We start from the raw sequence: 70,983 nt of genomic DNA on the forward strand, positions 1-70,983 counted from the left end.
CCATCCCAGAGAGGGAAAAGCCGTGTGCACGGCCCCCAGGGATGGGGAGGGGACATGGCCAGGTGCTCCGGTCGAGGGGAAAGCAGGAAGCCCAGCGGCACTGTTACCATGTTCCTCTCCCAGGATGCCCCGAGGGGCCAGGCCAAGGCCTTCGGTTGGCCACATCCAAGCGCTCTGCCCCGCTGCTCTGGTCGTAAGAGCCCCTCAAAGAGCAGCTCTGAAAGGGGCAGTCAGTGACCCCAGAGCAACTGTTCCACTGGCATGGTGGGGCCACCGCTCCCTGGGCACCTGAACTGGACTCACAGGCTAGCAGCGAATAGTCCCCCAGGGCGTTGTTGTGGGGTCTCAAACCTCTATAAACCCAGCCGCCTGAAAGCCATTGGGGCCTCATTCTCCCTGTAGGGAGACAGCATCTCCAAGGTGAAGACAATACAAGTGACTCGTACCTTGGGAAGGCAGTTGGGGGAGAATGCGATATCCTGTGCAAAGATACCACGTGAACTGGTGTCACTCACAAACAGTGGTGCAGGAGGGATCCTAACACCAGAGAAGAGCAAAATGGGGAAGGCCGTGGTCCTGGTTTTGCAACTATCTCCTCATTTCAGCTTCTATTTGGCAAAATGAACCCAAACCAAGGGTAGTGGGGAGGAAGGTCAGATCAGGGGTTTATTTTCTTGTAACCCTTCCCCACCCCACCCCTGCCACGAGATCATAGAGAGGTGGAGGGATGGTTCCGGCCCATCTCAGCCTGGCCTGAACACTGCACCACGGTCTGTACACACCCTGCCTAGGAGGAGCTGGCTGCAGGGGTATAAAACCACCAGTTAAAACCCCAGATCCCAACATGTGACTGGTGATCACAGCCCCACCTATAACACAGTCTGCTCCCTCCCTTCATGGAGAGGGGCAGAGCTTAACTGTGCTTCCGGCTTCCACACACACACTGCATCCCCAAGCGTCAGTCAGGGTCAAACATCACCAGACACCAGAGAGTGGGGCTAACGGCACAAAGGCACAGGACAGACAGAGGCTTGGCACCTGCAGCTCCCACTGGTTCCAGAGGGAGGCGCAGGAACTCAGCATGTGGCCAGTAAGACAGAGGGACTCATGAGTCGGGAGAGTGATGGAGACCCCGGCAGGGGAGGGGAGATCAGACTGAAGGCAGCGTCTCTCACAACCTAGGGCTACATGAGACTCCTTCCAAAGAAGGAAGCAGGAACCGTCGCACGGCTGGGCTTCTCCCCAGCTTGCCAAGGGCTCACTGCCACACCCAGTCTCTCACACAGTTTAGTCCCAAACTGGAACTAAGACAGTTTCTGAGCTCACTTTCTGCATCTCGGGACTCTGGCAGAGGCTTCCTGCCATTTCCTACCCCATCCTCCTCACAGCCCCTCTGTAGTGAGGCGGTGCGGATCCCCTCCGCCTTGGAGGAGGAAGAGCCCAGTCAGAGGCCAGAGTGGGCGGAGCTAGGGAGCTCTGAACCCGCCCCACAAAAGGTCAGGCGATGACCCGGAACTATAAAGGCCGGCCCTCTGCACTCAGTAGGAACCCGGCCACTGGAGGGAACAGACGTCCCTAGGGGAGCCCGAGACTGGGAAGCTCCTGCAGCCCAAGGCGGCCGCCCAGACTGGCCGGAGCTACCCCGCGCCCACTACTCGGAAGAGCTGCTGGAGCTGCCCCGCGCTCGCTACCCGGAGGAGCTGCCGGAGTTGCCGACCAACCCCTACCCCGACGAACCCATGCTCCTGGTCCCCCTCCCCCCCGAGGCCAAGCCAGGACCTGGGTAGGACCCGAGGCGGAGTACGGAAGTAGCCCGGGGGCAGCCAACCCCAGTCTGGCTGCAGCATTACCAGAGCCGATGTCAGTGTGTTGCAGCCAGGATCCCCACTGACTAAGCAGCGAGTCATCAGCCGCTGCTAGGTCCCCGCGCTGGGACGCAGTGGAGTGGGAGGGCCTGCGTCCCCCCTGCCACCCAACTCCTGGGTGCAGACTCCCCCTGTCCCTGGCCTGAGGAGGCCGAAGATGGTTCCTGTTGCTCAGCCCTGCCTGAGGGCCTGAGCACTCCTGACTCAGTGTTTGTTGCCCCGCCTTGACCTAGGGCCGGGCCCATAACCATTGTTACGGCTCAGCCCCGCCTGAGGGCCGGGGCCTTCTGACTCAGTGGTTCTTGCCCACCGGAGACAGGGTCAACCGTAACCACTTTGCGGCCGACTACCACAAGGACCACCAAGGGAGACCTCGGGCCAGACAATTCCCCCGGACCTCTCGGTGTGTAGTGAGCTGGCGTGGCTCCCCTCCACCTGGAGAGGGTCGAGCCCCACTGAACTGTTGTACACGTGGTGCCAGAAGTGGGGATCTGATCCCTTGACCCCTGTGAGAAGGGGCCGGAGGGGGAGATCCACCCCCAGAGAACCATGGAGATGGAGCATTTCTTTAAGCTGCTGACGGAGAGTCAGGAGCGGCAGCAGACCGCCTAGCTACAGCAGCAGCAGCAGGCAGCTGCCCAGCTCCAACATCAGCAACAGCGGGACACCACCCAACTCCAGCAGCAGCTTATTCAGCAGCTTGGAGCCCAGCTGCAACAGCTGGTGACAGCGTTACCACACCCCGTAGAACCACAGCCAGGGGATGAGGATGGGGCCCCACGCCCTGCCGCCCCAGTGCGACTAACCAAGATGGGCCCCAACGATGACCCCGAGGCGTTCCTGGTAATGTTCGAACAGGTGGCACTGGTCGCTGGGTGGCCCCAGGACCAATGGGCCACCCTTTTGGCCCCGTATCTCACCGGGACGGCCCAGACTACATACCGGGGGCTGGCGACAGAAGAGGCAAGGGAGTATAGCCGAGTAAAGGTCGCGATCTTGGATGCCTTAGATGTCAGCCCCAAGACTTTTCGGCAGCATTTCTGGAGCCAGACGTATCCCTCAGGCACCGAACCACGGCTGGTGGCCCAAGTCCTGAAGGAGGCGTGTAGGCGATGGCTACAGCTGGAGACGAGGCCTGCAGAGGAGGTCACGGAACAAGTCATTCTGGAACAGTTTGTGCACACCCTACCGGCCCGAGGACGGGCCTGGGTGCTCCGCCATCGGCCGGCAACATTAGCCGCGGCCGTCTCGCTGATGGAAGACTTTCTCGCGGCCGAAACGCCCGTGGGGCCTGCTTTCCGACCTCAAAACCCCAGGCGCGAATGCTCTAATGTTGACAGAAAAGGGGATGCCCCGACCGGGCTGTGGAGCCTTGGCCGTGGGCAGGACGCCCGCCTGGGGTCTCAGTTCAGACGGCCGGATCCTGTCCCTCAGCCCGGACCGACGGGCATGCTCGGGTCTTAGCCCCATCCTAATTCTGGCCTTTTGTTTAAAAAGTTCGTAGTTGTTGATGTATTCTTTAGGCATTTCAGCTGCCACCTCTGCTAGAGCCTGGAATGGAACCCACAGTTCCTGAGGTCTTTGCTGTCAATTGATTGGCCTCTCCCTGGTTAGCCAATGATGTAATGCCAGGCTCAGTTGTCTAGTCTTGCTGCATCCCAAGACTTTCAATGGCAAACCCTCCGAGACAACTGCAAACCATTGAAATCAGTTGGCAGTAAAAAAGGAACCTTGCAACAGACAAGGGATCATCCTGCCTGGGAATAGAAACAAAAGACTTTTTCAGTGTAACACTGAAGGGGAGAGGCCCCCTGAATCCATTCATTGAGGAAACATCTTGCTGAACGGGGGTGTTTCATGAAAATTTGGAGCCTGGTTCCTGACACACTAGCAAATTCTGCAACAGACTGAACTTGGGGGGTGGGGTGGGGATTATTTTGCCAGCTAGGAAAGGGAACTATTGATAAGTGTGGCCCTAGTCTGCATTTCATGATTTTGTTTTGTATTGTAACCACTGTTTTCAACCGCTCTCTTGTTTCTAGTGGACTCTGTATTCTCTCTAAAATAAACCTTCTCTTGTTTCACTGCAAATGCTGTGTGGTTCACAGGAGCAATGATTTAAGGTGAAACTGGTAAAGTGGGATATGTTGCTCCTTTGGGATCAGAGGCTCTGGGCTTTCTGGGAGTAGCAGCATCCTGGGCTGGATATCACAGGGGATTGCTTCAAGGGGACTGGGGTGCACCTGTGAGGCAGAAGGGCCGGCCTAATCCTAGGAGAGTGCTTGAGTGGCTAACAGGCTGGGGGGTTAGGGAGCTGACCCCAGGCACCACAGCAAGGCTCCCTCTGGCTAGAGGGTGACTCACAGTCATGGGTACCCCAAGAAAATCACAGGCACCTAAACCCCAGACCTAAGTCTCAGTTTGAGGCTTCACTGAGATCCACAAACCTCCCATGGGCCCATGTAGGCACCTACACTCATTTGGCACCTACGTTTTCAGGGAAAAGTCGCTACACACCTTAGTTTGTGCCATGGGCAGGTGCCCTGCTGCCTCCTCTAGGTGCCTGGGTACTTAGCTCCTGCCTAAGCCCCAGTGCGATCTGTGAATCGGGAAGACAGGCGCCATCTGACTTGCATGCAGGGCCTGATCTAGTAAGCGCTCAGAGGCCACCTATCGGAGCAGGTCCCATCAAAGTCTGGCTGCCAGAGAAGGAGGTGGTGGTGTTCACCGTATGGCTTCTAGCCCACTGGTAGCACACTCAGCTGCCTGTGGGAGCCCAAGGTTCAATTCCTCCATTTGCTTGTGGGGGAGAAAGGATTTGCACAGGGGTCTCCCACCTCTCATGACAGGTTTCCTAACCGCTGGGCTAAGGGATAGTCTGATGGAGAAGCCCTCGGTTTCAGTTGTCCTATGCTGGATCAACACCAAATCACTGGAGCAGGGGTACTGGGTCCTGGATTTCCCACCTCCCAGGTCAGTCCCTACCTACCAGGCTTCACAGTCATGCTCTCTCTGGCCCAATGACTCCTCAACCTGTGATTCGGTCTGGGGGGAGGAACAGGGAAGGGATGCAGTGAGGTTCTGCACGCTGAGAAGGAAGTGCTGCTAGACACAGCCAAGCAGAGGGACGGAGTAAGTCGTCTCCGGTCCAGGGATTGAGCGAGAGGGGAGGAGAGTGGAGGCTGGCAGGTCGCACTGGAGATGGTAGGTCTAGCACCTTCTTCTACCCGGGGACGGGGCTGGCTTCACCTGCGCAGTGTTTAGGGAGGAGTGAGGCAGGCAGAGGAGCTGCTGCTCACAAGGGAGAGCTACCAGCTGGCTCCTTAGCGACAGCCCCCACCCGCCGCCCCAGACACCTCTGAGTGTGGGGACAGGGGACAGTGCCAGGAACAGAGACCCCAAATGGCCCCCAGAGCAGGACCCTGCACGGGCAACAGGGATGATGCCCTGACAGTGCCCCACAGACCCCCACAGAAGGAAACTCCAGGTGGTGAGGGGGGTTGAGTTCTGTCCTGTGCTCAACTGACCAAGATTAATTGAAATGAGACCACCCAGCTTCAACCAGCAGAGCCCCACAGCTCAGCGCTGAGCTGTCAGGGGACCCCCCCCCACTGCCCAGCCCTGAGCTGTCAGGGGAACACCCCCCACCACTACCACTGCCCAATCTTAGCAATCGGGGAGCCCCCACCCCACCACCCAGCCCTGAGCTGTCAAGGGAGTCCCCCTGCTGCCCACCTGAGCTGAGGCCTCTGTTGTCAGCAAATATCTGTGAAATCCCCTGGCAAAATGTGTGTCTCATATCCCGCTAGTGCTGGCCCATACGGAGCATGACAACCTGCTCCTGCTATTGGTTCCTCCATTAGCTCAAGTGGCAGAGGTCTGTGCACTGGATCTCAGGATTTTAACCCTGCTGATGATCCATATTGGTGTCACTATGGTGCCACGTGATGGATCTTCTCTTTCTTACAGTTTGCTTTATAAAAATGTAGGAAGTTACAGACACACACACAGACACTCACAAAGAAACCTACTTTAAAAGAACATCGTTAACGTTTCAGAGTTAAGCACTGATACCATAGGAAATGCCAGATCCCTTCCCTCCCTGAGTGCGCAGGAGGGACCTATGCTAGGGAATTAATCCAGGTTGTACAGTGAAAAAAGCTGTTGTCTGTAGGAGCCCTCCCCCACCTGTTGCAGGTGCTGGACGGTGTGATGAATGAGGCAGGGGGTTGCAAGAAGAGAAAGGAGGGTTTCAAGGGTAAGGCTGTTGACTGCCGCCCTGGAGAATTGGATTCTATCCCTGCCTCTGCCCCAGAGTTCCCATGTGATGCTGGCAAGTCACTAAAACCAAACTTTTCCCAGGTGGCCACTGAATGTGTGTTCCTCACTTTCTGGGAACTCAAATTGAGACCCTGGGGTCTGATTTGCAGAAGTGCTGAGCACTCACAGCTGCAGCTAAAGTCAATGGGAACAGTGCTCTCCACATAGCACTTTACAATGCTAAATACTCCAGAAAATCCGGTCCGAGGGGGTCTCAAATGTAGAGCCCTCTGCAGATACACAGTGTATATCCGCGGATGTGGATATCTGCGGATATAACGCGGACATCCACGGATTTGCAGGGCTCTAGTGACAGTGAGTGAGACCCGCAGGGCCATGGCCAACAACTGGGCCAGGAACCGCAGCGGCGAAAGAAGCAGCATGTCCGGCTGCCACTGGCAGGAGCCAGCGCCCAGCCCAGACAGCTCCTCCGGCATGGCTGCACCTCCTCCAGCCCTGCCCACCGGGCGGGCACTAGGCTGACTGGCAGCTGTCTCTGGTCACACCAGTGTGTGCAAGCGGCGTCTCCTGACCGGGAGCCTGTCTCGCTCATTGTCACTGCAGCCCTGCAAGTCTGCGGTATCTGCTTCAGATCCATGGATACCCGCATCTGTGGATATAACTGAGTATCCGCGCAGGGCTCAACTCAAACGGGACACCCCAAAATTACTTTCGGCCTTAATCTCTCTGGTCCAGCGCCTCAAAGGTATTTAGGCACCTAACTTGCAATAAAGTCAATGGCTGTTAGATGCCTAAATACCTTTGAGAACCAGTGCCTCTATGCCTCTGTTCCCATCTGTGAAATGGGGAGAATACCACCCTCTCATCTCCCAGGGCTGTTGTGAATATAAACTCATTCATGTTTGTGACGCACTCAGATACTGGCATGATGAGCGCTATAGAAAAGCCTTTGGGGAAATGAATAATTCTGTCTTCAGAGCAGGGTTTCTATCGTGTGCAGTAAATAAGGCTGGGGCGGGGGGGAGGGGCAGTCACACATTGACCAGTGAGGAGAAAACACACAGTTGAATAGCTCCTCATTCAGTGAGCACCGTCCATCCTCCGCACCGAGTGAGGCAGACGACCCATGGGAAAATAGGGAGGTCAAAGCACAGCCTGATAGCCAAACGTGGCACGTGCTGCCCTCTGATCAATGCCTGGGTGTGTCCCCTGCAGGCCCAGCATGCAACGCTCCATCTCAATCCAGAGGGCAGCCAACCCGTCCAGCTCAGCGCTGTCCACGGGCAATGCCTCTGGGTGCAAGAGCCGTGTGACAATCTGTGCAAAGCAGCCACTGCCTCCAAGCTTCCGGCAAGGTGCCAATGCCACCTGGCTGGGCAAAGCTTGGGTGCCCTGGCTGGTATCTAGCCCCCCCAAGAGCTCTTGCAGGGCCTGAGCCAAGGCCTTTGAGAGCAGGTTTTCCCCCAGGACTTTACCAGGCTGTGAAAGAATCCCGCAGTGAAGAAATGCAGCAGGGATGGAGTGCAGGGTCCAGGCAATGGGGCGGGTTCTGACTGGGCTCTAAGGAGCTGTTAGGGTGGATCCTAACCCAGCTGTATCTCTGCAGCGTCTTGCCAGCGTTCCTCCTGCAGCCAGCGCAGCGAGTGCGTGGAGACCATCGGGAACTACACCTGTGATTGCTACCCTGGCTTCTACGGGCCGGAGTGTGAACACGGTGAGGGCAGTCGAACAGGGACACTGGGGGGGCGGGGGGCGGAGCCCCGTCGCAGGGCCTTCTACAGTCACTGCATTTACTTTCTGCAGGGTCTCCCCAGAGACGTCCGCTGGGGCGACAGCCTGGGCACCCCTCAGTGCTGCTCCTCGATTCACCAAAGAGGGGGGCCAGCCCAGCCGGAGGAGGGGCCTTTCCATGGCTCCCTGGCCAAGGAGGCAGAGTGGGGTGGGGGTGTAGCCTCCCAAGCACCCGCCCTGCGGCTGTAGCACGCCCGCCCCAGCCCAGCCCAGGCAGTTTGCCTCCCTTAGGGGTAAGGCTGCCCCCCATCCGCTGTCAGCTGGAGCTGCCCAAGCAGCTCAGACAGTCGCCGCTCCCTTAGGGCTGAGCAGGGTGCTTGACAAAACATGGACATCCCTCTAGTTTAGCCCCTGAAGAGTCTAAGCCAAACCCGCAACGGGTTGAGCAGAGTCAGGATGAAGTTGTTGGCTCAGTAATAGGTTATTATTTTAGTGTTTGCTTTGCAATAGCGCTTAGAGGCCTCAACCACCGTGTCGGGCCCACTGCGCTAGGCCCTGTACACTAGAGCTGGTGGTTTCAGCTTGTGAGACGTTTCTTTATTTCAGAACTGGCTTCATTCCAAACCCAGACGGACAAGGACTGCACCAGGACCAGGGACCCGAGGGCTTTCAAAGTCCCAGAGGCCGTTACCAGCTGCCTATGCAGGAGCAGAGCAGCCTGGGGAGTCACTGGCCCAGGCCTCTAGGAGCCCTGGGATCTCCAGCCCGGGGCAGTCTGCATGGCGGAGCTACCCCAGAACTGCACCCCTGGGAGCTGGTCCTGGAACTACCAGGCTTTCAGCTCCATGGCAGGGACACTGGAAGCGCCAGGAGCCCTGGCTCGGACAGGGAGCCTAGCAGACAGCAAGAGCCCCTAGAGACCTGGCTCTGCCCCGAGACTCGACTCCCAACTCCCCGAGCTGGGGCTCCTGGGACATAAGAACATAAGAACGGCTGCACTGGGTCAGACCAAGGGTCCAGCTAGCCCAGTATCCTGTCTTCTGACAGTGGCCAATGCCAGGTACTCCAGAGGGAATGAACAGAACAGGCAATCATCCAGTGATCCATCCCAAGTCACCCATTCCCAGCTTCTGGCATCCCCATCCCCGCCCATCCTGGCTAATAGCCATTGATGGACCCATCCTCCAGGCACTTATCTAGTTCTTTTTTGAACCCTGTGGCTCTTGGAACACCAGCAGAAACCTGTGTGTGTTTTGATGAAGGTGGAGTCAAATCTGTAGTTGATTTGGCAAATCAGTTCTCTTCAGCGCATTGGCATTTTCAGTCTAAGCTAAGTTTTGCAATCAGCTCTACTGAACGTGGACGTAGTGAGAGATCCCTGGTGCCAAAGAATTTACACTCTAAACAGACAAGACAGACAAAAGCGGGGAGAACGGGCAGAATTGGCCACCCTCTCTGTTGCCCTGCATTGGGCTGGTGGAGGGAAATAGGTCTCAAGAAGGTTTTGAATGTGAGGAATTTGGCAGGCGTGTCAGGTGTACACAAGGTTCGGGTAAGAAGTCACATTGTTGGAGGGGTTTTTTTGCCTTCCTCTGCAGCATGGGGCACGGTCACTTGCTGGAGGATTCTCTGCACCTTGAGGTCTTTAAACCACAATTTGAGGACTTCAGTAACTCAGACATAGGTCAGGGGTTTGTTACAGGAGTGTGTGGGTGAGATTCTGTGGGCTGGGTTGTGCAGGAGGTCAGACTAGAGACAGACAATCATAATGGTCCCTTCTGACCTTAAAGTCTATGAGACTGGAGAGATTCATTTTGTACATCTGCCCTTGTCTGGTGGCACATGGAACTGTTTCTCAGTGAAGGTGCCATCATCTGTGTTTCTCATTCTGCAGAAATTACCGACCTGATGCTGAATCAAACCCCAGCCAGTGTCAGTGATTTGGAAGGCTCAGAACTTACCATGAATTGTACATACAAGACAGTCAATAACCACAGCCCCATGTATGTGCGATGGTATAACTATGGGACCGAGGGACTAAAGCAAGAGCTGGTGAAGGAGAGTGAGGTGATCACAACCCTGCATTTGGACAATGGGTTTGCTTCTCTCACTTTGAAGAATGTGAATTCATCTAATACAGGAACCTACATGTGTGAGGTAGGGATCACAGCAAGGAACCTGTCTGTGTCAGGAGCTGGAACCCAGGTGACCATCAGTAAGTGTCAGCAGCCTCATACGTGCTTCCTACTATGAGATCCAGATACTATCAGCTTTCTACAGAGCGATGGAGCAGGAGCAGGGAAAGCCGTGCTGAGAGCAATGCTTAGTCTGTGCCAGGCTTGGCAATCCATAGCCCCGGCACTCCTGGGCTTGCTGCATCAGTTATGAATGTAAAAAAAAAAACTGCTTGAGCCCTGGCAGCTCTTTCACTACAGATTAAGCACTGCCTGAGAGACAGAACCAGAGACAATCACTGGCCAGGATTCCTGTAAGCTGCTCTACGTTATGCCCAGCTCCCAAAGACTGGGCAGGACAGAGCATAAGGCATCTGGAGCAACACTCAGTGCACCGGAGAATCTGTTCCTCTTTTCTACATCAGTTCTTTTACTGCCCCTGATCATCATAGTATCTGAGGCCCAGATTTGCAAAGGTATTTAACCATTGTTCCACTGAGCACCGGCAGGCCTATGTGACTTAGGAGCCTCTCTCATTGGCAGTCAGTGGGGCACTAAATCACTTTTGAAAATGAAATGTAGGCTGCTAAGTCACGTAGACTTTGCTCCACTCAGCACTGCAATGTGGAAATACCTTTAAAAATCTGGGCTTGAGCAGCTTCCAGCCATGCATCAAGCCATGTGACTAACACCTGCCAGGTGTGGTCCATTCTCTCTCTCATCCTCTCCCAAGAGGGGGAAGTGTGTGTGCAGTGGAGCATTTAGAGGGGTTTTTTAATGGATTTAACTGACACACACAGCTGAACCTGATGCTTGTGTAAATACAGATGTTCAGCAGTTGTCAACAGAATTACTGTTTTGAGGAGGAGGTGAAGGTTCTAGTTAGTGCTGCAATCTGGTGCCAGTTCCAAGCATTGGGAAGCAGTGCGGCATCTCAACACTGCTGTGTGCTGACTGGGGTAAATGCTGATTTTGTAATGGCGACCACTGGCAAGGAGCTTTAGATAATTTGCACATTCAGAATCCTCCTGTTATTCTATTGTTACGTTAAGAGATACAAACCTTGTAGGGTTTCTGGTTTCCCTCCTCCCCTACTGAGCCAGTCCCTGCCCAGTTACAGATCCATCCCCCTAGGCTAGGTATGGAGTCCCGTTTAGCCTGTGGATTGGCAGGTGCAGGGTTAATGAAGCCATTTCCCCTTGGGGTGAGGGGAATTGGGAGAGGTTTTGTGAGTCTAGGTGGAAACCAAAGATGGGGTCAGTTAGGGACGTTGCACTCGGTAAGGGCTCTGGCCAGGTCTCTAGTGTCTTGCTCTGCTAGGGATTCCCTACTCCTGCGGCAGAGTCAGCGGGCTGGCTGGCCTCATGGGAAGGTTCCCCTAGGCAGAGGGCTGAACCCAGCCCGATTACCCCACAGCTCCCAGCAGCTGGCATAGGAAGAGGAACCTGCTGGCAAAAAGGGAGGCCAAGGAAACTGCCTGTGACACAGAAGGGGATGGGAAATTAAGGGAGGGGGAGAGAAAGAGCTTTTACATCCTTAAACTCTCTCTGCCCTCCCTTTATTTATCCATCAGCCTCCGTCCTTCCTTTAGAGGCAAATCTGCCCCTCTCTCTGTCCCTGCATCCCACACTGACAGGTTTTTCTTGATTTCAGATAAAGGGAGTGTGATGGGTTGGGTCACAGAAACTCCCTCAAGACTGTCACTAGATGTGCTGGGATACCACTGAGAAGAAACGCCCCCTGCCAGAAAAGGCTTCTCTCCACTCCCGTCTTGCTGAGCTGGATGCACCAGTCGGCTCCAGCACACACCAAGAGGTTGGGCCACGCCCCCCCTGCAGTTCACAGAAACTAAGATTCACTTAGCCCAGGGGTTCTCAGTTAACAGGGACTTTCCCAGCACCCAGTATTCAGTCTTTCTGGGAGCCTAAACCCCGAATACATCTGTCTTACTCTGTATAAAGCTTATACAGGGTAAACTCATACATTGCCTGCCCTCTATAACACTGATATAGACATAGGCACAGCTGTTTGCTCCCCCAGTATTAATTACTTACTCTGGGTTAATTAATAAACAAAAGTGATTTTATTAAGTGTAAAAAGTAGGATTTAAGTGGTTTCAAGCAATAACAGACAGAACAAAGTATGTCACCAAGTAAAATAAAGCAAAACACGCAAGTCTCAGCCTAATACAGTAGGAAACTGAATACAGGTAAATCTCACCCTCAGAGATGTCCCAACAAGCTTCTTTCACAGACTAGACTCCTTCCTAGTCTGGGCCCAATACTTTTCAAACCAACACCGTGGCTTATGGCCTGGGTCCAGCAGTCACTCACACCCCCGCAGTTACAGTCCTTTGTTCCAGATTCTTTCAGGCATCTCTTTGGCGCGGAGAGGCCATCTCTTGAGCCAGCTGAAGACCAAATGGAAGGGCTTCCAGGGCCTTTTATATTCTCTCTCTTGTGGGCGGAAACCCCTTTGTTCTCCTGTGCAAAATCACAGCATCAAGACCGAGTTTGTAGCCACCTGGGCAAGTCACATGTCCATGAATGATTCCGCTTTTTGCAGGCTGACACCATTGTTTGCATCATACTTTGAACATTCCCAGGCAAGCTCATATGTGGATTGGTGTCTCCCAAAGTCCATTGTCAGTTAAGTCTTTCTTGACTGGGCACTCACTCCGAATAGTTCTTTCTCAAGAAGCTGATCAAATGCTTCACTGATGCTACTTAGAAGAAAACACATGGAGATACAAGTACAAAACCAATATTCATAACTTGACCTCCTATGTACAAGATTTGGTGCAACTATAGGACCTCGGTTGCAACAATGATCTATACGGACACAGTTCTTGTCAATAATGTCACAGGGAGCAATGCCTCCCATGTTGTTTTTGTCATCCGGATGGTTCCCGGGGCCCTTGTTATAATCTTGGCTGTGATTATTATTACAGAGTGCGTGGTTTCAGAAAAGAGGGGTGAGTGAAATGTCTGCAATGCAGTCACTGTGCAGAGTCAGCCACAGAGCGTTAGTTACACACAAGGTCCTTCTGCCTTTTCTTTCTGGGCAACTTCCCAGTCCCAGTGCATTGAAATTGAAAAGCTGTTTCAGACCTGGCTGGGACTGTTGTTCTTGGCCTGTCTGTTCTAGTTTGTGTCGAATATTAAATCACTGTATCTCAGAATTAGAAGCACATAGTTTAGGTCTCTGTCTTCTAAATGTTCCTGAAGGCCTTTACCTCTCAGGTCTCTCTTTCACAGCACTGATGATCGTTTCCTATTGCTGCATCTGTCCAATGTGCCCTGTTTATTGCTGGCCGGCTGGCATGCACGGAGCTAGTGCAACCACTTGGGAAAATGTGATGCGTGTCCTGCAGGTATATTCTTTAGGTTCTAACTTACCAAGTCTGATTTTTTCCACAGCTCCTGTCAATCGGACAATATGGTGATCAGCTGTTACAGCATACACCTGGAGATGGAGCTCTCAGACACCTGTTACCCCGGCATTCCCCACAAACACCGTGCTGACCATCTTGCCTGCTAGATTCTGCATCTGCAAATAGACCTTGAACTGAATGGAAGGGAGGGGAGGGGATACTGGATAACTGGAAGGGAGTTCACGGGTGTTCAGAATAAAAAGACTCCTCTCTGACACCCTTCTTTGAGGCAGCTGAACCTGGTGATCGGTGGTGGCTTAGGCAGTCTCAATGGCATCTGAGCCATAGGAAAATATGAGACGAACATTTATGTTACCTAAAGATTCCCCATTGTGCTACCTAGCAATCACTTTAGAGCAGGGGAGTGGAAATTATGGTCCGTGGGCCAGATCTGGCCCGCGGGATTGCCAGCCTGATTGCACAGCAGGGCTAAGGCAGGCTTTCTACATGCCCTGGCCCCACACCACTCCCGGAAGCAGCTGGCACCACTTTGCTGCATCCCGTGGGTGTTGGGGTGCAGAGGGCTCCATGCGCTGCCCTCACTTGCGGACACCGCCCCCCCCTCCCACAGCTCCCATTGACTGGGCCAGGGAACCATGGCCAATGGGAGCTTCGTGGGTCATATCCACAGGTGAGGGCAGCGCGTGGCGGAGTCGCCTGCCCCACCCCACCCCCAGGAGCCGCTGCCGGACATGCTGGCTGCTTCTGGGAGCAGCACGGGGCCAGGGCAGGCAGGGAGCCTGCTTTAGCCCCGCTGCGCACTGCTGCCACCCAGGAGCCACTGAGTTAAGTGGCACCGACCAGAGCCCACACCCCAAACCCTCCTGCACTCTGCACCCCAGCCCCGGCCTTGAGCCCTCCTGAACCCCAATCCTCCCATGAGCCCTCCTGCACCCAACCCCTGCTCTGTGTCCCCTGCACCCTGCACCCCTCCTACACTCCAACCCCTTTCCTGAGCCCTTCCTGCAAACCACACCCGCACTCTCCCGCACCCCAACCCCATGCTCCAGCCCTACCTTCATGGCCCTGCAATTTCCCCACCTAGCTGTGGCCCTCGCCTACCCCTGCTTTAGCGGCTCATGGAACCCTTGAAGTGAAGATGCTCAGAACAGGGGCCAAAAACTCTCTTCCCTATAATTGGTTCAGCTGCTTGTCGGTCAGGGAGGAAATGGAAACATCTGCTGGGAATTGCTGTTCCGTGGGTTCAGCCGGCCCCCTTGCTGAAGTCAACTAGTGTACAGTTAAGCACATGCTTAAGGGTTTGCAGGATTGAAGCCTCTATAAAGGACCATGTTTTTATAACTGGCTTTTCTTTTAATTGTTTTACACATGCTGCTCTCTAATAGTTAGATTGTCTTACACCCGAGGCTAAGGCTATGCACTTACCAAGTGTTTTAATAAAATTCTCATAACTCTGGCTATTCTTGATGTCCCTATAAATACATGCGTCCGATGAAGTAGGCTGTAGCCCATGAAAGCTTATGCTCAAATAAATTTGTTCATCTCTAAGGAGCCAAAAGTACCCCTGTTCTTTTTGCGGATACAGACTAACACGGCTGCTACTCTGAAACCCATAAATATGCACTCCTTTTCTGACTCTTCCTATGCTCTTGCCTGCACTGATTGAGTGGAGGTAATCCTGATTGGGTGGAGGTAATCCTCACAGAGAGGAGGAGGGTATAAATAAGACAATGGCTTCGCTAGATCCTGTCCTCCCCATCTCAACACATGGTGGCAAGAGTGTGTGAAAGACAAAGAACCAACATTGAAGTGTAAGTGTGTGTGTGGGTGTGTAGAGGGGTGCGGGATGGGAGGTCTTGGCCGGAAAGCCTTCCAGTCAGTATGGCCTGCAGAAAGTTTTTGGGCAGAGAGATACCTTTTTGCTTTCAAATCTTATTCAGCTTGGTAAAATTTAGGAGTTAGGATACAATCACAATCTTATCTTTTCTTTTCTAACCAGTGCTGACTTTTATGCCAATTTCACTTAAAATCTCTCTCTGGTTAATAAGCTTGTTCCATTGTTTTTCTAAACCAGGGCGCTTTTGGCTGCTGTGTTCGGGGGATCTCTACTCACGTTAAAGGCTGGGGCATGTTCATCACCCCTTGATGGAATGACGGACTTTTAATGAGTTGACACCATTCGGGGGTGTTGGGGCTCTGAGCAGTACACGATGCACAGCTCTGGGGTGCAAGGCTGGGACTGAGGGATATGCGGGTGCCGCCCTGTGTCTATTCATGACCAGCTGGGTGTAGCATTCGTGGATTCAGCTGGGCCTGACTTTGGATGCTGGTGGCTGAGAGTGAACCAAGCCTGGAGGGGTTCACTGTTCACTAGCAAAGCGCTGTCAAAGATCTCCAGGCTAGTGAGCGAAGGGGACACAGCAGTTCTACAGTCCGGCTTGGGCAGAAGGGCAGTCGTTCTCAAACTAGAGCCGCCGCTTGTTCAGGGAAAGCCCCTGGTGGGCCGGACTGGTTTGTTTACCTGCCGCATCCGCAGGTTCGGCCGATCGCGGTTCCCACTGGCCGCGGTTCACCCCTCCTGGCCAATGGGGGCTGCGGGAAGCAGCATGGGCCGAGGGATGTGCTGGCCGCCCTTTCTGCAGAGTTCAAATTTTCCTTGAGTTTAAATTGAGTCATTTTTACCTTTTTCTCCTTTTATCCTCCCCTTCCTTTGTCCATTCTTCCCTCTTCCTGTCTGGAGTTTGTTCATGCAACAGTCATCCCCTATCTATGTAAACACCAATGCGCCCTATTATCAATTATTTCTTCATCTTCAACCTAGTTCTTCTCTCTCCCCTTTCACCTCTGTCCCTTTATGCATCCAGTCTCTCTACCCCCCTCCACACACCCACATTCTTCCATGGGGAGAACCCAGTTGAGGGTTTGGAAGGACTGGCCACTACCAGCACCCAAGACTGAAGGTGGGATGACCTCTGGTAAACTACTTAGCATGGGGGTTGGTTCCTTTAGTGTTGTTAATGTTTTCTTTGTAATGCTCATAGGCGCTTGCTTGGAAAGAGCTGTTTGGTAACTTGTAAGTGCAGGCACTACCCTGGGCATAGTCTAGTGAGAGAAAGGAGACTGGGTTGTGGAGAATATCAAAGTGTAAATCAGGGGGCTTTGCAGTCATAACATGCCAGTCAAGGAGGAGTGTGTGTGAGGGGAAGACAGTCTCTCCCCAACAGTGGTGATGGCTGGGAGCTTGGAGCCTAAAGCAGGTGAACCAGGGAAGGGGGAAACTGCCCTGGCACGTTCTCCTTGTGCTTTGCACAAGCACAGCACCAGATCCTTCATCTTCAAGGTTACTATGGTTATGACCGGGGTTCTGTTTCTTGGCCCAGAGCTAAGTGTGGGGGTTCAGGGTGCTGTTTAGTTGGAAGGTCAGATTAGATGATCTGTGGTCCCTTCTGTCCTTCAGTTCTAGGACTACAGCTCTAAATACGAGAATAAGTGTACACAGTGCTACCTATTTGACTCGATTGTTCTAACAGGTCCAGGGTGTAGGGTGGTAACTAAGCACGTGAGAGGGGTAATACACAACTTGTTTGTATCAGGGTATAAAAGAGGGGCCACAGAAGGTACATCTGGCCAATGGGGAGTCCCACTGCTGACCGAGCTGGTGTCTATGCAGAGTCTATGGGGTGCTAGTACAAGTGCTTTGTCAACAACAAACCCGGCCAAGAGCCTTTGACACCGAATGGGTCTGTTGTGTTTTGGGCAGTTTGACTGAGGTCTGCTGGGGCAGCTACCTGGCCAGAGCCAGGACAACGTATGGGCCCACACAGCCAATGACAGGTGTCCTTTTATCAGAGCCCCCAGCGATCATGGAAGGGTGGAGTGATGGTTCTGGTATCTGCCCATCTCCAGCTAACACTGAAATCCCTGCCTGGATTCCCCTGTACAGGAGGCACTGGCTGTCAGTCTCTGGGTGGGTCTGCAGCAATCAGCCTAGACCACAAGACGGAGGACAGCACGGTGCCATGAAATGCAGCCAACAGGGTTAGTCCTGAGAGGGGCTGAGCACTTGCAGCTCTCACTGGTTTCAGAGGGAGATGCAGGAGCTCAGCACTGCTCAGAATTGGCCCATTGTGATGGAAGTGGAACATTCCACCGTAGGGATGGTAACCTAGAAAAACAGAGGTGGGGACAGGCAGAGGGAACTAGGGATGTAGCTAGGGGCCGCAGCATTTCACACCAGGCTGTCGCCCAGAGCACATATCTGCTGCCTGTGGGTCTGAGTACAGGGACCAGAGTGATGGAGCAGGGCCTTCTGGGACCAACCTGCTTCCATTGCTGAAGAAGGGAACGTGAGACACCGAAGGATGAAGGAAAGTATTCTTGTAAGGAGGAAGGAAACAGGGCAGGGACAAGGCTGGGCGGGGGAGGGAGGAGGTACTGATAAGGGAGGAGGGGGGGAAATGGAAGAAGTTAGTGAGAAAGAAGAACCAGGGAACTGAGGAAGGTACAGAGAAGAAAGGGGGACGGGTAATGGGTGAGGGGAGAGACATGGAAAAGGAGTGGGCAAAGAGGCTAGAAGACAAGAGAAAGGAGAAGCATAGAAGAAGTGGATGGGGATAAGAACCTGGACCGATTTCTTTAGCATCAGGTAGAATCCCAATTGCCTTTGTCAGGATGTAACTACTAAGGGTTAAAAATGCAGGTATTTCTACAATTTAAAAAAGAAAGGGTAGAAGTGACCATAGCTGAGAGCTGGCATCAGCTTGGTTCTTACCTTTCAAGAGATTACATTGCAATTGGTCCTATTTCTGTTGATTTGATCACTGCAGCTTGTCTGTCAGAAGTTCATATTGTACCATTTAAGTACCAAGAATGCACCTTCTCCTAGCAATGGAGTGGAAATTAACCAATCTGAGCGTTTTCAGGTGAAGGAAGTGAATCTATCCTTTGCTGTCAAAGGCTACAAGCAGTTTCATAAGAAGAAAGCAAGATACATAACCAAAGCTTCTGAGGTTACAGAAGTATTGACTTGTTCCAATCAAGAATAAGGAAACCACTTATACCTACTAGATTTTTAGCAGTACACCTGATTGTATGGAGAGAAAGAGAGAAACTAATCCAGCAATTCATCACGCAGAAGGTGTGCATTTATACTCACTGTTACAAAATGAATCCAATGACAATTCATTTACATTTGTTGCCTGACAAAAATAAGGTCTGTCAAACATTGATCTTTGCAGGAGGTCATATTTCGAGATGCAAGGATGACACATGGCTGTCGTTTACAGGAAGGAATTAGCGGATCCATCCTTTTAAGGAGGTAAGAAATGCAATACACCATTCCCATAATAGTCAATGGTTCTGGTCATACTTTCAGGTGGAAGGAAGGTAACTGAGGAAATTTTCATCTCTCTAAAGAGCATGAGAAGTTGCTGTACTGAATAAAGCACTAAAAATGGGAGCTACCTGTTTAGATGAAAGGAAAGTAGTTGGTAATTCTAACCAAAGATGATGATCTTTGTTCCTTTTTCCTTCCCAGAGAAGGCCATTGGTTGTTCCTACAAGGATGGAACTGGGAAGTTATTTCAAAGAACAAGTGCAACTAACCAGAGTGTGAAGATGAGCATTGAGCCTGCTCTTCCATTTGCAGAGAAGAGTTGTCCAGCTGATTCCAGTTGTGCCTAATTGATGATTGTTGCTTCTTTTTCAGACGTCAAGAACTAAGTGGAACTGATCATTTCTATCAAGAGGTAAGGAATGCACCTCCTCACAGCACGGGGGCAGGACTTAAAGGCTCTGTTTCTATTTTCAGGTGAAAGGAAGGTCTTACCATTCAAAGGAGGATGATAAGAGGCTGCTGAATTGAAGAAAAAAAGACAGGTAAGGATACCTGGCCAGAGGAAAGAAAAGCATCTTTTACTTTTACCTCTAGTTCAGAAAAAGGCAAGCAGCCATTTATATGCTTCAGGTTTTAACCAGCGTAGCTGGCTGTACCGCTAAGAATCAAAGCCTTGCGGTGGAACATGACTGACAAGTAGGTGAGCACTGAAAGGTCTCTAGAAGCCTAATGATCTGGATGCTAAGGAACCTTCTCCATTGATGACTCTTCATAGCTGCTAGTGAGTAATAATAAATAAATCTGTCAAACATTGATTGCAGGTTTTGCTGTGAGATATGAACAGACCAGGTGGCCATTCCTACCAGGGAGAAGTGAGGCTAAATGGCGTGGCTGTCCCGGGCAAGGAGGTAAGAAATACCAGTCTCCAACCATCCATGTGTACATGAAGTGGTGTGGATTTTGCTTTCAGGGAGAAAAATTGTGGATGACCTTACTTGTCATGGGGAGAGTGTCAAAAGCAGACTCGGGACAAATCTGAATCAAGTCAGCAGACCATCAGACATGGAGGTAAGCATTTACGTTTCCCTGGTTGACAAATGAATCTGAGGCTAAAGTGACACTTGCAGACCAAATAAAGAGGTCACGTTGCATCTCCAGATGGAAGGAGACCAGAGGGCTGTTGTGTTCTAGCAGAAATTAATGCAACTCCAACTAGCTAAACCAGGCATGTCAGTTGGTAAAGAAATGCACTTTTTCCCCCTCTTAACATTCAAGTGGCAATGAATAGATTCCCACACTTTCAGATGAGAGAAATGCAGCCGATTTGAACGTTGAGGGTGTGAAAACTTCAGGAAGTTGCTAGAAGATCTGGGATATCTACAGAAAGGAAACAAGCAAAACTCATCACTGCTACCAAGAGGTAAGGAACTCACCTTAGAATAGAAAAATTGATGGATCTGGTTTCCCTTCAGGTGAAAGAAATGCAGCTGTCCGTCAGAAGTAGGAACAGTTTCTCTTGCTATCAAGAGGTAAGGAATGCACCTTCTCCTAGCAATGGAGTGGAAACTAACCAATCTGAGTGTACTTTCAGGTGAAGGAAGTGAATCTATCCTTTGCTGTCAAAGGCAACAAGCAGTTTCATAAGTATAAAGCAAGATACATAACCAAAGCTTCTGAGGTTACAGAAGTATTGACTTGTTCCAATCAAGAATAAGGAAACCACTTATACCTACTAGATTTTTAGCAGAACAGCTGATCGTATGGAGAGAAAGAGAGAAACCAATCCAGCAATTCATCACGCAGAAGGTGTGCATTTATACTCCCTGTTACAAAATGAATCCAATGACAATTCATTTACATTTGTTGCCTGACAAAAATAAGGTCTGTCAAACATTGATCTTTGCAGGAGGTCATATTTCGAGATGCAAGGATGACACATGGCTGTCGTTTACAGGAAGGAATTAGCGTATCCATCCTTTTAAGGAGGTAAGAAATACAATACACCATTCCCATAATAGTCAATGGTTCTGGTCATCCTTTCAGGTGGAAGGAAGGTAACGGAGGAAATTTTCATCTCTCTAAAAAGCATGAGAAGTTGCTGTACTGAATAAAGCACTAAAAATGGGAGCTACCTGTTCAGATGAAAGGAAAGTAGTTGGTAATTCTAACCAAAGATGATGATCTTTGTTCCTTTTTCCTTCCCAGAGAAGGCCATTGGTTGTTACTACAAGGATGGAACAGGGAAGTTATTTCAAAGAACAAGTGCAACTAACCAGAGTGTGAAGATGAGCATTGAGCCTGCTCTTCCATTTGCAGAGAAGAGTTGTCCAGCTGATTCTAGTTGTGCCTAATTGATCATTGTTGCTTCTTTTTCAGATGTCAAGAACTAAGTGGAACTGATCATTTCTATCAAGAGGTAAGGAACGCACCTCCTCACAGCACGGGGGCAGGACTTAAAGGCTCTGTTTCTATTTTCAGGTGAAAGGAAGGTCTTACCATTCAAGGGAGGATGATAAGAGGCTGCTGAATTGAAGAAAAAAAGACAGGTAAGGATACCTGGCCAGAGGAAAGAAAAGCATCTTTTACTTTTACTTCTAGTTCAGAAAAAGGCAAGCAGCCATTTATATGCTTCAGGTTTTACCCAGCGTAGCTGGCTGTACCGCTAAGAATCAAAGCCTGGCGATGGAACATGACTGAAAAGTAGGAGAGCACTGAAAGGTCCCTAGAAGCCCAATGATCTGGATGCTAAGGAACCTTCTCCATTGATGACTCTTCATAGCTGCTAGTGAGTAATAATAAATAAATCTGTCAAACATTGATTGCAGGTTTTGCTGTGAGATATGAACAGACCAGGTGGCCATTCTTACCAGGGAGAAGTGAGGCTAAGTAGCGTGGCTGTCCCGGGCAAGGAGGTAAGAAATACCAGTCTCCAACCATCCATGTGTACATGAAGTGGTGTGGATTTTGCTTTCAGGGAGAAAAACTGTGGATGACCTTACTTGTCATGGGGAGAGTGTCAAAAGCAGACTCGGGACAAATAACATGGACTTGCCAGCTGCTCGATCTATTGAGGACTCCAGTGACAAGATGCTGTTATTTTAAGGTAAAAATACACAAACAAAAAAAGCCACTTCAAATAGTTCAGCTAGTCGCAAATCTGAATCAAGTCAGCAGACCATGAGACATGGAGGTAAGCATTTACGTTTCCCTGGTTGACAAATGAATCTGAGGCTAAAGCGGCACTTGCAGACCAAATAAATAGGTCACGTTGCATCTCCAGATGGAAGGAGACCAGAGGGCTGTTGTGTTCTAGAAGGAATTAATGCAAATCCAACTAGCTGAACCAGGCATGTCAGTTGGTAAAGAAATGCACTTTTTCCCCCCTCTTAACATTCAAGTGGCAATGAATAGATTCTCACACTTTCAGATGAGAGAAATGCAGCCGATTTGAACGTTGAGGGTGTGAAAACTTCAGGAAGTTGCTAGAAGATCTGGGATATCTACAGAAAGGAAACAAGCAAAACTCATCACTGCTACCAAGAGGTAAGGAACTCACCTTAGAATGGAAAAATTGATGGATCTGGTTTCCCTTCAGGTGAAAGAAATGCAGCTGTCCGTCAGAAGTAGGAACAGTTTCTCTTGCTATCAAGAGGTAAGGAATGCACCTTCTCCTAGCAATGGAGTGGAAACTAACCAATCTGAGTGTACTTTCAGGTGAAGGAAGTGAATCTATCCTTTGCTGTCAAAGGCTACAAGCAGTTTCATAAGAATAAAGCAAGATACATAACCAAAGCTTCTGAGGTTTCAGAAGTATTGACTTGTTCCAATCAAGAATAAGGAAACCACTTATACCTACTAGATTTTTAGCAGTATAGCTGATTGTATGGAGAGAAAGAGATAAACCAATCCAGCAATTCATCACGCAGAAGGTGTGCATTTATACTCCCTGTTACAAAATGAATCCAATGACAATTCCTTTACATTTGTTGCCTGACAAAACTATGGTCTGTCAAACATTGATCTTTGCAGGAGGTCATATTTCGAGATGCAAGGATGACACATGGCTGTAGTTTACAGGAAGGAATTAGCGGATCCATCCTTTTAAGGAGGTAAGGAATGCAATACACCATTGCCATAATAGTCAATGGTTCTGGTCATCCTTTCAGGTGGAAGGAAGGTAACGGAGGAAATTTTCATCTCTCTAAAGAGCATGAGAAGTTGCTGTACTGAATAAAGCACTAAAAATGGGAGCTACCTGTTCAGATGAAAGGAAAGTAGTTGGTAATTCTAACCAAAGATGATGATCTTTGTTCCTTTTTCCTTCCCAGAGAAGGCCATTGGTTGTTCCTACAAGGATGGAACAGGGAAGTTATTTCAAAGAACAAGTGCAACTAACCAGAGTGTGAAGATGAGCATGAGCCTGCTCTTCCATTTGCAGAGAGGAGTTGTCCAGCTGATTCTAGTTGTGCCTAATTGATCATTGTTGCTTATTTTTCAGACGTCAAGAACTAAGTGGAACTGATCATTTCTATCAAGAGGTAAGGAACGCACCTCCTCACAGCACGGGGGCAGGACTTAAAGGCTCTGTTTCTATTTTCAGGTGAAAGGAAGGTCTTACCATTCAAGGGAGGATGATAAGAGGCTGCTGAATTGAAGACAAAAAGACAGGTAAGGATACCTGGCCAGAGGAAAGAAAAGCATCTTTTACTTTTACTTCTAGTTCAGAAAAAGGCAAGCAGCCATTTATATGCTTCAGGTTTTACCCAGCGTAGCTGGCTGTACCGCTAAGAATCAAAGCCTGGCGATGGAACATGACTGAAAAGTAAGAGAGCACTGAAAGGTCCCTAGAAGCCCAATGATCTGGATGCTAAGGAACCTTCTCCATTGATGACTCTTCATAGCTGCTAGTGAGTAATAATAAATAAATCTGTCAAACATTGATTGCAGGTTTTGCTGTGAGATATGAACAGACCAGGTGGCCATTCCTACCAGGGAGAAGTGAGGCTAAGTGGCGTGGCTGTCCCGGGCAAGGAGGTAAGAAATACCAGTCTCCAACCATCCATGTGTACATGAAGTGGTGTGGATTTTGCTTTCAGGGAGAAAAACTGTGGATGACCTTACTTGTCATGGGGAGAGTGTCAAAAGCAGACTCGGGACAAATAACATGGACTTGCCAGCTGCTCGATCTATTGAGGACTCCAGTGACAAGATGCTGTTATTTTAAGGTAAAAATACACAAACAAAAAAAGCCACTTCAAATAGTTCAGCTAGTCGCAAATCTGAATCAAGTCAGCAGACCATGAGACATGGAGGTAAGCATTTACGTTTCCCTGGTTGACAAATGAATCTGAGGCTAAAGCGGCACTTGCAGACCAAATAAAGAGGTCACGTTGCATCTCCAGATGGAAGGAGACCAGAGGGCTGTTGTGTTCTAGCAGAAATTAATGCAAATCCAACTAGCTGAACCAGGCATGTCAGTTGGTAATGAAATGCACTTTTTCCCCCTCTTAACATTCAAGTTGCAATGAATAGATTCTCACACTTTCAGATGAGAGAAATGCAGCCGATTTGAACGTTGAGGGTGTGAAAACTTCAGGAAGTTGCTAGAAGATCTGGGATATCTACAGAAAGGAAACAAGCAAAACTCATCACTGCTACCAAGAGGTAAGGAACTCACCTTAGAATGGAAAAATTGATGGATCTGGTTTCCCTTCAGGTGAAAGAAATGCAGCTGTCCGTCAGAAGTAGGAACAGTTTCTCTTGCTATCAAGAGGTAAGGAATGCACCTTCTCCTAGCAATGGAGTGGAAACTAACCAATCTGAGTGTACTTTCAGGTGAAGGAAGTGAATCTATCCTTTGCTGTCAAAGGCTACAAGCAGTTTCATAAGAATAAAGCAAGATACATAACCAAAGCTTCTGAGGTTTCAGAAGTATTGACTTGTTCCAATCAAGAATAAGGAAACCACTTATACCTACTAGATTTTTAGCAGTACAGCTGATTGTATGGAGAGAAAGAGAGAAACCAATCCAGCAATTCATCACGCAGAAGGTGTGCATTTATACTCCCTGTTACAAAATGAATCCAATGACAATTCCTTTACATTTGTTGCCTGACAAAACTATGGTCTGTCAAACATTGATCTTTGCAGGAGGTCATATCTCGAGATGCAAGGATGACACATGGCTGTAGTTTACAGGAAGGAATTAGCGGATCCATCCTTTTAAGGAGGTAAGAAATACAATACACCATTCCCATAATAGTCAATGGTTCTGGTCATCCTTTCAGGTGGAAGGAAGGTAACGGAGGAAATTTTCATCTCTCTAAAGAGCATGAGAAGTTGCTGTACTGAATATAGCACTAAAAATGGGAGCTACCTGTTCAGATGAAAGGAAAGTAGTTGGTAATTCTAACCAAAGATGATGATCTTTGTTCCTTTTTCCTTCCCAGAGAAGACCATTGGTTGTTCCTACAAGGATGGAACAGGGAAGTTATTTCAAAGAACAAGTGCAACTAACCAGAGTGTGAAGATGAGCATCGAGCCTGCTCTTCCATTTGCAGAGAGGAGTTGTCCAGCTGATTCTAGTTGTGCCTAATTGATCATTGTTGCTTATTTTTCAGACGTCAAGAACTAAGTGGAACTGATCATTTCTATCAAGAGGTAAGGAACGCACCTCCTCACAGCACGGGGGCAGGACTTAAAGGCTCTGTTTCTATTTTCAGGTGAAAGGAAGGTCTTACCATTCAAGGGAGGATGATAAGAGGCTGCTGAATTGAAGAAAAAAAGACAGGTAAGTATACCTGGCCAGAGGAAAGAAAAGCATCTTTTACTTTTACTTCTAGTTCAGAAAAAGGCAAGCAGCCATTTATATGCTTCAGGTTTTACCCAGCGTAGCTGGCTGTACCGCTAAGAATCAAAGCCTTGCGGTGGAACATGACTGACAAGTAGGTGAGCACTGAAAGGTCCCTAGAAGCCTAATGATCTGGATGCTAAGGAACCTTCTCCATTGATGACTCTTCATAGCTGCTAGTGAGTAATAATAAATAAATCTGTCAAACATTGATTGCAGGTTTTTCTCTTCTGAGATATGAACAGACCAGGTGGCCATTCCTACCAGGGAGAAGTGAGGCTAAGTGGCGTGGCTGTCCCGGGCAAGGAGGTAAGAAATACCAGTCTCCAAACATCCATGTGTACATGAAGTGGTGTGGATTTTGCTTTCAGGGAGAAAAACTGTGGATGACCTTACTTGTCATGGGGAAAGTGTCAAAAGCAGACTCGGGACAAATAACATGGACTTGCCAGCTGCTCGATCTATTGAGGACTCCAGTGACAAGATGCTGTTATTTTAAGGTAAAAATACACAAACAAAAAAAGCCACTTCAAATAGTTCAGCTAGTCGCAAATCTGAATCAAGTCAGCAGACCATGAGACATGGAGGTAAGCATTTACGTTTCCCTGGTTGACAAATGAATCTGAGGCTAAAGCGGCACTTGCAGACCAAATAAATAGGTCACGTTGCATCTCCAGATGGAAGGAGACCAGAGGGCTGTTGTGTTCTAGAAGGAATTAATGCAAATCCAACTAGCTGAACCAGGCACGTCAGTTGGTAAAGAAATGCACTTTTTTTCCCCTCTTAACAATCAACTGGCAATGAATAGATTCTCACACTTTCAGATGAGAGAAATGCAGCCGATTTGAACGTTGAGGTTGTGAAAACTTCAGGAAGTTGCTAGAAGATCTGGGATATCTACAGAAAGGAAACAAGCAAAATTCATCACTGCTACCAAGAGGTAAGGAACTCACCTCATAATTGAGAAATTGATGGATCTGGTTTCCCTTCAGGTTACAGAAATGCAGCTGATCTGATCTCCTGGGGACTGCGGATTATAAGCAGTCATATTACTGAAGAACAAACTAACGCATATTGCCAGACCTGCAAAAAGTTGCCTTCCTTGACTAGAATGGGAAGATAATCACTTATCACCTTCACGATGCAGCAGACTACCACTGACAAGGAGGTGAGCATTTAGGAGTCTCTTATTGCCAAATGGATTTGTCTTTTCAGGAGGAGAGTTACAGATGCTCAGGATTTGAGTAGAAAGGAACAGGGACGGAGCTGAACAGATCCAACACCTTAAAGGACAATTGGATCTCAAAATATGAAAGACCCCTCATTCAATAAAGCAACAGGATTGGCTCTGAGGAGCGGTAAGCAACATTTGGTAAGTCTAAGAAATGAGCATAGCAATTTTGTAGTGCTGAATGTAATTTATGTTGTGCCAAAGGGTTTGTTACAGCTGATCAGACATCTCAGGAGCTAAGAGGATGTAAGGGGGATGGCAGATGTCAGGGATTCATCTTTATTAGGAGGTGCTGAATCTGCTTGTCACTTGAGTGATATCAGTGGCTTTGGTTTTTCTTTCAGATGAAGGAAACAGGCAGCGTGGACAGTATTCAAGACACAATGTTTAAAAGTTGCTGCTGGGATGGAAGCAAAGAAGAAAGCCCTGGAGATGGGTTAGTGCTGGGACACAGGCACTATCCTGGAGGGGCCTGGGACAGGGTGTTTAACCATAGTGACCAGTGGGTCCTTTCCCCACTGTGGTCCTGGCTCGCATGCACAGGGTGAAACCGATCGCCATGTTTGGGGTCAGGAAGGAATTTTCCTCCAGGGCAGATTGGCCAGAGACCCTGGAGGTTTTTCGCCTTCCTCTGGGGCATCGAGCAGGGACCAGCCCTTAGGGCCATTTAGGAACAGACATAATAAAATCAATCAGAGAGAACTTGTCTCCCTTTGTTTTTTGAATTTTCTATAAACCCGTCCTGTGTCCCTCGGCCATGCCCATGCTCCCAGCCCCGCAGCGGGGCAGAGTCCCTCCCAGGTGCACTGCTCCCCCATCCGTGCCAGCATGGCCCCCATGTCACTCTCCCACTCCAGCAGGGACCCAGCACAGGAGAGATCAGCCCACCATCCCAGAGAGGGAAAAGCCGTGTGCACGGCCCCCAGGGATGGGGAGGGGACATGGCCAGGTGCACCGGTCGAGGGGAAAGCAGGAAGCCCAGCGGCACTGTTACCATGTTCCTCTCCCAGGATGCCCCGAGGGGCCAGGCCAAGGCCTTCGGTCGGCCACATCCAAGCGCTCTGCCCCGCTGCTCTGGTCGTAGAGCCCCTCAAAGAGCAGCTCTGGAAGGCGGTCAATGAACCCAGAGCAACACTTCCATTGGCATGGTGGGGCCACCGCTCCCTGGGCACCTGAACTGGACTCACAGGCTAGCAGCGAATAGTCCCCCAGGGCGTTGTTGTGGGGTCTCAAACCTCTATAAACCCAGCCGCCTGAAAGCCATTGGGGCCTCATTCTCCCCTGCAGGGAGACAGCATCTCCAAGGTGAAGACAATACAAGTGACTCGTACCTTGGGAAGGCAGTTGGGGGAGAATGCGATATCCTGTGCAAAGATACCACGTGAACTGGTGTCACTCACAAACAGTGGTGCAGGAGGGGTCCTAACACCAGAGAAGAGCAAAATGGGGAAGGCCGTGGTCCTGGTTTTGCAACAATCTCCTCATTTCAGCTTCTATTTGGCAAAATGAACCCAAACCAAGGGTAGTGGGGAGGAAGGTCAGATCAGGGGTTTATTTTCTTGTAACCCTTCCCCACCCCACCCCTGCCACGAGATCATAGAGAGGTGGAGGGATGGTTCCGGCCCATCTCAGCCTGGCCTGAACACTGCACCACGGTCTGTACACACCCTGCCTAGGAGGAGCTGGCTGCAGGGGTATAAAACCACCAGTTAAAACCCCAGATCCCAACATGTGACTGGTGATCACAGCCCCACCTATAACACAGTCTGCTCCCTCCCTTCATGGAGAGGGGCAGAGCTTAACTGTGCATCCGGCTTCTACACACACTGCATCCCCAAGCGTTAGCCAGGGTCAAACATCACCAAACACCAGAGAGGGGGGCTGATGGCACAAAGGAACAGGACAGACAGAGGCTGGGCACCCGCAGCTCCCACTGGTTCCAGAGGGAGGCGCAGGAGCTCAGCATGTGGCCAGTAAGACAGAGGGACAGAGACTCATGAGTCGGGAGAGTGATGGAGACCCCGGCTGGGGAGGGGAGATCAGACTGAAGGCAGCGTCTCTCACAACCTAGGGCTACATGACACTCCTTCCAAAGAAGGAAACAGGAACCGTCGCACGGCCAGGCTTCTCCCCAGTTTGCCAAGGGCTCACTGCCACACCCAGGCTCTGACACAGTTTAATCCCAAACTGGAACTAAGCTCACTTTCTCCATCTCAGGTGACTCTGGCAGAGGCTTCCTGCCATTTCCTACCCCATCCTCCCCACAGCCCCTCTGTAGTGAGGCGGTGCGGCTCCACTCTGCCTCGGAGGAGGAAGAGCCCAGACGGAGGCCAGAGTGGGCGGAGCTAGGGAACTCTGAACCCACCCCTCAAAAGGTCAGGCGGCGACCCGGAACTATAAAGGCCGGCCCTCTGCACTCAGTAGGAACCCGGCCACTGGAGGGAACAGACGTCCCTAGGGAAGCCCGAGACTGGGAAGCTCCTGCAGCCCAAGGCGCCCGCCCAGACTGGCCGGAGCTACCCCGCGCCCGCTATTCGGAGGAGCTGCTGGAGCTGCCCCGTGCTCGCTACCCGGAGGAGCTGCCGGAGCTGCCGACCAACCCCTACCCCGACGAACCCATGCTCCTGGTCCCCCCCCCCCCACCCGAGGCCAAGCCAGGACCTGGGTAGGACCCGAGACGGAGTACGGAAGTATCCCGGGGGCAGCCGACCCCAGTCTGGCTGCAGCATTACCAGAGCCGATGTCAGTGTGTTGCGGCCAGGATCCCCACTGACTAAGCAGCGAGTCTTCAGCCGCTGCTAGGGCCCCGGGCTGGGACGCAGTGGAGTGGGAGGGCCTGCGTCCCCCCTGCCACCCAACTCCTGGGTGCAGACTCCCCCTGTCCCTGGCCTGAGGAGGCCGAAGATGGTTCCTGTTGCTCAGCCCTGCCTGAGGGCCTGAGCACTCCTGACTCAGTGTTTGTTGCCCCGCCTTGACCTAGGGCCGGGCCCATAACCATTGTTACGGCTCAGCCCCGCCTGAGGGCCGGGGCCTTCTGACTCAGTGGTTCTTGCCCACCGGAGACAGGGTCAACCGTAACCACTTTGCGGCCGACTACCACAAGGACCACCAAGGGAGACCTCGGGCCAGACTATTCCCCCGGACCTCTCGGTGTGTAGTGAGCCGGCGTGGCTCCCCTCTGCCCGGAGAGGGTCGAGCCCCGGTGAACTCTTGTACATGTGGTGCCAGAAGTGGGGATCTGATCCCTTGACCCCTGTGAGAAGGGGCCGAAGGGGGAGATCCACCCCCAGAGAACCATGGAGATGGAGCATTTGTTTAAGCTGCTGACGGAGAGTCAGGAGCGGCAGCAGACCGCCCAGCTACAGCAGCAGCAGCAGGCAGCTGCCCAGCTCCAACATCAGCAACAGCGGGACGCCGCCCAACTCCAGCAGCAGCTTATTCAGCAGCTCGGAGCCCAGCTGCAACAGCTGGTGACAGCGTTACCACACCCCATAGAACCACAGCCAGGGGATGAGGATGGGGCACCACGCCCTGCCGCCCCAGTGCGACTAACCAAGATTGGCCCCAATGATGACCCCGAGGCATTCCTGGTAATGTTTGAACAGGTGGCACTGGTCGCTGGGTGGCCCCAGGACCAATGGGCCACCCTTTTGGCCCCGTATCTCCCCGGGACGGCCCAGACTGCATACCGGGGGCTGGTGACAGAAGAGGCAAGGGAGTATAGCCGAGTAAAGGCCGCGATTTTGGATGCCTTAGATGTCATCCCCAAGACTTTTCGGCAGCAGTTCCGGAGCCAGACGTATCCCTCAGGCACCGAACCACGGCTAGTGGCCCAAGTCCTGAAGGAGGCGTGTAGGCGATGGCTTCAGCTGGAGACGAGGCCTGCAGAGGAGGTCACGGAACAAGTCATTCTGGAACAGTTTGTGCACACCCTATCGGCTCGAGGACGGGCCCGGGTGCTCCGCCATCGGCCGGCAACATTAGCCGCGGCTGTCTCGCTGATGGAAGACTTTCTCGCGACCGAAACGCCCATGGGGCCTGCTTTCCGACCTCAAAACCCCGGGCGCGAATGCTCTAATGTTGACAGAAAAGGGGATGCCCCGACCGGGCTGTGGAGCCTTGGCCGCGGGCAGGACGCCCGCCTGGGGTCTCAGTTCAGACGGCCGGATCCTGTCCCTCAGCCCGGACCGACGGGCATGCTCGGGTCTTAGCCCCATCCTAATTCTGGCCTTTTGTTTAAAAAGTTCGTAGTTGTTGATGTATTCTTTAGGCATTTCAGCTGCCACCTCTGCTAGAGCCTGGAATGGAACCCACAGTTCCTGAGGTCTTTGCTGTCAATTGATTGGCCTCTCCCTGGTTAGCCAATGATGTAATGCCAGGCTCAGTTGTCTAGTCTTGCTGCATCCCAAGACTTTCAATGGCAAACCCTCCGAGACAACTGCAAACCATCGAAACCAGTTGGCAGTAAAAAAGGAACCTTGCAACAGACAAGGGATCATCCTGCCTGGGAATAGAAACAAAAGACTTTTTCAGTGTAACACTGAAGGGGAGAGGCCCCCTGAATCCATTCATTGAGGAAACATCTTGCTGAACGGGGGTGTTTCATGAAAATTTGGAGCCTGGTTCCTGTGACACTAGCGAATTCTGCAACAGACTGAACTTGGGGGGTGGGGGTGGGGATTATTTTGCCAGCTAGGAAAGGGAACTATTGATAAGTGTGGCCCTAGTCTGCATTTCATGATTTTGTTTTGTATTGTAACCACTGGTTTCAACCGCTCTCTTGTTTCTAGTGGACTCTGTATTCATTCTAAAATAAACCTTCTCTTGTTTCACTGCAAGTGCTGTGTGGTTCACAGGAGCAATGATTTAAGGTGAAACTGGTCAAGTGGGATATGTTACTCCTTTGGGATCAGAGGCTCTGGGCTTTCTGGGAGTAGCAGCATCCTGGGCTGGATATCACAGGGGATTGCTTCAAGGGGACTGGGGTGCACCTGTGAGGCAGAACCCTAGGAGAGTGCTTGAGTGGCTAACAGGCTGGGGGGTTAGGGAGCTGACCCCAGGCACCACAGCAAAGCTCCCTCTGGCTAGAGGGTGACTCACATTCCTGGGTACCCCAAGAAAATCACAGGCAGCTAAACCCCAGACTTAAGCGCCTAGGTCTGGGGTTTAGGTGCCTAAGTCTCAGTTTGAGGCTTCACTGATATCCACAAACCTCCCATGGGCCCATGTAGGCGCCTACACTCATTTGGCACCTACGTATTCAGGGAAAAGTTGCTTACACACCTTAGTTTGTGTCATGGGGCAGGTGCCCTGCTGCCTCCCTCTAGGCGCCTGGGTATTAGCTCCTGCCTAAGCCCCAGTGCGATCTGTGAATCGGGGGAAGACAGGCGCCATCTGACTTGCATGCAGGGCCCGATCCAGTAAGCGCGCTCAGAGGCCACCTATCGGAGCAGGTCCCATCAAAGTCTGGCTGCCAGAGAAGGAGGTGGTGGTGTTCACCGTATGGCTTCTAGCCCACTGGTAGCACACTCAGCTGCCTGTGGGAGCCCAAGGTTCAATTCCTCCATTTGCTTGTGGGGGAGAAAGGATTTGCACAGGGGTCTCCCACCTCTCATGACAGGTTTCCTAACCACTGGGCTAAGGGATAGTCTGATGGAGGAGCCCTCGGTTTCAGTTGTCCTATGCTGGATCAACACCAAATCATTGGAGCAGGGGGACTGGGTCCTGGATTTCCCACCTCCCAGGTCAGTCCCTACCCACCAGGCTTCACAGTTACGCTCTCTCTGGCCCAATGACCCCTCAAGCTGTGACTCGGTGTGGGGGGAGGAACAGGGAAGGGATGCAGTGAGGTTCTGCACGCTGAGAAGGAAGTGCTGCAAGACACAGCCAAGCAGAGGGACGGAGTAAGTCGTCTCCGGTCCAGAGATTGAGCGAGAGGAGAGGAGAGTGGAGGCTGGCAGCTCGCACTGGAGATGGTAGGTCTAGCACCTTCTTCTACCCGGGGACGGGGCTGGCTTCACCTGCGCAGTGTTTAGGGAGGAGTGAGGCAGACAGAGGAGCTGCTGCTCACAAGGGAGAGCTACCAGCTGGCTCCTTAGCAACAACCCCCACCCTCCTCCCCAGACACCTCTGAGTGTGGGGACAGGGGACAGTGCCAGGAACAGAGACCCCAAATGGCCCCCAGAGCAGGACCCTGCACGGGCAACAGGGACGATGCCCTGACAGTGCCCCACAGACCCCCACAGAAGGAAACTCCAGGTGGTGAGGGGGGTTGAGTTCTCTCCTGTGCTCAACTGACCAAGATTAATTGAAATGAGACCACCCAGCTTCAACCAGCAGAGCCCCCTGCCCAGCCCTGAGCTGTCAGGGGAGCCCCCCCCCCACTGCCCAGCCCTGAGCTGTCAGGGGAGCCCCCCCCACTGCCCAGCCCTGAGGTGTCAGGGGAGCCCCTCCCACTGCCCAGCCCTGGGGTGTCAGCACCCCCCACTGCCCAGCCCTGAGCTGTCAGGGGAACACCCCCCACCACCACCACTGCCCAATCTTAGCAGTCGGGGAGCCCCCACCCCACCACCCAGCCCTGAGCTGTCAAGGGAGTCCCCCCGCTGCCCACCTGAGCTGAGGCCTCTGTTGTCAGCAAATATCTGTGAAATCCCCTGGCAAAATGTGTGTCTCATATCCCTCTAGTGCTGGCCCGTACGGAGCATGACAACCTGCTCCTGCTATTGGTTCCTCCATTAGCTCAAGTGGCAGAGGTCTGTGCACTGGTTCTCAGGATTTTAACCCTGCTGATGATCCATATTGGTGTCACTATGGTGCCACATGATCGATCTTACAGTTTGCTTTATAAAAATGTAGGAAGTTACAGACACACACACAGACACTCACAAAGAAACCTACTTTAAAAGAACATCGTTAACGTTTCAAAGTCAAGCACTGATACCATAGGAAATGCCAGATCCCTTCCCTCCCTGAGTGCGCAGGATGGACCTATGCTAGGGAATGAATCCAGGTTGTACAGTGAAAAAAGCTGTTGTCTGTAGGAGCCCTACCCCACCTGCTGCAGGTGCTGGACGGTGTGATGAATGAGGCAGGGGGTTGCAAGAAGAGAGAGGAGGGTTTCAAGGGTAAGGCTGTTGACTGCCGCCCTGGAGAATTGGATTGTATCCCTGCCTCTGCCCCAGAGTTCCCATGTGATGCTGGCAAGTCACTAAAACCAAACCTTTCCCAGGTGGCCACTGAATGTGTGTTCCTCACTTTCTGGGTGCTCAGATTGAGACCCTGGGGTCTGATTTGCAGAAGTGCTGAGCACTCACAGCTGCAACTAAAGTCAATGGGAACAGTGCTCTCCACATAGCATGTTACAATGCTAAATACTCCAGAAAATCCGGTCCGAGGGGGTCTCAAATGTAGAGCCCTTTGCAGATACACAGTGTATATATCCACGGATGTGGATATCTGCGGATATAACGCGGACATCCACGGATTTGCAGAGTGAGACCCACAGGGCCATGGCCAACGACTGGGCCAGGAACCGCAGCGGCGAAAGAAGCAGCATGTCGGGCTGCCACTGGCAGGAGCCAGCGCCCAGGCAGCTCCTCCCGCATGGCTGCACCTCCTCCAGCCCTGTCCACCGGGCGGGCACTAGGCTGACTGGCAGCTGTCTCTGGTCACACCAGTGTGTGCAAGCGGCATCTCCTGACCGGGAGCCTGTCTCCCTCATTGTCACTACAGCCCTGCAAGTCTGCGGTATCTGCTTTAGATCCATGGATACCCGCATCTGTGGATATAACTGAGTATCCGCGCAGGGCTCTACTCAAACGGGACACCCCAAAATTACTTTCGGCCTTAATCTCTCTGGTCAGCTCCTCAAGGTATTTAGGCACCTAACTTGCAATAAAGTCAATGGCTGTTAGATGCCTAAATACCTTTGAGAACCAGTGCCTCTATGCCTCTGTTCCCATCTGTGAAGTGGGGATAATACCACCCTCTCATCTCCCAGGGCTGTTGTGAGTATAAACTCATTCATGTTTGTGACGCACTCAGATACTGGCATGATGAGCGCTATAGAAAAGCCTTTGGGGAAATGAATAATTCTGTCTTCAGAGCAGGGTTTGTATCGTGTGCAGTAAATAAGGCTGGGGCGGGGGGGAAGGGGCGGTCACACATTGACCAGTGAGGAGAAAACACACAGTTGAATAGCTCCTCATTCAGTGAGCACCGTCCATCCTCCACACCGAGTGAGGCAGAGGACCCATGGGAAAATAGGGAGGTCAAAGCACAGCCTGATAGCCAAACGTGGCACGTGCTGCCCTCTGATCAATGCCTGGGTGTGTCCCCTGCAGGCCCAGCATGCAACGCTCCATCTCAATCCAGAGGGCAGCCAACCCGTCCAGCTCAGCGCTGTCCACGGGCAGCGCCTCTGGGTGCAAGAGCCGTGTGACAATCAGTGCAAAGCAGCCACTGCCTCCAAGCTTCCGGCAAGGTGCCAATGCCACCTGGCTGGGCAAAGCTTGGGTGCCCTGGCTGGTATCTAGCCCCCCAAGAGCTCTTGCAGGGCCTGAGCCAAGGCCTTTGAGAGCGGTTTTCTCCCAGGACTTTACCAGGCTGTGAAAGAATCCCGCAGTGAAGAAATGCAGCAGGGATGGAGTGCAGGGTCCGGGCAGTGGGGCGGGTTCTGACTGGGCTCTAAGGAGCTGTTAGGGTGGATCCTAATCCAGCTGTATCTCTGCAGCGTCTTGCCAGCATTCCTCCTGCAGCCAGCGCAGCGAGTGCGTGGAGACCATCGGGAACTACACCTGTGATTGCTACCCTGGCTTCTCCGGGACGGAGTGTGAACACGGTGAGGGCAGTCGAACAGGGACACTGTGGGGGAGCCCCGCCGCAGGGCCTGCTACAGTCACTGCATTTACTTTCTGGAGGGTCTCCCCAGAGACGTCCTCTGGGGCGACGGCCTGGGCACCCTCAGTGCTGCTCCTCGATTCACCAAAGAGGGGGTGTGACGTTATTGATATAAATGGGGACCATATAGAACATGGGTTGCAACCAAGGTCCTGTAGTGGCACCAAATCCTAAGTAAAGGGGGTCATATAAGGTGTCTAAGACCAGGTTCTGGGTTGCTGGTTATGATTATGCTGTCTGTATGTCTGTGTATTATTTTGTAGTTGAAGTTATAAGTATTGGCTCTGTAATGTCTGTAATTTTGTATTATGCTCTGCCTCTGGGAAGTGTCCCAGACAAAGCTGATGTTAGCCCGGCATAGCTGGCTTGATGGCCCATTAAAGGGCCATCAGCTACACAATTGACCCATGGAGAGAAGGCAGACACGCCTTGTGACTCAGCAAAGTATGCAGGGACTGGCCCATGTGACTCCAGACTCCATTTTATTTTTGCTGTAAGTTTCCACCGTGAGGACAAAGGAATTCTTACACCTGGAAAAGTCTATATAAGGCTGATGCATCATCTCCATCTTGTCTTCAATCCTGCTTCTGACCTCTGGAGGGACTTTGCTACAAACTGAAGCTTTACACAAGGGACTGAACGACCCATCCCAGCTGGGGATGTATTCCAGAGACTCAATTTGAACCTGCAGTTTACTCCATCACTGCTGCAAGCCTGAACTAAGAACTTTGCCGTTATTGTATGTAATTGATTCCATTTAACCAATTCTACCTCTCATCTCTACCTTTTTCCCTTTGTAAATAAACCTTTAGATTTTAGATTCTAAAGGATTGGCAACAGCGTGATTTGTGGGTAAGATCTGATGTGTATATTGACCTGGGTCTGGGGCTTGGTCCTTTGGGATCGAGGGAACCTTTTTCTTTTATTGGGGTGTTGGTTTTCATAACCATTTATCCCCAGGACGAGTGCACTGGTGGTGATACTGGGAGACTGGAGTGTCTAAGGAAATTGCTTGTGTGACTTGTGGTTAGCCAGTGGGGTGAGACCAAAGTCCTTTTTGTCTGGCTGGTTTGGTTTGCCTTAGAGGTGGAAAAACCCCAGCCTAGGGCTGTAACTGCCCTGTTTAAGCAATTGGTCCTGATTTGGCACTCTCAGTTGGGTCCCGCCAGAATCGCTCCGTCACAGGGGGTCTAGCCCAGCCGGAGGAGGGGCCTTTGCCATGGCTCCCTGGCCAAGGAGGCAGAGTGGGGTGGGGGTGTAGCCTCCCAAGCGCCCGCCCGCCCTGCCGCTCTAGCACGCCCGCCCCAGCCCAGCCCAGGCAGTTTGCCTCCCTTAGGGGTAAGGCTGCCCCCCATCCCCTGTCAGCTGGAGCTGCCCAAGCAGCACAGACAGTCGCCTCTCCCTTAGGGCTGAGCAGGGTGCTTGACAAAACATGGGCATCCCTCTAGTTTAGCCCCTGAAGCGTCTAAGCCAAACCCGCAACGGGTTGAGCAGAGTCAGGATGAAGTTGTTGGCTCAGTAATAGGTTATTATTGAGTGTTTGCTTTGCAATAGCGCTTAGAGGCCTCAACCAACATGTCAGGCCCACTGCGCTAGGCCCTGTACACTAGAGCTGGTGGTTTCAGCTTGTGAGACGTTTCATTATTTCAGAATTGGCTTCATTCCAAACCCAGACGGACAAGGACTGCACCAGGGCCAGGGACCCGAGGGCTTCCAGAGTCCCAGAGGCCAGTTACCAGCTGCCTGCTCAGGAGCAGAGCAGCTTGGGGAGTCACTGTCCCAGGACTCAAGGAGCCCTGGGATCTCCAGCCCGGGGCAGTCTGCATGGCGGAGCTACCCCAATGCTGCACCCCTGGGAGCTGATCCTGCAACTTCCAGGCTTTCAGCTCCATGGCAGGGACACTGGAAGCACCACTAGCCCTGGCTCGGACAGGGAGCCTAGCAGACAACAAGAACCCCTAGAGACCCGGCTCTGCCCCGAGACTCGACTCCCGACTCCCCGAGCTGGGGCTCCCGGAACATAAGAACATAAGAACGGCCGCACTGGGTCAGACCAAGGGTCCAGCTAGCCCAGTATCCTGTCTTCTGACAGTGGCCAATGCCAGGTGCTCCAGAGGGAATGAACAGAACAGGCAATCATCCAGTGATCCATCCCAAGTCACCCATTCCCAGCTTCTGGCATCCCCATCCCCGCCCATCCTGGCTAATAGCCATTGATGGACCCATCCTCCAGGCACTTATCTAGTTCTTTTTGAACCCTGTGGATCTTGGAACACCAGCAGAAACCTGTGTGTGTTTTGATGAAAGTGGAGTCAAATCTGTAGTTGATTTGGTGAATCAGTTCTCTTCAGCATATTGGCTGTTTCAGTCTAAGCTAAGTTTTGCAATCAGCTCTACTGCACATGGACGTAGTGAGAGAGCCCTGGTGCCAAAGAATTTACACTCTAAACAGACAAGACAGACAAAAGCGGGGAGAACGGGCAGAATTGGCCACCCTCTCTGTTGCCCTGCATTGGGCTGGTGGAGGGAAATAGGTCTCAAGAAGGTTTTGAATGTGAGGAATTTGGCAGGCGTGTCAGGTGTACACAAGGTTCAGGTAAGAAGTCACATTCTTGGAGGGGGTTTTTTGCCTTCCTCTGCAGCATGGGGCATGGGTCACTTGCTGGAGGATTCCCTGCACCTTGAGGTCTTTAAACCACAATTTGAGGACTTCAGTAACTCAGACATAGGTCAGGGGCTTGTTACAGGACTGGGTGGGTGAGATTCTGTGGGCTGGGTTGTGCAGGAGGTCAGACTAGAGACAGACAATCATAATGGTCCCTTCTGAGACTGGAGAGATTCATTTTGTACATCTGCCCTAGTCTGGTGGCACATGGAACTGTTTCTCAATGAAGGTGCCATCATCTGTGTTTCTCATTCTGCAGAAATTACCGACCTGATGCTGAATCAAACCCCAGCCAGTGTCAGTGATTTGGAAGGCTCAGAACTTACCATGAATTGTACATTCAAGACAGTCAATGACCACAGTACCATGTATGTGCGATGGTATAACTATGGGACTGAGGGACTAAAGCAAGAGCTGGTGAATGAGAGTGAGGTGATCACAACCCTGCATTTGGCCAATGGGTTTGCCTCTCTCACTTTGAAGAACACGAATTCATCTAATACAGGAACCTACGTGTGTGAGGTGGGGATCACAGCAAGGAACCTGTCTGTGTCAGGAGCTGGAACCCAGGTGACCATCAGTAAGTGTCAGCAGCCTCATACGTGCTTCCTACTATGAGATCCAGATACTATCAGATTCCTACAGAGCGATGGAGCAGGAGCAGGGAAAGCCGTGCTAAGAGCAATGCTTAGTCTGTGCCAGGCTTGGCAATCCATAGCCCTGGCACTCCTGGGCTTGCTGCATCAGTTATGAATGTAAAAAAAACCTGCTTGAGCCCTGGCAGCTCTTTCACTACAGATTAAGCACTGCCTGAGAGACAGAACCAGAGACAATCACTGGCCAGGATTCCTGTAAGCTGCTCTACGTTATGCCCAGCCCCCAAAGACTGGGCAGGACAGAGCATAAGGCATCTGGAGCCACACTCAGTGCACCGGAGAATCTGTTCCTCTTTCTACATCAGTTCTTTACTGCCCCTGATCATCATAGTATCTGAGGCCCAGATTTGCAAAGGTATTTCACCATTGCTCCACTGAGCACCGGCAGGGCTATGTGACTTAGGAGCCTCTCTCATTGGCAGTCAGTGGGGCAAGAAATCACTTTTGAAAATGAAATGTAGGCTGCTAAATCATGTAGACTTTGCTCCACTCAGCACTGCAATGTGGAAATACCTTTAAAAATCTGGGCTTGAGCAGCTTCCAGCCACGCATCAAGCCATGTGACTAACACCTGCCAGGTGTGGTCCATTCTCTCTCTCATCCTCTCCCAAGAGGGGGAAGTGTGTGTGCAGTGGAGCATTTAGAGGGGTTTTTAATGCATTTAACTGACACACACAGCTGAACCTGATGCTTGTGTAAATACAGATGTTCAGCAGTTGTCAACAGAATTACTGTTTTGTGGAGGAGGTGAAGGTTCTAGTTAGTGCTGCAATCTGGTGCCAGTTCCAAGCATCGGGAAGCAGTGCGGCATCTCAACACTGCTGTGTGCTGACTGGGGTAAATGCTGATTTTGTAATGGCGACCACTGGCAAGGAGCTTTAGGCAATTTGCACATTCAGAATCCTCCTGTTATTCTATTGTTATGTTAAGAGATACAAACCTTGTAGGGTTTCTGGTTTCCTTTCTTCCCTACTGAGCCAGTCCCTGCCCAGTGACAGATCCCTCCCCCTAGGCTAGGTATGGAGTCCCGTTTAGCCTGTGGATTGGCAGGTGCAGGGTTAATGAAGCCATTTCCCCTTGGGATGAGGGGAATTGGGAGAGGTTTTGTGAGTCTAGGGTGGAAACCAAAGATGGGGTCAGTTAGGGGAGCATTGGCCTCTGGCCAGGTCTCTAGTGTCTTGCTCTGCTAGGGATTCCCTACTCCTGTGGCAGAGTCAGCGGGCTGGCTGGCCTCATGGGAGGGTTCCCCTAGGCAGAGGGCTGAACCCAGCCCGATGACCCCACAGGTCCCAGCAGCTGGCATAGGAAGAGGAACCTGCTGGAAAAAAGGGAGGCCAGGGAAACTGCCTGTGACACAGACGGGGATGGGAAATTAAGGGAGGGGGAGAGAAATAGCTTTTACATCCTTAAACTGTCTCTCCCATCCCTTTATTAATGCATCAGCCTCTGTCCTTCCTTTAGAGGCAAATCTGCCCCTCTCTCTGTCCCTGCATCCCACACTGACAGGTTTTTCTTGATTTCAGATAAAGGGAGTATGATGGGTTGGGTCACAGAAACTCCCTCAAGACTGTCACTAGATGTGCTGGGATACCACTGAGAAGAAACGCCCCCTGCCAGAAAAGGCTTCTCTCCACTCCCCTCTTGCTGAGCTGGATGCACCAGTCGGCTCCAGCACAGACCAAGAGGTTGGGCCACGCCCCCCCTGCAGTTCACAGAAACTAAGATTCACTTAGCCCAGGGGTTCTCAGTTAACAGGGACTTTCCCAGCACCCAGTATTCAGTCTTTCTGGGAGCCTAAACCCTGAGTACATCTGTCTTACTCTGTATAAAGTTTATACAGGGTAAACTCATACATTGCCTGCCCTCTATAACACTGATATAGACATAGGCACAGCTGTTTGCTCCCCCAGTATTAATTACTTACTCTGGGTTAATTAATAAACAAAAGTGATTTTATTAAGTGTAAAAAGTAGGATTTAAGTGGTTTCAAGGAATAACAGACAGAACAAAGTATGTCACCAAGTAAAATAAAGCAAAACACGCAAGTCTCAGCCTAATACAGTAGGAAACTGAATACAGGTAAATCTCACCCTCAGAGATGTCCCAACAAGCTTCTTTCACAGACTAGACTCCTTCCTAGTCTGGGCCCAATACTTTTCAAACCAACACCGTGGCTTATGGCCTGGGTCCAGCAGTCACTCACACCCCCGCAGTTACAGTCCTTTGTTCCAGATTCTATCAGGCATCTCTTTGGCGCGGAGAGGCCATCTCTTGAGCCAGCTGAAGACCAAATGGAAGGGCTTCCAGGGCCTTTTATATTCTCTCTCTTGTGGGCGGAAACTCCTTTGTTCTCCTGTGCAAAATCACAGCATCAAGACTGAGTTTGTAGCCACCTGGGCAAGTCACATGTCCATGAATGATTCCGCTTTTTGCAGGCTGACACCATTGTTTACATCATACTTTGAACATTCCCAGGCAAGCTCAGATGCGGATTGGTGTCTCCCAAAGTCCATTGTCAGTTAAGTCTTTCTTGACTGGGCACTCACTCCGAATAGTTCTTTCTCAAGAAGCTGATCAAATGCTTCACTGATGCTACTTAGAAGAAAACACATGGAGATACAAGTACAAAGCCAATATTCATAACTTCAAATACAAAAATGATACACACATACAGACAGCATAATCCTAACCAGTAAGTTACAGCCTTCCTATAGACACCTTACTTGACCTCCTATGTACAAGATTTGGTGCAACTAAAGGACCTTGGTTGCAACAATGATCTGTACGGACACAGTTCTTGTCAATAATGTCACAGGGAGCAATGCCTCCCACGTTGTTTTCATCATCCGGATGGTTCCCGGGGCCCTTGTTATAATCTTGGCTGTGATTATTATTACAGAGTGCGTGATTTCAGAAAAGAGGGGTGAGTGAAATGTCTGCAATGCAGTCACTGTGCGGAGTCAGCCACAGAGCATTAGTTACACACAAGGTCCTTCTGCCTTTTCTTTCTGGGCAACTTCCCGGTCCCAGTGCATTGAAATCTAAAAGCTGTTTCAGACCTGGCTGGGACTGTTGTTCTTGGCCTGTCTGTTCTAGTTTGTGTGGAATATTAAATCACTGTATCTCAGAATTAGAAGCACAGAGTTTAGGTCTCCTTCTTGTAAATGTTCCTGAAGGCCTTTACCTCTCAGGTCTCTCTTTCACAGCACCGATGATCGTTTCCTGTCGCTGCGTCTGTCCAACGTGCCCTGTTTATTGCTGGCCGGCTGGCATGCACGGAGCTAGTGCAACCACTTGGGAAAATGTGATGCGTGTCCTGCAGGCATATTCTTTAAGTTCTAACTTACCAAGTCTGATTTTTTTCCACAGCTCCTGTCAATCGGACAATATGGTGATCAGCTGTTACAGCATACACCTGGAGATGGAGCTCTCAGACACCTGTTACCCCGGCATTCCCCACAAACACCGTGCTGACCATCTTGCCTGCCAGATTCTGCATCTGCAAATAGACCTTGAACTGAATGGAAGGGAGGGGAGGGGATACTGGATAACTGGAAGGGAGTTCACGGGTGTTCAGAATAAAAAGACTCCTCCCTGACACCCTGCTTTGAGGCAGCAGAACCTGGTGATCGCTGATGGGTTAGGCAGTCTCAGGGGCATCTGAGCCATAGGAAAATATGAGATGAACATTTATGTTACCTAAAGATTCCCCATTGTGCTACCTAGCAATGACTTTAGAGCAGGGGAGTGGAAATTATGGTCCATGGGCCAGATCTGGCCCGCTGGATTGCCAGCCTGATCGCACAGCAGGGCTAAGGCAGGCTTTCTACATGCCCTGGCCCCACACCACTCCCGGAAGCAGCTGGCACCACTTTGCTGCATCCCGTGGGGAGTGGGGGGCAGAGGGCTCCATGCGCTACCCTCACCTGCGGACACCGCCCCCCCTGCAGCTCCCATTGACTGGGACGGGGAACCATGGCCAATGGGAGCACGGGGCCAGCGCAGGCAGGGAGCCTGCTTTAGCCCCGCTGTGCACTGCTGCCACACCGGAGCCACTGGAGGTAAGTGGCACCGGACCAGAGCCCACACCCCAAACCCTCCTGCACTCTGCACCCCAGCCCCAGCCTTGAGCCCTCCTGAACCCCAATCCTCCCATGAGCCCCCTCCTGCACCCAACCCCCCTGCTCTTTGTCCCCCCTGCACCCTGCACCCCTCCTACACTCCAACCCCTTTCCCTGAGCCCCTTCCTGCAAACCACACCCACACTCCCTCCCTTACCCCAACCCCATGCTCCAGCCCTACCTTCATGGCCCTGCAATTTCCCCACCTAGCTGTGGCCCTCGCCTACCCCTGCTTTAGCGGCTCATGGAACCCTTGAAGTGAAGATGCTCAGAACAGGGGCCAAAAACTCTCTTCCCTATAATTGGTTCAGCTGCTTGTCGGTCAGGGAGGAAATGGAAACATCTGCTGGGAATTGCTGTTCCGTGGGTTCAGCCGGCCCCCTTGCTGAAGTCAACTAGTGTACAGTTAAGCACATGCTTAAGGGTTTGCAGGATTGAAGCCTCTATAAAGGACCATGTTTTTATAACTGGCTTTTCTTTTAATTGTTTTACACATGTGCTCTCTAATAGTTAGATTGTCTTACACCCGAGGCTAAGGCTATGCACTTACCAAGTGTTTTAATACAATTCTCATGACACTGGCTATTCTTGATGTCCCTATAAATACCTGCATCCGATGAAGTAGGCTGTAGCCCATGAAAGCTTATGCTCAAATAAATTTGTTCATCTCTAAGGAGCCAAAAGTACCCCTGTTCTTTTTGCGGATACAGACTAACACGGCTGCTACTCTGAAACCCATAAATATGCACTCCTTTTCTGACTCTTCCTATGCTCTTGCCTGCACTGATTGAGTGGAGGTAATCCTGATTGGGTGGAGGTAATCCTCACAGAGAGGAGGAGGGTATAAATAAGACAATGGCTTCGCTAGATCCTGTCCTCCCCATCTCAACACATGGTGACCAGAGTGTGTGAAAGACAAAGAACCAACATTGAAGTGTAAGTGTGTGTGTGGGTGTGTAGAGGGGTGCGGGATGGGAGGTCTTGGCCAGAAAGCCTTCCAGTCAGTATGGCCTGCAGAAAGTTTTTGGGCAGAGAGATACCTTTTTGCTTTCAAATCTTATTCAGCTTGGTAAAATTTAGGAGTTAGGATACAGTCACAATCTTATCTTTTCTTTTCTAACCAGTGCTGACTTTTATGCCAATTTCACTTAAAATCTCTCTCTGGTTAATAAGCTTGTTCCATTGTTTTTCTAAACCAGGGCGCTTTTGGCTGGAGTGTTTGGGGGATCTCTACTCACGTTAAAGGCTGGGGCATGTTCATCACCCCTTGATGGAACGACGGACTTTTAATGAGTTGACACCATTCGGGGGTGTTGGGGCCCTGAGCAGTACACGATGCACAGCTCTGGGGTGCAAGGCTGGGACTGAGGGATGTGCGGGTGCCGCCCTGTGTCTATTCATGACCAGCTGGGTGTAGCATTCGTGGATTCAGCTGGGCCTGACTTTGGAGGCTGGTGGCTGAGAGTGAACCGAGCCTGGAGGCTCGGTTCACTAGCAAAGCGCTGTCAAAGGTCTCCAGGCTAGTGAGCGAAGGGGACACAGCAGTTCTACAGTCCAGCTTGGGCCCTAGGGCAGTCGTTCTCAAACTAGAGCCGCCGCTTGTTCAGGGAAAGCCCCTGGTGGGCCGGGCTGGTTTGTTTACCTGCTGCATCCGCAGGTTCGGCCGATCGCGGTTCCCACTGGCCGCGGTTCACCCCTCCTGGCCAATGGGGGCTGCGGGAAGCAGCGTGGGCCGAGGGATGTGCTGGCCACCCTTTCTGCAGAGTTCAAATTTTCCTTGAGTTTAAATTGAGTCATTTTTATTTTTTTCTCCTTTTATCCTCCCCTTCCTTTCTCCATTCTTCCCTCTTCCTTTCTGGAGTTTGTTCATGCAACAGTCATCCCCTATCTATGTAAACACCAATGCGCCCTATTATCAATTATTTCTTCATCTTCAACCTAGTTCTTCTCTCTCCCCTTTCACCTCTGTCCCTTTATGCATCCAGTCTCTCTACCCCCCTCCACACACCCACATTCTTCCATGGGGAGAACCCAGTTGTGGGTTTGGAAGGACTGGCCACTACCAGCACCCAAGACTGAAGGTGGGATAACCTCTGGTAAACTACTTAGCATGGGGGTTGGTTCCTTTAGTGTTGTTAATGTTTTCTTTGTAATGCTCATAGGCGCTTGCTTGGAAAGAGCTGTTTGGTAACTTGTAAGTGCAGGCACTACCCTGGGCATAGCCTAGTGAGAGAAAGGAGACTGGGTTGTGGAGAATATCAAAGTGTAAATCAGGGGGCTTTGCAGTCATAACATGCCAGTCAATCATAGAATCATAGAATGTCAGGGTTGGAAGGGACCTCAGGAGGTATCTAGTCCAACCCCCTGCTCAACGCAGGACCAAACCCAACTCAAGGAGGAGTATATGTGAGGGGAAGACAGTCTCTCCCCAACAGTGGTGATGGCTGGGAGCTTGGAGCTTGGAGCCTAAAGCAGGTGAACCAGGGAAGGGGGAAACTGCCCTGGCATGTTCTCCTTGTGCTTTGCACAAGCACAGGACCAGATCCTTCATCTTCAAGGTTACTATGGTTATGACCGGGGCTCTGTTTCTTGGCCCAGAGCCAAGTGTGGGGGTTCAGGGTGCTGTTTAGTGGCCTGTGATATCCAGAAGGTCAGATTAGATGATCTGTGGTCTCTTCTGGCCTTCAGTTCTAGGACTACAGCTATAAATACGAGAATAAGGGTACACAGTGCTACCTATTTGACTCGATTGTTCTAACAGGTCCAGGGTGTAGGGTGGTAAGTAAGCACATGAGAGGGGCAATACACAACTTGTTTGTATGAGGGTATAAAAGAGGGGTCACAGAAGGTACATCTGGCCAATGGGGAGTCCCATTGCTGACCGAGCTGGTGTCTATGCAGAGTCTAGGGGGTGCTAGTACAAGTGCTTTGTCAACAACAAACCCGGCCAAGTGCCTTTGCCACCGAATGAGTCTGTTGTGTTTTGGGCAGTTTGACTGAGGTCTGCTGGGCCAGCTACCTGGCCAGAGCCAGGACAACGTATGGGCCCACACAGCCAATGACAGGTGTCCTTTTATCAGAGCCCCCAGCGATCATGGAAGGGTGGAGTGATGGCTCTGGTATCTCCCATCTCCAGCTAACACTGAAATCCCTGCCTGGATTCCCCTGCACAGGAGGCGCTGGCTGTCAGTCCCTGGGTGGGTCTGCAGCAATCAGCCTAGACCACAAGATGGAGGACAGCACGGTGCCATGAAATGCAGCCAACAGGGTTAGTCCTGAGAGGGGCTGGGCACTTGCAGCTCTCACTGGTTTCAGAGGAAGATGCAGGAGCTCAGCACTGCTCAGAATTGGCCCATTGTGATGGAAGTGGAACATTCCACCGTAGGGATGGTAACCTAGACAAACAGAGGTGGGGACAGGCAGGGGGAACTAGGGATGTAAGTTTTCATAGGTGAGGGCTGCGTAAATCCCACTCCATCCAAACCACAGGGAAAGGAGCCGTTCATGACCCAGGAACTCACTGTCACAAACAGAGCCCCAGCTGGTGACTCCAGATCTGGAGTGTAATTTGACTCATTTGAGAGTTTAGAGTCAGCAAGAGCCTTCCCCCTACAGCTCCCCTAGAGGGCCCTGGGGCAGGTCACTTTGCCCAAATGACAAGGTGGTGATGACCCGCGACTCTGTTGTGATGCAGAGATTGTTGGGTCAGCCCCCAGGGGCCGCAGCATTTCACACCAGGGTGTCGCCCAGAGCACATGGCTGCTGCCTGTGGGTCTGAGTACAGGGACCAGAGTGATGGAGCAGGGCCTTCTGGGACCAACCTGCTTCCATTGCTAAAGAAGGGAACGTGAGACACCGAAGGATGAAGGAAAGTATTCTTGTAAGGAGGAAGGAAACAAGGCAGGGACAAGGCTGGGCGGGGGAGGGAGGAGGTACTGATAAGGGAGGAGGGGGGGAATGGAAGAAGTTAGTGAGAAAGAAGAACCAGGGAAGTGAGGAAAGTACAGAGAAGAAAGAGGGACAGGTAATGGGTGAGGGGAGAGACATGGAAAAGGAGTGGGCAAAGAGGCTAGAAGAGAAGAAAAAGGAGAAGCATGGAAGAAGTGGATGGGGGTAAGAACCTGGACTGATTTCTTTAGCATCAGGTAGAATCCCAATTGCCTTTGTCAGGATGTAACTACTAGGGGTTAACAATACAGGTATTTCTACAATTCAAAAAAGAAAGGGTAGAAGTGACCATAGCTGAGAGCTGGCATCAGCTTGGTTCTTACCTTTCAAGAGATTACATTGCAATTGGTCCTATTCCTGTTGATTTGATCACTGCAGCATGTCTGTCAGAAGTTCATATTGTACCAGTTAAGTACTAAGAATGCACCTTCTCCTAGCAATGGAGTGGAAATTAACCAATCTGAGTGTTTTCAGGTGAAGGAAGTGAATCTATCCTTTGCTGTCAAAGGCCAGAATTAGTTTCATAAGAAAAGAGCAAGATACATAACCAAAGCTTCTGAGGTTATAGAAGTATTGACTTGTTCCAATCAAGAATAAGGAAACCACTTATACCTACTAGATTTTTAACAGTACAGCTGATTGTATGGAGAGAAAGAGAGAAACCAATCCAGCAATTCATCACGCAGAAGGTGTGCATTTATACTCCCTGTTACAAAATGAATCCAATGACAATTCCTTTCCATTTGTTGCCTGACAAAACTATGGTCTGTCAAACATTGATCTTTGCAGGAGGACATATTTCGAGATGCAAGGATGACACTTGGCTGTAGTTTACAGGAAGGAATTAGCGGATCCATCCTTTTAAGGAGGTAAGAAATACAATACACCATTCCCATAATAGTCAATGGTTCTGGTCATACTTTCAGGTGGAAGGAAGGTAACTGAGGACATTTTCATCTCTCTAAAGAGCATGAGAAGTTGCTGTACTGAATAAAGCACTAAAAATGGGAGCTACCTGTTCAGATGAAAGGAAAGTAGTTGGTAATTCTAACAAAAGATGATGATCTTTGTTCCTTATTCCTTCCCAGAGAAGGCCATTGGTTGTTCCTACAAGGATGGAACAGGGAAGTTATTTCAAAGAACAAGTGCAACTAATCAGAGTGTGAAGATGAGCATTGAGCCTGCTCTTCCATTTGCAGAGAGGAGTTGTCCAGCTGATTCTATTTGTGCCTAATTGATCATTGTTGCTTCTTTTTCAGATGTCAAGAACTAAGTGGAACTAATCATTTCTATCGAGAGGTAAGGAACACACCTCCTCACAGCACGGGGGCAGGACTTAAAGGCTCTGTTTCTATTTTCAGGTGAAAGGAAGGTCTTACCATTCAAGGGAGGATGATAAGAGGCTGCTGCATGTAAGGAAAAAAGACAGGTAAGGATACCTGGCCAGAGGAAAGAAAAGTATCTTTTACTTTTACTTCTAGTTCAGAAAAAGGCAAGCAGCCATTTATATGCTTCAGGTTTTACCCTGTGTAGCTGGCTGTACCACTAAGAATCAAAGCCTTGCGGTGGAACATCACTGACAAGTAGGTGAGCACTGAAAGGTCTCTAGAAGCCTAATGATCTGGATGCTAAGAAACCTTCTCCATTGATGACTCTTCATAGCTGCTAGTGAGTAATAATAAATAAATCTGTCAAACAATGATTGCAGGTTTTGCTCTGAGATATGAACAGACCAGGTGGCCATTCCTACCAGGGAGAAGTGAGGCTAAGTGGCGTGGCTGTCCCGGGCAAGGAGTTGAGAAATACCAGTCTCCAAACATCCATGTGTACATGAAGTGGTGTGGATTTTGCTTTCAGGGAGAAAAACTGTGGATGACCTTACTTGTCATGGGGAAAGTGTCAAAAGCAGACTCAGGACAAATCTGAATCAAGTCAGCAGACCATCAGACATGGAGGTAAGCATTTACGTTTCCCTGGTTGACAAATGAATCTGAGGCTAAAGCAACACTTGCAGACCAAATAAATAGGTCATGTTGCATCTCCAGATGGAAGGAGACCAGAGGGCTGTTGTGTTCTAGAAGGAATTAATGCAAATCCAACTAGCTGAACCAGGCTTGTCAGTTGGTAAAGAAATGCACTTTTTTCCCCCTCTTAACATTCAAGTGGCAATGAATAGATTCTCACACTTTCAGATGAGAGAAATGCAGCCGATTTGAACGTTGAGGGTGTGAAAACTTCAGGAAGTTGCTAGAAGATCTGGGATATCTACAGAAAGGAAACAAGCAAAACTCATGACTGCTACCAAGAGGTAAGGAACTCACCTTACAATGGAGAAATTGATGGATCTGGTTTCCCTTCAGGTGAAAGAAATGCAGTTTGTCCGTCAGAAGGAGGAACAGTTTCTCTTGCTATCAAGAGGTAAAAGGAATGCACCTTCTCCTAGCAATGGAGTGGAAACTAACCAATCTGAGTGTACTTTCAGGTGAAGGAAGTTAATCTATCCTTTGCTGTCAAAGGCTACAAGCAGTTTCATAAGAATAAAGCAAGATACATAACCAAAGCTTCTGAGGTTACAGAAGTATTGACTTGTTCCAATCAAGAATAAGGAAACCACTTATACCTACTAGATTTTTAGCAGTACAGCTGATTGTATGGAGAGAAAGAGAGAAACCAATCCAGCAATTCATCACGCAGAAGGTGTGCATTTATACTCCCTGTTACAAAATGAATCCAATGACAATTCCTTTACATTTGTTGCCTGACAAAAATAAGGTCTGTCAAACATTGATCTTTGCAGGAGGTCATATTTCGAGATGCAAGGATGACACATGGCTGTCGTTTACAGGAAGGAATTAGCGGATCCATCCTTTTAAGGAGGTAAGAAATATTATACACCATTCCCATAATAGCCATTGGTTCTGGTCATACTTTCAGGTGGAAGGAAGGTAACTGAGGAAATTTTCATCTCTCTAAAGAGCAGGAGAAATTGCTGTACTGAATAAAGCACTAAAAATGGGTGCTACCTGTTCAGATGAAAGGAAAGTAGTTGGTAATTCTAACCAAAGATGATGATCTTTGTTCCTTTTTCCTTCCCAGAGAAGGCCATGGGTTGTTCCTACAAGGATGGAACAGGGAAGTTATTTCAAAGAACAAGTGCAACTAACCAGAGTGTGAAGATGAGCATTGAGCCTGCTCTTCCATTTGCAGAGAGGAGTTGTCCAGCTGATTCTATTTGTGCCTAATTGATCATTGTTGCTTCTTTTTCAGATGTCAAGAACTAAGTGGAACTAATCATTTCTATCGAGAGGTAAGGAACGCACCTCCTGACAGCACGGGGGCAGGACTTAAAGGCTCTGTTTCTATTTTCAGGTGAAAGGAAGGTCTTACCATTCAAGGGAGGATGATAAGAGGCTGCTGCATTTAAGGAAAAAAGACAGGTAAGGATACCTGGCCAGAGGAAAGAAAAGCATCTTTTACTTTTACTTCTAGTTCAGAAAAAGGCAAGCAGCCATTTATATGCCTCAGGTTTTACCCTGTGTAGCTGGCTGTACCGCTAAGAATCAAAGCCTTGCGGTGGAACATCACTGACAAGTAGGTGAGCACTGAAAGGTCTCTAGAAGCCTAATGATCTGGATGCTAAGGAACCTTCTCCATTGATGACTCTTCATAGCTGCTAATGAGTAATAATAAATAAATCTGTCAAACAATGATTGCAGGTTTTGCTGTGAGATATGAACAGACCAGGTGGCCATTCCTACCAGGGAGAAGTGAGGCTAAGTGGCGTGGCTATCCCGGGCAAGGAGTTGAGAAATACCAGTCTCCAAACATCCATGTGTACATGAAGTGGTGTGGATTTTGCTTTCAGGGAGAAAAACTGTGGATGACCTTACTTGTCATGGGGAAAGTGTCAAAAGCAGACTCAGGACAAATCTGAATCAAGTCAGCAGACCATCAGACATGGAGGTAAGCATTTACGTTTCCCTGGTTGACAAATGAATCTGAGGCTAAAGCAACACTTGCAGACCAAATAAATAGGTCATGTTGCATCTCCAGATGGAAGGAGACCAGAGGGCTGTTGTGTTCTAGCAGAAATTAATGCAAATCCAACTAGCTGAACCAGGCTTGTCAGTTGGTAAAGAAATGCACTTTTTTCCCCCTCTTAACATTCAAGTGGCAATGAATAGATTCTCACACTTTCAGATGAGAGAAATGCAGCCGATTTGAACGTTGAGGGTGTGAAAACTTCAGGAAGTTGCTAGAAGATCTGGGATATCTACAGAAAGGAAACAAGCAAAACTCATGACTGCTACCAAGAGGTAAGGAACTCACCTTACAATGGAGAAATTGATGGATCTGGTTTCCCTTCAGGTGAAAGAAATGCAGTTTGTCCGTCAGAAGTAGGAACAGTTTCTCTTGCTATCAAGAGGTAAGGAATGCACCTTCTCCTAGCAATGGAGTGGAAACTAACCAATCTGAGTGTACTTTCAGGTGAAGGAAGTTAATCTATCCTTTGCTGTCAAAGGCTACAAGCAGTTTCATAAGAATAAAGCAAGATACATAACCAAAGCTTCTGAGGTTACAGAAGTATTGACTTGTTCCAATCAAGAATAAGGAAACCACTTATACCTACTAGATTTTTAGCAGTACAGCTGATTGTATGGAGAGAAAGAGAGAAACCAATCCAGCAATTCATCACGCAGAAGGTGTGCATTTATACTCCCTGTTACAAAATGAATCCAATGACAATTCCTTTACATTTGTTGCCTGACAAAAATATGGTCTGTCAAACATTGATCTTTGCAGGAGGTCATATTTCGAGATGCAAGGATGACACATGGCTGTAGTTTACAGGAAGGAATTAGCGGATCCATCCTTTTAAGGAGGTAAGAAATATTATACACCATTCCCATAATAGCCATTGGTTCTGGTCATACTTTCAGGTGGAAGGAAGGTAACTGAGGAAATTTTCATCTCTCTAAAGAGCAGGAGAAATTGCTGTACTGAATAAAGCACTAAAAATGGGTGCTACCTGTTCAGATGAAAGGAAAGTAGTTGGTAATTCTAACCAAAGATGATGATCTTTGTTCCTTTTCCTTCCCAGAGAAGGCCATTGGTTGTTCCTACAAGGATGGAACAGGGAAGTTATTTCAAAGAACAAGTGCAACTAACCAGAGTGTGAAGATGAGCATGAGCCTGCTCTTCCATTTGCAGAGAGGAGTTGTCCAGCTGATTCTAGTTGTGCCTAATTGATCATTGTTGCTTATTTTTCAGATGTCAAGAACTAAGTGGAACTGATCATTTCTATCAAGAGGTAAGGAACGCACGTCCTCACAGCACGGGGGCAGGACTTAAAGGCTCTGTTTCTATTTTCAGGTGAAAGGAAGGTCTTACCATTCAAGGGAGGATGATAAGAGGCTGCTGCATTTAAGGAAAAAAGACAGGTAAGGATACCTGGCCAGAGGAAAGAAAAGCATCTTTTCCTTTTACTTCTAGTTCAGAAAAAGGCAAGCAGCCATTTATATGCTTCAGGTTTTACCCAGCGTAGCTGGCTGTACCGCTAAGAATCAAAGCCTTGCGGTGAAACATGACTGACAAGTAGATGAGCACTGAAAGGTCTCTAGAAGCCTAATGATCTGGATGCTAAGGAACCTTCTCCATTGATGACTCTTCATAGCTGCTAGTGAGTAATAATAAATAATTCTGTCAAACAATGATTGCAGGTTTTGCTGTGAGATATGAACAGACCAGGTGGCCATTCCTACCAGGGAGAAGTGAGGCTAAATGGCGTGGCTGTCCCGGGCAAGGAGGTAAGAAATACCAGTCTCGAAACATCCATGTGTACATGAAGTGGTGTGGATTTTGCTTTCAGGGAGAAAAACTGTGGATAACCTTACTTATCTTGGGGAGAGTGTCGAATGCAGACTCAGGACAAATCTGAATCAAGTCAGCAGACCATGAGACATGGAGGTAAGCATTTACGTTTCCCTGGTTGACAAATGAATCTGAGGCTAAAGCGACACTTGCAGACCAAATAAAGAGGTCACGTTGCATCTCCAGATGGAAGGAGACCAGAGGGCTGTTGTGTTCTAGCAGGAATTAATGCAAATCCAACTAGCTGAACCAGGCATGCCAGTTGGTAAAGAAATGCACTTTTTTCCCCCTGTTAACATTCAGGTGGCAATGAATAGATTCTCACACTTTCAGATGAGAGAAATGCAGCCGATTTGAACGTTGAGGGTGTGAAAACTTCAGGAAGTTGCTAGAAGATCTGGGATATCTACAGAAAGGAAACAAGCAAAATTCATCACTGCTACCAAGAGGTAAGGAACTCACCTCATAATTGAGAAATTGATGGATCTGGATTCCCTTCAGGTTAAAGAAATGCAGCTGATCTGATCTCCTGGGGACTGCGGATTATAAGCAGTCATATTACTGAAGAACAAACTAACGCATATTGCCAGACCTGCAAAAAGTTGCCTTCCTTTACTAGAATGGGAAGACAATCACTTATCACCTTCAAGTTTCAAACCCACAATGCAGCAGACTACCACTGACAAGGAGGTGAGCATTTAGGACTCTCTTATTACTAAATGGATTTGTCTTTTCAGGAGGAGAGTTACATATGCTCAGGATCTGAGTAAAAAGGAACAGGGATGGAGCTGAACAGATCCAACACCTTAAAAGACGATTGGATCTCAAAATATGAAAGACCCTTCATTCAATAAAGCAACAGGATTGGCTCTGAGGAGCGGTAAGCAACATTTGATAAGTCTAACAAATGAGCATAGCAATTTTGTAGTGCTGAATGTAATTTATGTTGTGCCAAAGGGTTTGTTACAGCTGATCAGACATCTCAGGAGCTAAGAGGATGTAAGGGGGATGGCAGATGTCAGGATTCATCTTTATTAGGGTGCTGAATCTGCTTGTCACTTGAGTGATATCAGTGGCTTTGGTTTTTCTTTCAGATGAAGGAAACAGGCAGCGTGGACAGTATTCAAGACACAATGTTTAAAAGTTGCTGCTGGGATGGAAGCAAAGAAGAAAGCCCTGGAGATGGGTTAATGCTGGTACACAGGCACTATCCTGGAGGGGCCTGGGACAGGGTATGTAACCATAGTGACCAGTGGGTCCTTTCCCCACTGTGGTCCTGGCTCGCATGCACAGGGTGAAACCGATCGCCATGTTTGGGGTCAGGAAGGAATTTTCCTCCAGGGCAGATTGGCCAGAGACCCTGGAGGTTTTTCGCCTTCCTCTGGGGCATCGAGCAGGGACCAGCCCTTAGGGCCATTTAGGAACAGACATAATAAAATCAATCAGAGAGAACTTGTCTCCCTTTGTTTTTTGAATTTTCTATAAACCCGTCCTGTGCCCCTCGGCCATGCCCATGCTCCCAGCCCTGCAGCAGGGCAGAGTCCCTCCCAGGTGCACTGCTCCCCCATCCGTGCCAGCATGGCCCCTATGTCACTCTCCCACTCCAGCAGGGACCCAGCACAGGAGAGATCAGCCCACCGTCCCAGAGAGGGAAAAGCCGTGTGCACGGCCCCCAGGGATGGGGAGGGGACATGGCCAGGTGCTCCGGTCGAGGGGAAAGCAGGAAGCCCAGCGGCACTGTCACCATGTTCCTCTCCAAGGATGCCCTGAGGGGCCAGGCCAAGGCCTTTGGTTGGCCACATCCAAGCGCTCTGCCCCGCTGCTCTGGTCGTAAGAGCCCCTCAAAGAGCAGCTCTGGAAGGGGCGGTCAATGAACCCAGAGCAACACTTCTATTGGCATGGTGGGGCCACCGCTCCCTGGGCACCTGAACTGGACTCACAGGCTAGCAGCGAATAGTCCCCCAGGGCGTTATTGTGGGGTCTCAAACCTCTATAAACCCAGCTGCCTGAAAGCCATTGGGGCCTCATTCTCCCTGCAGGGAGACAGCATCTCCAAGGTGAAGACAATACAAGTGACTCGTACCTTGGGAAGGCAGTTGGGGGAGTATGCGATATCCTGTGCAAAGATACCACGTGAACTGGTGTCAGTCACAAACAGTGGTGCAGGAGGGGTCCTAACACCAGAGAAGAGCAAAATGGGGAAGGCCGTGGTCCTGGTTTTGCAACTATCTCCTCATTTCAGCTTCTATTTGGCAAAATGAACCCAAACCAAGGGTAGTGGGGAGGAAGGTCAGATCAGGGTTTTATTTTCTTGTAACCCTTCCCCACCCCACCCCTGCCACGACATCATAGAGAGGTGGAGGGATGGTTCCGGCCCATCTCAGCCTGGCCTGAACACTGCACCACGGTCTGTACACACCCTGCCTAGGAGGAGCTGGCTGCAGGGGTATAAAACCGCCAGTTAAAACCCCAGATCCCAACATGTGACTGGTGATCACAGCCCCACCTATAACGCAGTCTGCTCCCTCCCTTCATGGAAACAGGAACCGTCGCACGGCCAGGCTTCTCCCCAGCTTGCCAAGGGCTCACTGCCACACCCAGGCTCTGACACAGTTTAGTCCCAAACTGGAACTAAGACAGTTTCTGAGCTCACTTTCTGCATCTCAGGGGACTCTGGCAGAGGCTTCCTGCCATTTCCTACCCCATCTTCCCCACAGCCCCTCTGTAGTGAGGCGGTGCGGCTCCACTCTGCCTCAGAGGAGGAAGAGCCCAGCTGGAGGCCAGAGTGGGCGGAGCTAGGGAACTCTGAACCCGCCCCTCAAAAGGTCAGGCGGCGACCCGGAACTATAAAGGCCGGCCCTCTGCACTCAGTAGGAACCCAGCCACTGGAGGGAACAGACGTCCCTAGGGGAGCCTGGGAAGCTCCTGCAGCCCAAGGCGGCCGCCCAGACTGGGCGGAGCTACCCCGCGCCTGCTACTCGGAGGAGCTGCTGGAGCTGCCCCGGGCTCGCTACCCGGAGGAGCTGCCGGAGCTGCCTACCAACCCCTACCCCGACGAACCCATGCTCCTGGTCCCCCTCCCCCCCGAGGCCAAGCCAGGACCTGGGTAGGACCCGAGGCGGAGTACGGAAGTAGCCCGGGGGCAGCCAACCCCAGTCTGGCTGCAGCATTACCAGAGCCGATGTCAGTGTGTTGCGGCCAGGATCCCCACTGACTAAGCAGCGAGTTGTCAGCCGCTGCTAGGGCCCCGGGCTCGGACGCAGTGGAGTGGGAGGGCCTGCGTCCCCCCTGCCACCCAACTCCTGGCTGCAGACTCCCCCTGTCCCTGGCCTGAGGAGGCCGAAGATGGTTCCTGTTGCTCAGCCCTGCCTGAGGGCCTGAGCACTCCTGACTCAGTGTTTGTTGCCCCGCCTTGACCTAGGGCCGGGCCCATAACCATTGTTACGGCTCAGCCCCGCCTGAGGGCCGGGGCCTTCTGACTCAGTGGTTCTTGCCCACCGGAGACAGGGTCAACCGTAACCACTTTGCGGCCGACTACCACAAGGACCACCAAGGGAGACCTCGGGCCAGACTATTCCCCCGGACCTCTCGGTGTGTAGTGAGCCGGCGTGGCTCCCCTCCACCTGGAGAGGGTCGAGCCCCGATGAACTCTTGTACATGTGGTGCCAGAAGTGGGGATCTGATCCCTTGACCCCTGTGAGAAGGGGCTGGAGGGGGAAATCCACCCCCAGAGAACAATGGAGATGGAGCTTTTGTTTAAGCTGCTGACGGAGAGTCAGGAGCAGCAGCAGGCTGCCCAGCTACAGCAGCAGCAGAAGGCAGCTGCCCAGCTCCAACATCAGCAACAGCGGGACACCGCCCAACTCCAGCAGCAGCTTATTCAGCAGCTCGGAGCCCAGCTGCAACAGCTGGTGACAGCGTTACCACACCCCGTAGAACCACAGCCAGGGGATGAGGATGGGGCACCACGCCCTGCCGCCCCAGTGCGACTAACCAAGATGGGCCCTAACGATGACCCCGAGGCGTTCCTGGTAATGTTTGAACAGGTGGCACTGGTCGCTGGGTGGCCCCAGGACCAATGGGCCACCCTTTTGGCCCCGTATCTCACTGGGACGGCCCAGACTGCATACCGGGGGCTGGTGACAGAAGAGGCAAGGGAGTATAGCCGAGTAAAGGCCGCGATTTTGGATGCCTTAGATGTCAGCCCCAAGACTTTTCGGCAGCAGTTCCGGAGCCAGACGTATCCCTCAGGCACCGAACCACGGCTGGTGGCCCAAGTCCTGAAGGAGGTGTGTAGGCGATGGCTACAGCTGGAGACGAGGCCTGCAGAGGAGGTCACGGAACAAGTCATTCTGGAACAGTTTGTGCACACCCTACCGGCTCGAGGACGGGCCTGGGTGCTCCGCCATCGGCCGGCAACATTAGCCGCGGCCGTCTCACTGATGGGAAGACTTTCTCGCGACCGAAACGCCCGTGGGGCCTGCATTCCGACCTCAAAACCCCGGGCCCGAACACTCTAATGTTGACAGAAAAGGGGACGCCTCGACCGGGCTGTGGAGCCTTGGCTGTGGGCAGGACGCCCGCCTGGGGTCTCAGTTCAGACGGCCGGATCCTGTCCCTCAGCCCGGACCGACGGGCATGCTCGGGTCTTAGCCCCATCCTAATTCTGGACTTTTGTTTAAAAAGTTCGTAGTTGTTCATGTATTCTTTAGGCATTTCAGCTGCCACCTCTGCTAGAGCCTGGAATGGAACCCACAGTTCCTGAGGTCTTTGCTGTCAATTGATTGGCCTCTCCCTGGTTAGCCAATGATGTAATGCCAGGCTCAGTTGTCTAGTCTTGCTGCATCCCAAGACTTTCAATGGCAAACCCTCCGAGACAACTGCAAACCATCGAAACCAGTTGGCAGTAAAAAAGGAACCTTGCAACAGACAAGGGATCATCCTGCCTGGGAATAGAAACAAAAGACTTTTTCAGTGTAACACTGAAGGGGAGAGGCCCCCTGAATCCATTCACTGAGGAAACATCTTGCTGAATGGGGGTGTTTCATGAAAATTTGGAGCCTGGTTCCTGACACGCTAGCAAATTCTGCAACAGACTGAACTTGGGGGGTGGGGGTGGTGATTATTTTGCCAGCTAGGAAAGGGAACTATTGATAAGTGTGGCCCTAGTCTGCATTTCATGATTTTGTTTTGTATTGTAACCACTGTTTTCAACCGCTCTCTTGTTCCTAATGGACTCTGTATTCTCTCTAAAATAAACCTTCTCTTGTTTCACTGCAAGTGCTGTGTGGTTCACAGGAGCAATGATTTAAGGTGAAACTGGTCAAATGGGATATGTTGCTCCTTTGGGATCAGAGGCTCTGGGCTTTCTGGGAGTAGCAGCATCCTGGGCTGGATATCACAGGGGATTGCTTCAAGGGGACTGGGGTGCACCTGTGAGGCAGAAGGGCCGGCCTAACCCTAGGAGAGTGCTTGAGTGGCTAACAGGCTGGGGGGTTAGGGAGCTGACCCCAGGCACCACAGCAAGGCTCCCTCTGGCTAGAGGGTGACTCACAGTCCTGGGTACCCCAAGAAAATCACAGGCAGCTAAACCCCAGACTTAAGCGCCTAGGTCTGGGGTTTAGGTGCCTAAGTCTCAGTTTGAGGCTTCACTGAGATCCACAAACCTCCCATGGGCCCATGTAGGCACCTACACTCATTTGGCACCTACGTTTTCAGGGAAAAGTCGCTTACACACCTTAGTTTGTGCCATGGGGCAGGTGCCCTGCTGCCTCCCTCTAGGCGCCTGGGTACTTAGCTCCTGCCTAAGCCCCAGTGCGATCTGTGAATCGCGGGAAGACAGGCGCCATCTGACTTGCATACAGGGCCCGATCCAGTAAGCGCGCTCAGAGGCCACCTATCGGAGCAGGTCCCATCAAAGTCTGGCTGCCAGAGAAGGAGGTGGTGGTGTTCACCGTATGGCTTCTAGCCCACTGGTAGCACACTCAGCTGGCCTGTGGGAGCCCAAGGTTCAATTCCTCCGTTTGCTTGCGGGGGAGAAAGGATTTGCACAGGGGTCTCCCACCTCTCAGGACAGGTTTCCTAACCACTGGGCTAAGGGATAGTCTGATGGAGGATCCCTCGGTTTCAGCTGTCGTATGCTGGATCAATACCAAATCACTGGAGCAGGGGGACTGGGTCCTGGATTTCCCACCTCCCAGGTCAGTCTCTACCCACCAGGCTTCACAGTCACGCTCTCTCTGGCCCAATGACTCCTCAAGCTGTGACTCGGTGTGGGGGGAGGAATAGGGAGGGGATGCAGTGAGGTTCTGCACGCTGAGAAGGAAGTGGTGCTAGACACAGCCAAGCAGAGGGACGGAGTAAGTCATCTCCGGTCCAGGGATTGAGCGAGAGGGGAGGAGAGTGGAGGCTGGCAGCTCGCACTGGAGATGGTAGGTCTAGCACCTTCTTCTACCCGGGGACGGGGCTGGCTTCACCTGCGCAGTGTTTAGGGAGGAGTGAGGCAGGCAGAGGAGCTGCTGCTCACAAGGGAGAGCTACCAGCTGGCTCCTTAGTGATAGCCCCCACCCTCCGCCCCAGACACCTCTGAGTGTGGGGACAGGGGACAGTGCCAGGAACAGAGACCCCAAATGGCCACCAGAGCAGGACCCTGCACGGACAACAGGGACGATGCCCTGACAGTGCCCCACAGACCCCCACAGAAGGAAACTCCAGGTGGTGAGGGGGGTTGAGTTCTTTCCTGTGCTCAACTGGCCAAGATTAATTGAAATGAGACCACCCAGCTTCAACCAGCAGAGCCCCCTGCCCAGCCCTGAGCTGTCAGGGGAGCCCCCCCCCACTGCCCAGCCCTGAGCTGTCAGGGGAGCCCCCTCCCCCCACATTGTCCAGCCCTGAGGTGTCAGCCCCCACCCACCGCCCAGCCCTGAGCTGTCAAGGGAGTCCCCCCGCTGCCCACCTGAGCTGAGGCCTCTGTTGTCCGCAAATATCTGTGAAATCCCCTGGCAAAATGTGTGTCTCATATCCCTCTAGTGCTGGCCCATACGGAGCATGACAACCTGCTCCTGCTATTGGTTCCTCCATTAGCTCAAGTGGCAGAAGTCTGTGCACTGGATCTCAGGATTTTAACCCTGCTGATGATCCATATTGGTGTCACTATGGTGCCACGTGATGGATCTTCTCTTTCTTACAGTTTGCTTTATAAAAATGTAAGAAGTTACAGACACACACACAGACACTCACAAAGAAACCTACTTTAAAAGAACATCGTTAACATTTCAGAGTTAAGCACTGATACCATAGGAAATGCCAGATCCCGTCCCTCCCTGAGTGCGCAGGATGGACCTATGCTAGGGAATGAATCCAGGTTGTACAGTGAAAAAAGCTGTTGTCTGTAGGAGCCCTACCCCACCTGCTGCAGGTGCTGGACGGTGTGATGAATGGGGCAGGGGGTTGCAAGAAGAGAAAGGAGGGTTTCAGGGGTAAGGCTGTTGACTGCCGCCCTGGAGAATTGGATTCTATCCCTGCCTCTGCCCCAGAGTTCCCATGTGATGCTGGCAAGTCACTAAAACCAAACCTTTCCCAGGTGGCCACTGAATGTGTGTTCCTCACTTTCTGGGTGCTCAGATTGAGACCCTGGGGTCTGATTTGCAGAAGTGCTGAGCACTGACAGCTGCAACTAAAGTCAATGGGAACAGTGCTCTCCACATAGCACTTTACAATGCTAAATACTCCAGAAAATCCGGTCCGAGGGGGAATCAAATGTAGAGCCCTCTGCAGATACACAGTGTATATCCGCGGATGTGGATATCTGCGGATATAACGCGGACATCCACGGATTTGCAGGGCTCTAGTGACAGTGAGTGAGATCCGCAGGGCCATGGCCAATGACTGTGTTGTGTATTTGGTTGTCATGGTTTTTGTTGCTATGGCAACTGAGTTAGATTATTATGGGTTAGCTCAACCGGTTTCAACTGGCTGAGTGAGCTCTCTGTTTATCTGTAAATAAAATGGAGGTTTTGGTTAGCTGCCTGCTCTCTGGCCTCAAGTGATTGCTTCCTACACCGGCTGCCCCAAGGACTTAACAGACTGGGCCAGGAACCGCAGCGGCGAAAGAAGCAGCATGTCCGGCTGCCACTGGCAGGAGCCAGCGCCCAGACAGCTCCTCCGGCATGGCTGTACTTCCTCCAGCCCTGCCCACCGGGCGGGCAATAGGCTGACTGGCAGCTGTCTCTGGTCACACCAGTGTGTGCAAGCGGCGTCTCCTGACCGGGAGCCTGTCTCGCTCGTTGTCACTGCAGCCCTACGCAAGTCTACGGTATCTGCTTCAGATCCATGGATACCCGCATCTGTGGATATAACCTCGCACCCGCGCAGGGCTCAACTCAAACGGGACACCCCAAAATTACTTTCGGCCTTAATCTCTCTGGTCCAGCTCCTCAAAGGTATTTAGGCACCTAACTTGCAATAAAGTCAATGGCTGTTAGATGCCTAAATACCTTTGAGAACCAGTGCCTCTATGCCTCTGTTCCCATCTGTGAAATGGGGAGAATACCACCCTCTCATCTCCCAGGGCTGTTGTGAGTATAAACTCATTCATGTTTGTGACGCACTCAGATACTGGCATGATGAGCGCTATAGAAAAGCCTTTGGGGAAATGAATAATTCTGTCTTCAGAGCAGGGTTTGTATCGTGTGCAGTAAATAAGGCTGGGGCCGGGGGGAGGGGCGGTCACACATTGACCAGTGAGGAGAAAACACACAGTTGAATAGCTCCTCATTCAGTGAGCACCGTCCATCCTCCGCACCGAGTGAGGCAGAGGACCCATGGGAAAATAGGGAGGTGAAAGCACAGCCTGATAGCCAAACGTGGCACGTGCTGCCCTCTGATCAATGCCTGGGTGTGTCCCCTGCAGGCCCAGCATGCAACGCTCCATCTCAATCCAGAGGGCAGCCAACCCGTCCAGCTCAGCGCTGTCCACGGGCAGCGCCTCTGGGTGCAAGAGCCGTGTGACAATCTGTGCAAAGCAGCCACTGCCTCCAAGCTTCCGGCAAGGTGCCAATGCCACCTGGCTGGGCAAAGCTTGGGTGCCCTGGCTGGTATCTAGCCCCCCCAAGAGCTCTTGCAGGGCCTGAGCCAAGGCCTTTGAGAGCAGGTTTTCCCCGAGGACTTTACCAGGCTGTGAAAGAATCCCGCAGTGAAGAAATGCAGCAGGGATGGAGTGCAGGGTCCAGGCAATGGGGCGGGTTCTGACTGGGCTCTAAGGAGCTGTTAGGGTGGATCCTAACCCAGCTGTATCTCTGCAGCGTCTTGCCAGCGTTCCTCCTGCAGCCAGCGCGGCGAGTGCGTGGAGACCATCGGGAACTACACCTGTGATTGCTACCCTGGCTTCTCCGGGCCGGAGTGTGAACACGGTGAGGGCAGTCGATCAGGGACACTGGTGGGGAGCCCCGCTGCAGGGCCTGCTACAGTCACTGCATTTACTTTCTGGAGGGTCTTCCCAGAGACGTCCTCTGGGGCGACGGCCTGGGCACCCCTCAGTGCTGCTCCTCGATTCACCAAAGAGGGGGGCCAGCCCAGCCGGAGGAGGGGCCTTTGCCATGGCTCCCTGGCCAAGGAGGCAGAGTGGGGTGGGGGTGTAGCCTCCCAAGCGCCCGCCCGCCCTGCGGCTCTAGCACGCCCACCCCAGCCCAGCCCAGGAAGTTTGCCTCCCTTAGGGGTAAGGCTGCCCCCCATCCCCTGTCAGCTGGAGCTGCCCAAGCAGCACAGACAGTCGCCGCTCCCTTAGGGCTGAGCAGGGTGCTTGACAAAACATGGGCATCCCTCTAGTTTAGCCCCTGAAGAGTCTAAGCCAAACCCGCAACGGGTTGAGCAGAGTCAGGATGAAGTTGTTTGCTCAGTAATAGGTTATTATTTTAGTGTTTGCTTTGCAATAGCGCTTAGAGGCCTCAACCAACATTTCATGCCCACTGCGCTAGGCCCTGTACACTAGAGCTGGTGGTTTCAGCTTGTGAGACGTTTCATTATTTCAGAATTGGTTTCATTCCAAACCCAGACGGACAAGGACTGCACCAGGACCAGGGACCCGAGGGCTTCCAGAGTCCCAGAGGCCAGTTACCAGCTGCCTGCTCAGGAGCAGAGCAGCCTGGGGAGTCACTGGCCCAGGCCTCTAGGAGCCCTGGGATCTCCAGCCCGGGGCAGTCTGCATGGCGGAGCTACCCCAGAGCTGCACCCCTGGGAGCTGGTCCTGGAACTTCCAGGCTTTCAGCTCCATGGCAGGGACACTGGAAGCGCCGGGAGCCCTGGCTCGGACAGGGAGCCTAGCAGACAGCAAGAGCCCCTAGACACCTGGCTCTGCCCCGAGACTCGACTCCCGACTCCCCGAGCTGGGGCTCGCGGGACATAAGAACATAAGAACGGCCGCACTGGGTCAGACCATGGGTCCAGCTAGCCAGGGGCGGCTCTACAAATTTGGCCGCCCCAAGCAGTCATGCCTGGGAGGCGCCCCCGAGCCGCGGGAGCAGCGGACCTGCCGCGGGCATGACTGCGGAGGGTCCGCTAGTCACGCGGCTCAGCTGGACCTCCCGCAGCTGCGGACGGTTCTCTTGTCCGGCGGCTCTGCTTGAGCTGCCGCAGGCATGCCCACGGGAGGTCCAGCCGAGCCGCGGGACCAGTGAACCATCCGCAGTCACGCCTGCGGCAGGTCCGGTCGCACCGGGGCTCCGGTGGACCTCCCGCAGGCATGACTGCGGCAGGTCCACCGGCCCAGCCTGCCGCCCCCCTGGGAAAGGGCCGCCCCAGGCGGGTGCTTGCCCCGCTGGGCTCTGGAGCCGCCCCTGCAGCTAGCCCAGTATCCTGTCTTCTGACAGTGGCCAATGCCAGGTGCTCCAGAGGGAATGAACAGAACAGGCAATCATCCAGTGATCCATCCCAAGTCACCCATTCCCAGCTTCTGGCATCCCCATCCCCGCCCATCCTGGCTAATAGCCATTGATGGACCCATCCTCCAGGCACTTATCTAGTTCTTTTTTGAACCCTGTGGATCTTGGAACACCAGCAGAAACCTGTGTGTGTTTTGATGAAAGTGGAGTCAAATCTGTAGTCGATTTGGTGAATCAGTTCTCTTCAGCACATTGGCTGTTTCAGTCTAAGCTAAGTTTTGCAATCAGCTCTACTGAACATGGACGTAGTGAGAGATCCCTGGTGCCAAAGAATTTACACTCTAAACAGACAAGACAGACAAAAGCGGGGAGAACGGGCAGAATTGGCCACCCTCTCTGTTGCCCTGCATTGGGCTGGTGGAGGGAAATAGGTCTCAAGAAGGTTTTGAATGTGAGGAATTTGGCAGGCGTGTCAGGTGTACACAAGGTTCGGGTAAGAAGTCACATTGTTGGAGGGTTTTTTTTGCCTTCTTCTGCAGCATGGGGCACAGGTCACTTGCTGGAGGATTCTCTGCACCTTGAGGTCTTTAAACCACAATTTGAGGACTTCAGTAACTCAGACATAGGTCAGGGGTTTGTTACAGGAGTGGGTGGGTGAGATTCTGTGGCCTGGGTTGTGCAGGAGGTCAGACTAGAGACAGACAATCATAATGGTCCCTTCTGACCTTAAAGTCTTTGAGACTGGAGAGATTCATTTTGTACATCTGCCCTAGTGCACCGGAGAATCTGTTCCTCTTTTCTACATCAGTTCTTTTACTGCCCCTGATCATCATAGTATCTGAGGCCCAGATTTGCAAAGGTATTTAACCATTGTTCCACTGAGCACCGGCAGGCCTATGTGACTTAGGAGCCTCTCTCATTGGCAGTCAGTGGGGCAAGAAATCACTTTTGAAAATGAAATGTAGGCTGCTAAGTCACGTAGACTTTGCTCCACTCAGCACTGCAATGTGTAAATACCTTTAAAAATCTGGGCTTGAGCAGCTTCCAGCCATGCACCAAGCCATGTGACTAACACCTGCCAGGTGTGGTCCATTCTCTCTCTCATCCTCTCCCAAGAGGGGGAAGTGTGTGTGCAGTGGAGCATTTAGAGGGGTTTTTAATGCATTTAACTGACACCCACAGCTGAAGCTGATGCTTGTGTAAATACAGATGTTCAGCAGTTGTCAACAGAATTACTGTTTTGTGGAGGAGGTGAAGGTTCTAGTTAGTGCTGCAATCTGGTGCCAGTTCCAAGCATTGGGAAGCAGTGCGGCATCTCAACACTGCCGTGTGCTGACTGGGGTAAATGCTGATTTTGTAATGGCAACCACTGGCAAGGAGCTTTAGGCAATTTGCACATTCAGAATCCTCCTGTTATTCTATTGTTACGTTAAGAGATACAAACCTTGTAGGGTTTCTGGTTTCCCTTCTCCCCTACTGAGCCAGTCCCTGCCCAGTTACAGATCCATCCTCCTAGGCTAGGTATGGAGTCCCGTTTATCCTGTGGATTGGCAGGTGCAGGGTTAATGAAGCCATTTCCCCTTGGGATGAGGGGAATTGGGAGAGGTTTTGTGAGTCTAGGGTGGAAACCAAAGATGGGGTCAGTTAGGGGACGTTGCACTAGGTAAGGGCTCTGGCCAGGTCTCTAGTGTCTTGCTCTGCTAGGGATTTCCTACTCCTGTGGCAGAGTCAGTGGGCTGGCTGGCCTCATGGGAAGGTTCCCCTAGGCAGAGAGCTGAACCCAGCCCGATGACCCCACAGGTCCCAGCAGCTGGCATAGGAAGAGGAACCTGCTGACAAAAAGGGAGGCCAGGGAAACTGCCTGTGACATAGAAGGGGATGGGAAATTAAGGGAGGGGGAGAGAAATAGCTTTTACATCCTTAAACTCTCTCTGCCGTCCCTTTATTAATCCATCCATTGTCAGTTAAGTCTTTCTTGACTGGGCACTCACTCCGAATAGTTCTTTCTCAAGAAGCTGATCAAATGCTTCACTGATGCTACTTAGAAGAAAACACATGGAGATACAAGTACATAGCCAATATTCATAACTTCAAATACAAAAATGATACACACATACAGACAGCATAATCATAACCAGTAAGTTACAGCCTTCCTATAGACACCTTACTTGACCTCCTATGTACAAGATTTGGTGAAAGTATAGGACCTCGGTTGCAACTATGATCTATACGGACACAGTTCTTGTCAATAATGTCACAGGGAGCAATGCCTCCCATGTTCTTTTTGTCATCCGGATGGTTCCCTGGGCCCTTGTTATAATCTTGGCTGTGATTATTATTACAGAGTGCGTGATTTCAGAAAAGAGGGGTGAGTGAAATGTCTGCAATGCAGTCACTGTGCGGAGTCAGCCACAGAGCATTAGTTACACACGAGGTCCTTCTGCCTTTTCTTTCTGGGCAACTTCCCGGTCCCAGTGCATTGAAATCTAAAAGCTGTTTCAGACCTGGCTGGGACTGTTGTTCTTGGCCTGTCTGTTCTAGTTTGTGTCGAATATTAAATCACTGTATCTCAGAATTAGAAGCACAGAGTTTAGGTCTCCTTCTTGTAAATGTTCCTGAAGGTCTTTACCTCTCAGGTCTCTCTTTCACAGCACTGATGATCGTTTCCTATCGCTGCCTCTGTCCAACGTGCCCTGTTTATTGCTGGCCGGCTGCCATGCACGGAGCTAGTGCAACCACTTGGGAAAATGTGATGCGTGTCCTGCAGAAATATTCTTTAGGTTCTAACTTACCAAGTCTGATATTTTCCACAGCTCCTATCAATCGGACAATATGGTGATCAGCTGTTACAGCATACACCTGGAGATGGAGCTCTCAGACACCTGTTACCCCGGCATTCCCCACAAACACCGTGCTGACCATCTTGCCTGCCAGATTCTGCACCTTCAAATAAACCTTGAACTGAATGGAAGGGAGGGGAGGGGATACTGGATAATTGGAAGGGAGTTCACGGGTGTTCAGAATAAAAAGACTCCTCTCTGACACCCTGCTTTGAGGCAGCAGAACCTGGTGATCGCTGATGGCTTAGGCAGTCTCAGTGGCATCTGAGCCATAGGAAAATATGAGATGAACATTTATGTTACCTAAAGATTCCCCATTGTGCTACCTAGCAATGACTTTAGAGCAGGGGAGTGGAAATTATGGTCCGTGGGCCAGATCTGGCCCGCTGGATTGCCAGCCTGATCGCACAGCAGGGCTAAGGCAGGCTTTCTACATGCCCTGGCCCCGCACCGCTCCCGGAAGCAGCTGGCACCACTTTTCTGCATCCCGTGGGGAGTGGGGGGCAGAGGGCTCCATGCGCTGCCCTCACCTGCGGACACCGCCCCCCCCCCTGCAGCTCCCATTGACTGGGACGGGGAACCATGGCCAATGGGAGCTTCGTGGGTCATACCCACAGGTGAAGGGAGCGCGTGGTGGAGTCGCCTGCCCCACCCCACCCCCAGAAGCCACTGCCGGACATGCTGGCTGCTTCTGGGAGCAGCACGGGGCCAGGGCAGGCAGGGAGCCTGCTTTAGCCCCACTGCGCACTGCTGCCACACCGGAGCCACTCGAGGTAAGTGGCACCGGACCAGAGCCCACACCCCAAACCCCTCCTGCACTCTGCACCCCAGCCCCAGCCTTGAGCCCTCCTGAACCCCAATCCTCCCATGAGCCCCTCCTGCACCCAACCCCTGCTCTGTGTCCCCTGCACCCTGCACCCCTCCTACACTCCAACCCCTTTCCCTGAGCCCCTTCCTGCAAACCACACCCGCACTCCCTCCCGTACCCCAACCCCATGCTCCAGCCCTACCTTCGTGGCCCTGCAATTTCCCCACCTAGCTGTGGCCCTCGCCTACCCCTGCTTTAGCGGCTCATGGAACCCTTGAAGTGAAGATGCTCAGAACAGGGGCCAAAAACTCTCTTCCCTATAATTGGTTCAGCTGCTTGTCGGTCAAAGAGGAAATGGAAACATCTGCTGGGAATTGCTGTTCCGTGGGTTCAGACGGCCCCCTTGCTGAAGTCAACTAGTGTACAGTTAAGCACATGCTTAAGGGTTTGCAGGATTGAAGCCTCTATAAAGGACCATGTTTTTATAACTGGCTTTTCTTTTAATTGTTTTACACATGCTGCTCTCTAATAGTTAGATTGTCTTACACCCGAGGCTAAGGCTATGCACTTACCAAGTGTTTTAATACAATTCTCATAACTCTGGCTATTCTTGATGTCCCTATAAATACATGCATCCGATGAAGTAGACTGTAGCTCACGAAAGCTAATGCTCAAATAAATTTGTTCATCTCTAAGGAGCCACAAGTACCCCTGTTCTTTTTGCGGATACAGACTAACACGGCTGCTACTCTGAAACCCATAAATATGCACTCCTTTTCTGACTCTTCCTATGCTCTTGCCTGCACTGATTGAGTGGAGGTAATCCTGATTGGGTGGGGTAATCCTCACAGAGAGGAGGAGGGTATAGATTAGACAATGGCTTCCCTAGATCCTGTCCTCCCCATCTCAACACATGGTGGCAAGAGTGTGTGAAAGATAAAGAACCAACACTGAAGTGTAAGTCCGTGTGTGGGTGTGTGGAGGGGTGCGGGATGGGAGGTCTTGGCCGGAAAGCCTTCCAGTCAGTATGGCCTGCAGAAAGTTTTTGGGCAGAGAGATACCTTTTTGCTTTCAAATCTTATTCAGCTTGGTAAAGTTTAGGAGTTAGGATACAACCACGATCTTCTCTTCTTTTCTAACCAGTGCTGACTTTTATCTCTCTCTGGTTAATAAGCTTGTTCCATTGTTTTTCTAAACCAGGGCACTTTTGGCTGGAGTGTTTGGGGGATCTCTACTCACGTTAAAGCTGGGGCATGTTCATCACCCATTGATGGAATGACGGACTTTTAATGAGTTGACACCATTCGGGGGTGTTGGGGTCCTGAGCAGTACACGATGCACAGCTCTGGGGTGCAAGGCTGGGACTGAGGGATGTGCGGGTGCCGCCCTGTGTCTATTCATGACTAGCTGGGTGTAGCATTAGTGGATTCAGCTGGGCCTGACTTTGGATGCTGGTGGCTGAGAGTGAACCGAGCCTGGAGGGGTTCACTGTTCACTAGCAAAGCGCTGTCAAAGGTCTCCAGGCTAGTGAGCGAAGGGGACACAGCGGTTCTACAGTCCAGCTTGGGCCCTAGGGCAGTCGTTCTCAAACTAGAGCCGCTGCTTGTTCAGGGAAAGCCCCTGGTGGGCCGGGCTGGTTTGTTTACTTGCCGCATCCGCAGGTTCGGCCGATCTCGGCTCCCACTGGCCGCGGTTCACCCCTCCTGGCCAATGGGGGCTGCGGGAAGCAGCGTGGGCCGAGGGATGTGCTGGCCACCCTTTCTGCAGAGTTCAAATTTTCCTTGAGTTTAAATTGAGTCATTTTTATTTTTTTCTCCTTTTATCCTCCCCTTCCATTGTCCATTCTTCCCTCTTCCTTTCTGGAGTTTGTTCATGCAACAGTCATCCCCTATCTATGTAAACACCAATGCACCCTATTATCAATTATTTCTTCATCTTCACCCTAGTTCTTCTCTCTCCCCTTTCACCTCTGTCCCTTTATGCATCCAGTCTCTCTACCCCCCTCCACACACCCACATTCTTCCATGGGGAGAACCCAGTTGAGGGTTTGGAAGGACTGGCCGCTACCAGCACCCAAGACTGAAGGTGGGATGACCTCTGGTAAACTACTTAGCATGGGGGTTGGTTCCTTTAGTGTTGTTAATGTTTTCTTTGTAATGCTCATAGGCACTTGCTTGGAAAGAGCTGTTTGGTAACTTGTAAGTGCAGGCACTACCCTGGTCATAGCCTAGTGAGAGAAAGGAGGCTGGGTTGTGGAGAATATCAAAGTGTAAATCAGGGGGCTTTGCAGTCGTAACATGCCAGTCAAGGAGGAGTGTATGCAGGGGTGAGCTGGAGCCGGTTCGCACCGGTTCGCGCGAACCCCTTGTTAAATTTAGAAGTGGTTTTAGAACCGCTTGTTAACTAGCTTCCCTGCGAGGGAAGCTTTGATGGGCTCTGCCTGGGAAGCCTGTAATTCCTCCTCCCGGCCGCCGGGGGGCGCTGCGCTGTGCTGCGAGAGCCATGTGAGCTGCCTCCTGGCCCTGTTGCTGCTCCTGCTCTTTGGACCTCTGGCCCCAGGACTCCTGCTGCTGCCTGGTGAGTCCCCGGCTGCGTCCTGCTGCTCCCAGCCCCCCCCCCCGTGAGTGTCTGCGCCCCTCCCCCGCCTTCCCTGCCACAGCCACCCCCCTGCCAGCCCCTCCCCCAGCCACCCCCTGCCCCTCCCCCGCCTTCCCTGCCACAGCCACCCCCAGCCAGCCCCTCCCCCAGCCACCCTCTGCCCCCAGCCACCCCCCTGCCAGCCCCTCCCCCAGCCACCCCCTGCCCACAGCCACCCCCTGCCCCTCCCCCGCCTTCTCTGCCACAGCCACCCCCTGCCACCCCCACCCCTGCCCCCTGCCCTCCCCGCCTTCCTGCCACAGCCACCCCTGCCAGCCCCTCCCAGCCACCCTCTGCCCACAGCCACCCCTGCCAGCCCCTCCCAGCCACCCCTGCCCACAGCCACCCCTGCCCCTCCCGCCTTCTCTGCCACAGCCACCCCAGCCACCCTCTGCCCGCAGCCACCCCTGCCCCTCCCCGCCTTCCCTGCCGCAGCCACTCCCTGCCCCAGCCACCCCCAGCCAGCCCCTGCCCGCAGCCGCCCCCTGCCCCCAGCCAGCCCCTGCCCCCAGCCGCCCCCTGCCCGCAGCCACCCCCAGCCACCCCAGCCACCCCTGCCCACAGCCGCCTCTGCCCCACCCCTGCCCACAGCCTCCCACAGCCTGCCCCTGCCCACAGCCAGCCCTTGCCACAGCCACCCTCTGCCCGCCAGCCCCTGCCCACAGCCACCCCTGCCCACAGCCCCTGCCTGCAGCCATCCCCAGCCCCCAGCCAGCCCCTGCCCCCAGCCAGCCCCTACCCACAGCCGCCCTCTGCCCGCAGCCACCCGCAGCCACCCCTGCCGCAGCCAGCCCCTGCCCC

At 51.4% G+C, this 70,983-nt stretch overlaps 3 long non-coding RNA genes across 5 annotated transcripts; all 3 read left to right on the forward strand.

Moving 5' to 3' along the window:
• The first annotated feature begins 24,498 nt into the window (after positions 1-24,498).
• On the forward strand, positions 24,499-50,203 carry LOC120393232. Of its 3 annotated transcripts, none has more exons than XR_005591951.1 (3): positions 24,499-24,615; positions 47,624-47,838; positions 49,947-50,203. It is a non-coding gene; the product is annotated as an uncharacterized LOC120393232 (long non-coding RNA). The 3 variants fall into 3 exon arrangements; XR_005591952.1 differs by lacking the exon at positions 24,499-24,615 and adding an exon at positions 46,630-46,652; XR_005591950.1 differs by lacking the exon at positions 24,499-24,615 and adding an exon at positions 46,661-47,081.
• LOC120393234 lies at positions 26,303-27,563 on the forward strand. Its single transcript, XR_005591954.1, has 3 exons — positions 26,303-26,570; positions 26,846-27,002; positions 27,206-27,563. It is a non-coding gene; the product is annotated as an uncharacterized LOC120393234 (long non-coding RNA).
• A 2,998-nt stretch (positions 50,204-53,201) lies between the features above and the next one.
• Positions 53,202-54,472, forward strand: LOC120393231. Its single transcript, XR_005591949.1, has 3 exons — positions 53,202-53,469; positions 53,758-53,900; positions 54,115-54,472. It is a non-coding gene; the product is annotated as an uncharacterized LOC120393231 (long non-coding RNA).
• Positions 54,473-70,983: the final 16,511 nt, after the last annotated feature.

The sequence above is a fragment of the Mauremys reevesii genome, unplaced genomic scaffold (assembly GCF_016161935.1).
Source record: "Mauremys reevesii isolate NIE-2019 unplaced genomic scaffold, ASM1616193v1 Contig17, whole genome shotgun sequence".
Classification (NCBI taxonomy): Eukaryota; Metazoa; Chordata; order Testudines; family Geoemydidae; genus Mauremys; species Mauremys reevesii.